Below are 72,089 nucleotides of genomic sequence, written 5' to 3' on the forward strand. Positions count from 1 at the left end.
CCACATATTTTGGTAATTTCCAGCTGTTTTTCTGTTATAGGTTTTTTTAATTCCATCATGGTATGAGAACAAACCTTATGTAATCTCTACTTTTTTCAATTTTTAAGGTGTAATTTATGATGCAGAGCATGGTCTATCATGGTGAATGTTCTATTCAGAGATTGAACAGAATGTGTGTTCTGCTATTGTTTGATGAAGTCATAAGTGTGTGTTATCACTCGGTTGTGTCCGACTCTTTGCGATCCCATGGACTGTGCCTGCCTGCCTGCCAGGCAACTCTGTCCATGGAATTCTCCAGGTAAGAATATTGGAGTGGGTCTCCATTCCTTTCTCCAGGGAATCTTCCTGACCCAGGGATCAAACCCAGGTCTCCCAAATTGCAGAAAGATTCTTTACCATCTGAGCAACTGGGGAAGCCCTGATGAAATCACTGAGAGATGTCAGTTACATCCAGTTAATTGATGGTTTTGAGTTCATCTATGTCCATATCGATTTTCTGCCTGCTGAATCTGTTCATTCCCAATGGAGGAGTATTGAAGTCTTCAACTATAACAATGGATTCATCTGTTTATCCAAGTAGTTCTAATAGTTTTTGCTTCATTAATTTCGATGTTCTATTATTACATACATATTTATTAAGGATTATTATTGTCTTCTTGTATTGACATCTTTGTCATTATGTGAAAGTGAAAGTGAAGTCTCTCCATCATGTCCAACTCTTTGCGACTCCGTGGACTGTAGACAACCACGCTCCTCCGTCCATGGGATTTTCCAGGCAAGAGTACTGGAGTGGGTTGCCATTGCCTTCTACAGAGGATCTTCCCGACCCAGGGATCCAACCCGGGTCCCCTGCATTGTAGGCAGACGCCTTACTGTCTGAGCCACCTATGTAACCCCCTCTTTATCCCTGATAACTTTCCGTGCTCTGAAGTCTACTTTGTTTGATATTAATACAACTGACTGGGCTTCCCAGGTGGCGCTAGTGGTTAACGAATCCACATGTCAATACAGGAGACATGAGACCCCGGTTCCATCCCTGGGTCGGGAAGACCCCCTAGAGGAGGGCATGGGAACCCACTCCAGTCTGGAGAATCCCGTGGACAGAGAAGCCTGGCAGGCTATGGTCCATAAAGTTCCAAAGAGTCAGACACAACTGAAGAGACTTAGCAGGCGCACATGCAATAAAACTGATCACTCTAGATTAGAGTTAGCTTGGCCTATTTTCAGCATCTCTTTACTTTTAATCTAAGGTGTCTTAATATTTAAAGTAAGATTCTTGTAGACAGTGTATTAGTGTGGGCTTGTTCTTTGATTGGCTTCATCTGTATTTTAATTAGTGTATTTAGACCACTGACATTTTAGTGATCATGGATATAGTTGGATACATATTTTCCATATTTGTTACTATCTTCTACTTCTTGCCTTTGTTCCTACTTTTGTCTTCCACACTTTTTCTGCCTTTTGTGGTTAACTGAAGATTTTATATGATTCCATTTTCTCTCCTTTTGTAGAACAGCAATTGTATTTAAAAGGAAAAACAACAACTTTTCTTATAGACATGTGACATGCTTCTTTATGCTGATACTCATCCCTTGTGCCATGTTTCCTTCTGTGTTTTGTGATCTCTCATTATGAGCCTTTCTTTTCTTGATCTTACTCTGTGAAAATCCTTAGGGACTAAAAATGAGATGCTTTACACTAAAGAAGATTCATGTTTGCTTCTGCTCTGATTCAAGAGGTTTTGGTGACTACTTGATACTGCATGAACTCTCCTGCCTAGACTCCTGCACACTGAAATACACTCATATAGCAGCATTTAATCCCAGGTTTGGCATGGGTGTTCATACCTTAGATAAAGTCAGCTTACAAGTTAATTTACTCTTCACAGCTTCCTAGTCAGGTTTCAGCTTATAGCTTTGTTGATTACTTATTTTAGCTCTTGCATAGCTTCCTTATTCCTTGAAACCCAACAATGTATTTATATGCAAGATTTAATTGTTTTGTAAGAGGAGGGGTCTTCTGAGTGTCTAATCTATCACCCTGCTGGTAACAGATATGTATCGTTTCTTTTAAATTCTATGAAATTTCAAACATTAATTTGTTAAGTCAAAAGGATTACATGCCTCTCACCCAAATTTTCTTTAAACTTGATGGGAATATATTACCGTCAGCATTTTAAATTTGCAACTCTTGAATTAGCTCAAATCCCTGTGACTGAGAATGTATTATTTAAAATGTGTCATACTGGTGACTTAGGTCATTCTTTAATCACAAAAAAATAAGAAATAGTAAAATAAGTAAAATAATGACTTTCAACACATAGCCAATCTACAAGAAGAAAAGCAATTACCTTTCTGTGTTGGGTGTTTGACATCATCAATATATACAACCTATTTTGCTACAATAATAGTATCTTCTTCAAAAAACAAGACTTTTTTTATAAACTTACATGATTTAATATTTGCTTAGCTATATTTCTGTGCCTTTTTATTACACACTTCCTGGATATTAACAGAATTTGCAAACACCAGAGTCTGAGTATCACTATCAATTTGCATTAACATAAAACTCTTCTTCCTACTGTCTATAATTGTTTCATGCCTCATAAATCCAACTTGGTCCCTGTGTATTAATTTATACATAACTCTTTCAAGTCTTGTTGCCAAAATCTTGGCATATATCTTTATAGCACATTTAGTTATTTAAATGGACCTATAATTTTCCAGACTGTTATCCCTCCCTTTTCTATATTAGTAATATGTATTTTGCTCATAGCTGGGGAAAACTCACCTTGTCCTGTTTGCTCCACAAAAACTGGCCATACAAGGTGGTCAATTTCATCTTGAAATTATAAAATGACTCATTGGATAACCACATTCTCCTGTTCTTTGCCCTCAGCAAGTTTTCAAATGTCATTTAGAGAAAATTAATTTGTCTCCACAGGATGTTCTAATCAGTGACATTGAGGATATATTTTCAAGCATTTCTTAGCTTTTAAAGTTAGCAGGAAATAAATCCACTGGAGTTATGACACCATTTTTTCCCTTTATATAAGACCGATGGAAATGAGGAAATATGCTCTGCCATGGCAGCATTCTGAGCCTATGTTCCTGGGGGCAAAGCATACTTAGATATAGGACAGACACTAGGGTGAAACACTATGTTTGAGTGCTAAGGAAATTGTTCCTTAGAGGCCTGAAAACTTAATGTGTCTCATTAAATTATGACCATGGAACAGTTCCAGGTTGCACAGAAAGTTGAAACTAGAATAGGCTGGAGAAATCATCTAACAGTACAAAATCATTTCATAAGAAACTGAGGCCCAGGCAAGTTATGTGACTTGGTGCAAGCTGCACAACTAATTAGTAAGGGATTCAAGATTAGACTTTAGTTTTCTAATTCTTTGATAGAAATATTATTCTATGTAACACTCAGAGAATAGTAGCCTAACTGTATTCTGATTAAGCTTGATAATGTATCTTTTAATTAAAAAATAACTTACATAATTAACCTTTTTAACATATTTTAGATGTGGAACACATTTTTAGGAATTGGGGCTCAGGAGATATTTCATAGACCCTATGCAGGTCTATCAAGGGACTCATGGTTCAAAGGAAGAAATAAATATGTAGGTAATTACAGTATGCTATGCAGTGAGATAATGCAAATAGGTGGGCAGGAGTGAAATCTGGAAGGTTCCTTATTCTATGTTAACTAATTCTGACCTTATCTTAAAAGTCAAAACGATACTGATGGATTCCAAGAAGATAAGAACTAAAATAAGTTCATTGTTTCAGAAAGCTAACCTAAGTCAGCATTTTATACAGTGGTTAGGGTAAGAAACAGGAGGCTAGTCAGAGGGCAATTACATTATAAACAAATAAATAGAAAGAATAATACAGACACACAGAGACACAAAGAATCATGAGTGTCTCAAAGCTATTATAATGAATATAAAAAGAAAAGAATAGTTTGAGAATTTTTTAAGGACACAAAATTGATAGAATTTAAAGATTCGGGCAACTAAGTACCATACGCGATGATAAGGGATACCTCAGGAGGAAAATATCTGGACCTGTGGAATAAAGTGGTCTTTTTTACATTTTGATATTTTTACATGTTGATTTTAAGATATCTGTTGGATATTTAGGTAAATATTTTCTGTGTATGTGGTAAAGCAGAATCTAAAAAAAGATTTGGTCTAGTGATAGCAATTTTTGAACATAAGAATAAGTGTAAACTGAACATATGGATATGGATGAAATGTTATAACTTTAGAATTAAAGTAAAGACTTAACATGAATATGTGAGACACCAATATTAAAGATGATAGAAAAGAATAATAGAGTGACCAGAGAAGCAAAAAATAAATTAAAAAAATAAATACAAAGAAGGTATTATCTTGAAAGACCATGATGGAGAGAACTTCAAAATAGAGACAATGGCCCAAAAGGTCATATCCTGCAGAGAGCTTAAGTGTGATAAGCATTCAGATGTTTATCTTGGGATAGCAACACAAAGGTCTTTGGTGACCTAAAAAATTATATAGTTTAACAGTAGAGAAGAGACACATTAGAGAACTGAGGTATTAGTGAAAGTTTTAGATGTGGAAAAATGCATTAAATCAATTTCTTCGTAAGTTTCTCTATGAAAGAGAGAAAAAAGAAAATTAGAAAACTAGAGCTGGAAAACATACAAAGAAACAAAAACAATAGGAAAGAAGTTGAGAAATTCTATTACAATGTTAAAGTTACACACTGTGCAAATGTTCAAGTTGGAAGAAAATTTAGAGGCTTATTCCAGCCTGTTCACACACATAAATAATATCCAATGAGGAAAAGTTAAGTAAATAACCACTGCCAATCAGTGACCCATGGAGGACCGAGTTGAGGTATCCACAACAAACAAGGTATTGATGTATGTTCTATTCATACAGTAAGTTAAGTGTTTTGTGTGTGTGTTTTATTTTGTCTAGTTTTGTTTGCTGTTGTTATTTTTGTTGTTAAGAAGCTGTTCTGACTAAGGCAATACATGGATATTTCTGATCAAATATGGAAGAATTTGAATAGATATGTTCATTATCGGTGATGAACACAGATATGAAAAATGATTGTTTCTGACAATTTAGAAAACAAATCAGGACCTGTGTGTAATATATGTGAAATGATTCTGGGGAGAAGAAAGAAGTAGATGTTTTAAATATCTTTTTCAACATATTATAAGGAAACTTAACTGTATTAATGTTATAGCTTTTGTTTTCCAGTTTCTGCCCTTATATTCAGTTATTATTTCCTTGAATCACTTGCTATGACATTTTGTTCTTTAAGGATTGTTGTTGTTGTTGTTCAGTCATTCAGTCATGTCCGACTCTTTGCCACCCCATGGACTGCAGCAGCCAGGCTTCCCTGTCCTTCACCATCTCTGAGTTTGCTCAAACTCATGTCCATTGAGTCGGTGATCCTATCCAAACATCTTGTTCTCTGTCATCCCCTTCTCCTCCTGCCTTCAATCTTTCCCAGCATCAGGGAAAGTTTGTTTTTGTTATTCAGTTGCTAAATTGTGTTTGACTCTTTACAACCCCGTGGACTGCAGCATGCAGGCTCCCCTGTCCTTCATTATCTCCCAGAGTTTGCTCAAATTCATGTCCATTGAGTCAGTGGTGCTATCTAACCATTTCATCCTCTGCTACCCCCTTCTTTTGCCTTCAGTCTTTCCCAGCATGAGGGTCTTTTCCAATGAGTCAGCTCTTCGCATCAGGCGGCTAAAACATTGGAGCTTCAGCTTCAGCATCAGTCCTTCCAATGAATATTCAGGGTTGATTTCCTTTAGGACTGACTGGCTTCATCTCCTTTCAGTCCAGGGGACTCTCAAGAGTCTTCTCCAGCATGAAAATTTGAAAGCATCAGTTCTTTGGCACTCAACCTTCTTCATAGTCCAACTCTCACATCCATACATGACTACTGGAAAAACCACAGCTTTGACTTTACAGACCTTTGTTGGCAAAGTGATGTCTCTGTTTTTTAATATGCTGTCTAGATTTGTCATACCTTTCCTTCCAAGGAGCAAGTGTCTCTTAATTTCATGGCTGCAGTCACTGTCTGCAGTGATTTTGGAGCTCAAGAAAATAAAATCTGTCACTGCTTTCATTTTTCCCCTTCTATTTGTCATGAAGTGATGGGACAGAAAGCCATGATCTTAGTTTTTTGAATGTTTAGTTTTAAGCCAGCTTTTTTCACTCCCCTCTGTCACCTTCATCAAGAGACTCTTTAGTTCTTCTTTATTTTCTGTCATTAGTGGTGTTATCTGCATATCTGAGGTTGTTGATATTTCGTCTAGCAATCTTGATTCCAGCCTGTGATTCATCTACCCCAGCATTTTGCATAACATACTCTGCATATAATTTAAATAAATAGGGTGACAAAGACAGCCTTGCCAGGTTTGAACCATTCAGTTATTCCAGGTAAGATTCTGTTGCTTTTTGACCTGCATACAGGTTTCTTAGCAGACAGTTCAGGTGGTCTTGTCCTCGGTCTCTTTAAGGATTTTCCACAGTTTGTTTTTAAGGATAGTTCCACAGATTAATGACCTTATTCATCTATTACTATTTTTTTTTCTTTAAAGATGGTCTTAGACTTTATTAGTTTTTCTCTGAAGATGAGTTCTAAAGGCATGAAGCACTGGAAAGTGTAGACTTATCTTTAAATTCTGTTCTTTGTAAAATCAGTTTTACTACACATTTCTACCTAAATAGGACAGCTTAGTTATAGTTTATGTGTGCTACATCCTAAGACATTTGAAATACCATTAAATGTTAATATTGATATTAAACAGGAAAGCTTGAGCTGGATGCCCTGAGAGCAAACATGGGATCTGTATCCTTCAGTGCTAATCCTCAGTATCTAGCTCCCATCCTGAAACTCAATAAATATAATTGAGTGAAATAAATGAGAAAGTGTTCCCCCAAAGGTGCAAATATATGCATCAGAATATGGGACATTTTAGCTAGGGCATCTTTGCAATAAATTTACAGAATCTGTATGTGGTTGTGGTGAATTATTTATCACTATTATAAATATTTGTCTCCATTTGCCCAGGACAATCTCAGTTTTTTACACCAATTGTCCTTGTGTCTGACGTGGTTAGCAATTCCTATCATTTTCAAAGATGCACATGTTTTAATAGTAACTTTTATACTCATAATATCCACTAGCTGTACTCTCCAGCTTATTCAGTAACTAAATTCTTCCTTTCTTTTCTTCTATCTTGGATAATGTTATGTTAATCAAAAATAACTTGCAGGAAGTAGAATTGGACAAATTCAGGCTAATAGGTATATGAAAAGTATAGGTATACAATCTAAATAGCTCAGAAAAAAATGTTTTAAGTTTTAAGCAGGAAACTGCCTGCATTACAGAAGACCCGAGTTTGATCCCTGGGTTGGGAAGATACCCTGGAGGAGGAAATGGCAACCCACTCCAAGATTCTTGCCTGGTAAATCTCATGGACAGAGGAGCCTGGCAGACTACAGTCCATGGGGTCACAAGAATAGAACATGACATAAGCAAATAAGCCATCAGCATACTTTCTAAATCTTATAGTCATTAGAAAAAATGTAAACTAAAAAATGCTGATAAGAGTAAATATGTAGAATTTGGAATTTGGAATTTGGAATGTCCTGCATGCCTAGTTGCTCAGTCATGTCTGACTCTTTGTGACACCCATGGACTGCAGCCTATCAGGCTCCTCTGTCCATGGGATTCTCCAGGCAAGAATACTGGAGTGGGTTGTCATGCTCTCCTCCAGGGGATCTTCCCAACCCAGGGATTGAACCCAGGTCTCCTGCGTTGCAGGTAGGGAAGCCCCCAGTGTCCTTCTAGGGGCATTTGAAATTCTGAATATGGCACTAGAGGGCAGAAGAAATTTGGGTTTCATACTCCAAACAAAATAAAGCTTCCACAAAAGTGCACAGCAGTTACTATATTTGAGAAAGTTAGTTGCATATTGTAACAATCTTCTCCTTGATGACAACATGATACTCAAGAGGGATTATATTTTACTAATTCAAAGTTTAAGTTAGAAATGAGTAAACTTCTGTGGTTTTGCAGTAAGACAGTAACTGAATTATACAATGTTTCAATCCCACTCAAAACTGTATTGAGGCTGGAAAGAACTGGCGCTGGATATCAAAGCAGATACGGACCCCTGCTGACACCTACTGAAAAGAATCCATAGGTGAGGTTGAAGATCTAGCTACTCTATTAAAGTAGATACCACTGGGGCTTTAAGAAAGGTTAAAAAAAAAATACTCCTATAGAATCAAAGGAGTAAACTGTAGTTATTCTCATTTTTGGTCATGTGAAATCCTTTCCCATTTTTATCTGGCCTTTAAAGATAAGTATTAATGATTATAATCAGTATCAGATCATACCTACAGTGTTCTAGGTGCAGATTAAATGTTTTACTCCAGATGACACCAGGAAATAATTAAATTACAATTTTCCTATTACTGATGAGGAAACTCAATCAATATTACGGATATTAGAATCAGAAACATTTTAAATATCATCTGATTTAGTGATTCCAATTATTCCTGCTATAAATATGCTCTGATGAATATTTTGTATACAATACTGACAACTCTTAGACAACTACAACTACAACTAACCCAAATAACTATTTCAATTTTCATTATTCAGCAGAATTTCTGAGTGCCTGGGTATTCTTATTTTCAGTGTTACTGGACAGGGAAGGATATCTCTTCGAAAGGACTATCATTTTTGAAACTTGCCCTGCTGTGTAAAAATACATTTTCCTCTCATACTCTTTCCTCTACATTCTCACTAACACATCTTATCATCTGACTGTTCTAGCAGGAGAAATTCATTGTTGCTATATTATGTCATGCTCAGATTCAAAGTGAAGTTGAGCATATTTTCACTTGGTTATTATTGGCCATTTGGATACTCATTTTTGTGAATGTTCTATTAACATCATTCGTGCAAATTTTATTTAGAATTTTTTGCTGTTATTGTTGCTTATACTTATTGATTGGTAATTATTTACATAATCAAATACTATTACATCATATGCTTTGCAGTTACCTCACCTGTACTTGCACATTAGCAATGTAGTGTCAAAGTTGTTCTGTTTTTCTCACTTAGTGCTTTTTTTAGTAGGTATAACTTACACACCATTACATTAACACCTCCAAAAATCAAGATGTAGAGCAGCTGAAAAAGTGCCCTCATGACCTTTTGAAGTCAAACCCTTCTTCCAGTCTAGTTTCTTGGGCTCACTGACTAATCAGTGTTTGGTTTCAATACTTTTACCATTTCAAGGTCATCATATTAACATAAATGGAAACATATTTTACACAGCCTCTAAGATTTAACTTCTTCCACTTTGAACATTGCATCTAAAGATTCATTCATGTTATATGTATCAGTAGTTCTTTTTTTAAATTCCTTGAAGCATTTTGTTGTATGGATGTACCAATACTTATCTATTGACCTGTTGAAAGACATTTGGGTAGCTTAAAACACAAGTGGAATTGGAATATCTCTGGCAATTTTATGGAGTACCAGATGTCCACTGGGCTACATAGTTATGCTCAACAACAGAATATGGAGTTTATGAACTTCCTGCATAATAGGCAGCAACATAAAATAAATACATGCTTTCTTTTGCCAGTTGTCTTTATTGTGCCTTATGTTCTAACTAGACATGAAACTGAACATATATTAGGCAATAAAGGGAATAATTCTATGTCTGGGTAACAGAAATTCACATAAATGAATGCTTTTTCTTAAATGCATGGTTAAAGTTTTTCCAAGAAAATATCATAATTAACATTTACTAAAATCTCAGAGTATTTCTTGTAAAATGGTTAAAGCTATAATCACATTATTCAGAACAAGTTAGAAATCATTTTGAGAGGAGGGGATATATATTTTGGGGACAGAAAATAAATTATTTCCCTATGAATATACTTCTAAAATGATTATGCTTCAGTAAGCTGAGGCAGCTTTTTAAATAAATGTTAATTGGTTAATTTTATAGTTATATATTTCTTTGATTAGGGAAAAGTGAAGTTTTTTTTTTCAAAAAGAGAACCCATATTGCTAATGTAAAACTAACTTGGCTTTTAGTTCTGTAGTTAAAGGAATTTTCAATAACAGTTCATTTACAATATTTTTTAGGATTCTTTTATTTTGAATTTGTTTATTTGATTTCTTCTAAATATGTAGGTCATTGGGTTCAGAGAAAAACAGGTCATGATTATCTACCTTTTAAGCTTTTGGAATTATGGTAAGTATAAATTGACAAGAAAGTTTAGTTTTTATTCAATTTGATAAGCTAGGAATGAAATAAGAAGCAACAGCAATTATTTTTAATAAAACAACTATATTAACCCTATGCTTTTGATTATGAAATAAAATTTTAACTTAAGAACATGCCTCTTACTTTGAAATATCATCTGTTGGGGACAGACAACAAACTTTAATAAATACCAGACAATCCTTTAAGGTCTTTGTGACAAACAGATAAAATTATTACTTAGCTTATTTCAAAAATTAAATTCAACTATATATATATACATAAATATGTGTGTGTGATTTTCACTTTATTTCTCAAAATGCCAAAATATTATAATATGTAACAGAAAAGCATTACATGGATGTAAATTGCTGCCGTCAAGTGGCTTAAATTACACTGAGAAAATGTTAAATGATAGTGAGAGTTGGGGAAGACAATAAATATGGAGAATAGACCAGATATGGGATGATGATAATATAAAATTGTTTGCTGTGACTGAATGTGCCAATAATTTGAACAGGTCTATCAACAGGTCACAGAAAATTGTAGAGGAGTGGAAAACATTGGTTGATAAAGGACAAGAAAAATAAGATAAGTACATAGGATAAGAAAATTAGCTAATATTTTAAATGGGCAGTTTTTATTTTTTGCCAACTTCATTAATATAAAATACTAGTAACTCAGGCAACTAAAAAAACTTTTGAATAAAGGAGGAAAGTTGGGCAAAAAGAAAGCATGAGCAGTAAAAATTATAATTGAGTAACAGATGGTTAGTAAAGTATGTGGTATGAAACTTGCTCACGCTGTTATTGGGTTAATGTTACTCTTAAAACAAATTATCTCTATGATGATAGATTTTCCAGTGTTGCTTTTCACTCTTCTAGTCTGCCTACTCTAACACAATGACTATTTCCTCTCCCAAATCCAATAACCAATTATAAGAAAACTCTTTAGACTGGGAATGAAACCACTTTGGCATTTTATTAGCTAGAGAGACCTAGACTACATCAAAGCTGCACTGCCTCCATATCCCCAGAGGTGGAACTCAGGACTTAGCATTACTAAATCCAAGATTAGACTCCTCAGGTGATATAAGCCATATTATAAACTTTTGTTCCTTGCAATATAAAGAAACCTGTTGTCATAATGATTGAATAACTAGGTTTTACAGTCCAAATCATTGAGCCTTTTTTCAAAGAAACAGAAGTAATGAATTTTTAATCTTCGTACCTGAATTTCCTTTTATTCTCTTTTTCCTGACCCAGGTCTTTCAAAATTCTTGTTTTTAACCATGTAGGAGTTAAATTTTCCTTAAGGATGAGGACTATGACATCATCAAGTCTAGAAAAAAAAGTCTATTTTAATCCCCACTGGAGTATGAGGATATGCCTCTGTATTTATTAATGTTTTATCTTTCTCTTACAGTAATCCCAGTGTCTGACATGAAAGAATCAGGATCTTTCTGACCCTGATTACTTACTGGACTTCTCAATACTATGCTTGGCTAGCTGCAGCCCCGCACACATTTTATCCTTTGTCCTTACCTTACTTTCTGTGGCACAGCCTCTAGATGTACACAAGGTGTCCATTCACCTCTTCTTTGATAAAAGAATACTTTTGTTCAAGGAGTAAGTTCTTCAACTTTCTAGCAAATGTTTCATTTTCCAAAATTGGTCTTTCACAGACTATTTTATGTTTGGTAAATGAAGTCACAGCTTATATACAGATTCCCCATATCATATAGCCAATAATTTATCCAATAACTTATCCAATCACTATGTATGTATATTGTATATGTACCTATGTACACATACATATGTGCATGTGTATACATATATATGGGCTTCCAGGTGGCTCAGTGGTAAAGAATCTGCCTGCCAGCTCAGGAGACAGGAGACATGGTTTCAGTCCCTGGGTCAGGAAGATCCCCTGGAGAAGGAAATGACAACTCACTCCTGTATTCTTGCCTGGAGAATCCTATGAACAGAGGAGCCTGGTGGGCTAGAGTCCATGGAGTTGCAAAGAATCGGACACAACTGAGCACACAGACACACATCACATCATACATGTATATACACACTGATAGTGAAAAGTTGCAAGTTTTATTCCCTTATTGTAGAAATTACAGTGCCATGCAACAGAAACTAGGGGACATATGTATACCTATGGCTGATTCATGTTGATGTGTGACAGAAAACTACAAAATTCTGTAAAGCAATTATATTTCAATTAAAAAATAAAAAAAAACACAATGCATTTTGAAAAGAGAGCAATATTTGTTCTCTTTAATCTTTCTTCAGATCCCACTATTGTTTAATCAAGAATTAATTTCTCTGTATATACAGACTCTCTCCTTAATTTAAATAAAAACTATATAAAAGTAAATGCTGCAACCATACTGCCCTTGTTAATAATTTAGAGCAAACTCTGTATTAAATTATACTCAGAAAGAATCTTTTGAAGGGCTCATTCAATCACATGTTGCTCACTAAAAGGAGCCAAATGCATCCAAGTGTGACTTTTGGCAATGTCGTACACAAAAAGGCAGTTCAATATGAGTTAATTATAGTTATGATGTCTTTTATAAACAATAATGATAAGTTTAGCACTCCATCATCATTAAGATGTAAGCAGTTATTGTAGATTGGTTTGAATTACAATCATATAAAGCCAATAAATTCAATTTTTAGCTGATAACACACTCATCTTAGAGATTAAGGAAGCAGAGTTTCTTTCTGCCTTCCTTTCAGTTTTGTGCCAGCTACTTTCACCTTCAAGAGATCACATAGGGATGGTCACAGTCACCCACCATTCCCCCAGTTCTCCACACAAACAAAAAAATGACATTAAAGTCACAGTATTATTTTCCCTATGAACTATCATACAGAACAAAGGAAGAAAAGTATACTAGCATTCATAGCCGGTGACTCAGCCTACCAGACATATAGACCTCAGACTTAGACACGAGGATCACAACAGCAGGCTGAATCAAGTCACTGAAACAGATTTCTGCCACTACTTAAAGGCTTACGTATGGAGTAACAAACAATAAATGCTTGCTGAAAGAATGCATGATTGAAACAATATAAAGCCAATAACAACGTTTAAGGAATCCAACTATACTTTAAGCTAGATTCAAAAGGGGAATGTTAAGAGAAGCCTCAAAGAATCAAATCCAATATTCATGACATTGAACTGAATTAATAATATGTCTTAAGAATGCTAGATTTAATTTTTCAGTCTCTCATAGAAACTTCTTTTTCACCTTTTGAAAGGCATCTTTCCCATCACTCAACAAATCTTTGCCCACTCTGACAGTTTCATCTCTACTGTCATTCAACTTTGCCCTGAAGACCTCAAATATTCATAACTAAGGGCAATTCTGATGCCTATTACTTAAGAATCAGTGGTAACATGTGATAAAAGTTGTGGCTTTTATATGTACCTTCAGGATGGAGCCAAAAAAGGCAGACTATTACATATACATCTTTCAAAACTTAGTTGAATGCTTACACTGTATATTGTGGAGAATTAAAGCTTTTAGAAAGAAGGTGAGCATGTGTTGTGCTGTACTAAGTCGCTTCAGTCGTGCCTGACCCTTTGCGACCCTATGGACCAAAGCCCTCCAGGCTCCTCTGATGTGGGATTCTCCAGATAAGAATACTGGAGAGGGTTGCCATGGCCTCCTCCAGGACATCTTCCTGACCCAGGGATTAAACCTGCGTCTCTTACATCTCCTTCATTGGTAGGCAGGTTCTTTACCACTAGCACCACGTGGGAAGCCTCAGAAAGTGAGCATATCTGACCTAAATAGCACAAACTTATATACCAAAGTTGGAGAAGGAAATGGCAACCCACTCCAGTATTCTTTCCTGGAGAATCCCATGGACAGAGGAGCCTGTGGGCTACAGTCCATGAGTCGCCCAGAGTTGGACATGACTGAGCGATTTAACAGCAGCATACACCAAATAATGAGAAAGATGTTTCTAGGCACTAATAAACTAATAAATGTAAATGCTTGATATTTGTCCCATAGGACATGAAGAGTTCTGCTGACTGGGCCTTATTTGCTTGCTCTAATCTTATTCAAAATCCATTTGACATCAGATACATTTATAAGGAACAGAAGTTTCTAAGCATCATATCTATTGGTACAGATAAGTGAGACACAGAAGGATAGAGATTAGAAAAAAGAAATGGGAGTATAAATGTGAGTTCAAGTGCTTTGGGGTCTTTGTAGTAACCCAGTCTTGAGGACAAACTTCCTCATAGTCAAGCAGGACCAAGAACAATAAACAATTTCCACCATAAACTGAATCCCAGCTTATAAGGAAGCAATGCACTGATGATTAATAAATTGGCACTTTCAACAGATTCAGTCTTGGTTCTTTGCAATGCCAATGCTTATCTCTGCTCCCCCACACAGTACCACTAATGGCTTCATAATAGCAGTGATTTTTTTTTTTTTAATGATACGAGGTTGTTAACTCAGTGAGCGATGAAACAAGAATTATTGAGCCGACTATTCTTTTAGTTCACTTCAGTTCAGTCGCTTGGTCGTGTCCGACTCTTTGCGACCCCATGGACTGCGGCACGCCAGGCTTCCCCAACTCTCAGAGCTTGTCCAAACTCATGTCCATCCAGTCGGTAATGCCATCCAAACATCTTATCCTCTGTCGTCCCCTTCTCCTCCTGCTTTCAATCTTTCCCAGCATCAGGATCTTTTCAATGAGTCAGTTCTTTGCATCAGGTAATCAAAGTATTGGAGCTTCTACTTCAGCATCAGTTCTTCCAATGAATATTTAGGACTGATTTCCTTTAAGATGGACTGGTTGAATCTCCTTGCTCTCCAAGGGACTCTCCAACACCACAGTTCAAAAGCATCAATTCTTCGACACTCAGCTTTCTTTTTGATTCAACTTTCACATCCATATATAACTACTGGAAATGCCATAGCTTTGACTAGATGGACTTTTATTGGCAAAGTAATATCTCTGCTTTTTTGTATGTTGTCTAGGTTGGTCGTAGCTTTTCTTCCAAGGAGCAAGCATCTTTTACTTTCATGGCTTTAGTTACCATCTACAGTGATTTTGGAGCCCAAGAAAATAAAGTCTCTCACTGTTTCCATTGTTTCCCCATCTATTTGCCATAAAGTGATGGGACCAGATGCCATGATCTTCGGGTTTTGAATGTTGAATTTTAAGCCAGCTTTTTCACTCTCTTCTTTCACTTTCATCAAGAGGCTTTTTAGTTCCTCTTCACTTTCTGTCATAAGGGTGGTGTCATCTGCCTATCTGAGATATTTGATATTTCTCCTGGCAATCTTGATTCCAGGTTGTGTTTCATCCAGTCTAGCATTTCACATGATGTTCTCTGCATATAAGTTAAATAAGAAAGGTGACAATATACAACCCTGATGTACTCTTTTCCCAACCTGGAACTAGTCCGTTGTTCCATGTCCAGTTCTAACTGTTGCTTCTTGACCTGCATACAGATTTCTCAAGAGGCAGGTATGGTGGTCTGGTGTTCCCATCTCTTTCAGAATTTTCCACAGTTTGTTGTGATCCACACAGTCAAAGACTTCAGCACAGTCAATGAAGCAGAAGTAGATGTTTTTTTCTGGAATTCTCTTGCTTTTTCTATGATCCAATGGATTTGGCAATTTGATCTCTGGTTCCTCTACCTTTTCTAAATCTAGCTTGAATTCTTTTAGAGAGGCAACCTTTTAGGTATTACCTATTTGAGGCATGTCTTCCCTTGCTTCCTTTCTTTCTTCCTTCTCTCCTTTCTCTTATTCTTAATAAGGACAACTGAGCATCTTCTATGTGCCACATGATATATTATAGGCTAAGTGCTTAAACAGGTCCCTGTCTGCATACAGCTTAATTCTAGTGATAGAAGACTGATAATAAACTAATGAATTTTTCATGTTTTTGATGATGGTGGGTGAGCACTATGGTGAGACTTAAAGAAAGGTGAAGGGATCACACAGTGTTCTTGGCTGGGAAAACAGATGCTACTGTATATACAGCAGTGAGGAAAGCCTTTCTGACAAGATGATACTTGAGCAATGACCTGACAAAAAAGAAGTGATAACATGTATGGTTCTCTGGAGGAAGAATATTCAAAGCAGAGAAAACAATAGATGCATAGTCAAGAGAATGCTTAAGTTTATTTAACTCTCAAGTGTTACAAAGGTTTACAAGAGTAACACTGAGCGGGGAGAATTCAGAGAGATGATAGAGAATTTCTTTGCTATTTCCCTGTGGCAGCTGGGGTGGAATTTTTCTAGGCAACATTTCAAAATATATCCCTTGATGGCTCCAGGGTTTCTCATGGCAATTCAAATCTTGCTTGTTGTACTTCGAATCAGCGGTCAGGATTATTATCCATGTGGTTGTATGGAGGCCTATATTCTTTATTTAAAGCTCATATCATTTCAATTTCCCTATAGGCATCTTGGCTTGACATCTAATAAGTCTTTTCTTGACTTTTCTGCTCCATTTCAAACACTTGTGGATGTTTCCATTCTTCATTTCAAGCTTCACTACACATTTAATTTATTCAGCTATATTCTATGTGTTTGGGACATGGAAATGGACTCCTGTGATAATACATTCCGCCATATTTACCTAAAAATAATTATTTCCTTCATGTCAGCTGACCAGTGGGTCTAATTGTTTCACTGAGCTTACTGTCTTCATAAAACTACATTTTTAAAGAATCAAATTCTCATATCTAGTTTTTATTCAAGGAGTTTATAGAAAACACAGACACATGGTAAATACATAGTTTAAATTACATAAGCTGCCTCTTGAGCACTGGTTCTTTTTTCTTGCCAAATTCCATAAAATGTGAAAATTTATATAATAGACCAATATAGTATGAGCAAGATGGGAGACTCTTTGACAGCCAGATGTCCCAATTTTTTAGCCTAAAATATAAGATATAGTTGTTCATGTCAATAAATATGTAAAATAGGCTACCATGTATAAGCAGTTTTCAATATGACTTACAAGAATTATGTAAAAATAACCCAGATTTGTGCTACCATTCCAGTCCTGAAAATTCAATGTTTTATTTTCTATTGGAAATAAAATAGTTATAACTACATTTTCAAAGTCCACACTAAAGGGAAAAAGGTGAGTAAATCAATGAAGCACAGCCTGTGTCCTCATAATTCACTAAATTAAATGCTATAATTTCGTCCACCAGACTCCACAGAAAATGAAACCTAATTTCCTCAGAAACATTTAAAGATCCACCTAGCTAATTCATTTAATAGGGAACACTGAATTACACCTCATGGTATTGGAGGAATATAAATTTGGAGATTACTAAAGAAACAAAAACACTCAGAAGTAACAAGTATTGACTTGCTGTCAGGTAGCAATCGCAGAAATGGCTGGTAAACAATACATTAAATGGTTGTAGAAACATTGTGCTATTTATTGCCATCTCATGGTGGCATGAGAAAGTGATAACAAGCTAAAATTATGCTTTTATTTGGCGACACAAAAGCTCATTTATCCAACACCCACCCACACAAATTTCTAATTATTCAAGATGTAGTCTTCTTAATGACAAAATCTTGACCTGCCATTTAGCTACTGATCCCGAGAAAATTGTTTAATGTGTGTCTCAGTTTCCTCTACTACTAAACACAGTAAGGATAGTGCCTCCTCATAAGTTATTTATAGGAAACAAAGAAGTAGATATATATAAGGTGCTTAGACCAGTGCCTGATACATAGTATGAGTTATAAAAGTGCTACCTATTAATATACTTATTGCTTTGTATGGTATGGACTAGACTGGGAGAGGGCAATATAACTATCCATATAAGCATTGTATGAGAAAGATGATGGGCAACTTCTCAGGCCAGCCCAGGTATTCTTACCTGAAAATTGTATATAAAGAAAGACTTGAGAAGATCACAGACCAGAGACAGAAGCTGGCTGAAAGACTGAGAGTTAATAATAAGAGGCTATTACAAAGTGATAAAGGGGCCAATTCTTCAAGAAAGCACAATAATCCTAAAAGGGTATGCAACTAACAATAGAGCATCAAATATGTAATAGAACTAAAACAAGTAACAGGTAAATGCACTATTATATTTGTAAATTAAAACACTCTCCTTGTCAGTAACTGATGGGTCAAGTAGGTAGAAAATCAATAAAGACAGAGTGGACCTGAAGGTCACTATCAATCCTCTCGGTCTAATTGATAATTTTAGAATACACTCTTCAATAACAGCTGAATGCTCATTATGCTCAAATTCACATGGAACATTCACCACAAAAGACCACATTCTAGACCATAAAGCATACCTCATCAAATAGGAGGAATAGAAGTCATACAAAGTAGGCACTCAAACCACAATGGAATTACAAAATCAATAGCAAAAACTTAGCTGGAAAATCACCAAACACTTGGAAATTAAATGGTACATTACTAAATAGCAAATAACATATGAGTCAAATAAGATGACGCAAGAGGAATTAAAACAAATTTTGAACTAGATGAAAATAAAAATAAAACCTGTCAAAATCATTGTCATGCTATAAAAATAGTTCAATGCCTAAAGGAAAATGTATAACATTCAGTGCATGTAAGTTCAGTTCAGTTCAGTCACTCAGTCGTGTCCGACTCTCTGTGACCCCATGAATTGTAGCACGCCAGGCCTCTCTGTCCATCACCAACTCCCTGAGTCCACCCAAACCCATGTCCATCGAGTCGGTTATGCCATCCAACCATCTCATCCTCTGTCGTCCCCTTCTCCTTCCGCCCCCAATCCTACCCAGCATTAGGGTCTTTTCCAATGAGTCAACCCTTCGCATGAGGTACCCAAAGTATTGGAGTTTCAGCTTTAACATCAGACCTTCCAATGAACACCCAGGATTGATCTCTTTTAGGATGGATTGATTGGATATCCTTGCAGTCCAATGGACTCTCAAGAGTCTTCTCCAACACCACAGTTCAAAAGCATCAATTCTTCGGTGCTCAGCTTTCTTCACTATCCAACTCTCACATCCATACATGACCACTGGAAAAACCATAGCCTTGACTAGACGGACTTTTGTTGGCAAAGTAATGTCTCTCCTTTTAAATATGCTATCTAGGTTGGCCATAACCTTCCTTCCAAGGAGTAAGTGTCTTTTAATTTCATGGCTGCAATCACCATCAGCAGTGATTTTGGATCCCAAAAAATAAAGTCTGACACTGTTTCCACTGTTTCCCCATCTATTTCCCATGAAGTGATGGGACCAGATGCCATGATCTTAGTTTTCTGAACGTTGAGCTTTAAGCCAACTTTTTCACTCTCCTCTTTCACCTTCATCAAGAGGCTCTTTAGTTCTTCTTCACTTTCCGCCATAAGGGTGGTGTCATCTGCATATCTGAGGTTATTGATATTTCTCCCGGCAATCTTGATTCCAGCTTGTGTTTCTTCCAGCCCAGCGTTTCTGCATAGAAGTTAAATAAGCAAGGTGACAATATACAGCCTTGAGGTTCTCCTTTTCTATTTGGAACCAGTCTGTTGTTCCATGTCCAGTTCTAACTGTTGCTTCCTGACCTGCATACAGGTTTCTCAAGAGACAGGTCAGGTGGTCTGGTATTCCCATCTCTTTCAGGATTTTCCACAGTTTATTGTGATCCACACAGTCAAAGGCTTTGGCATAGTCAATAAAACAGAAATGGATGTTTTTCTGGAACTCTCTTGCTTTTTCGATGATCCAGCGGATATTGGCAATTTGATCTCTGGTTCCTCTGCCTTTTCTAAAACCAGCTTGAACATCTGGAAGTTCACGGTTCACGTATTGCTGAAGCCTGGCTTGGAGAATTTTGAGCATTACTTTACTAGCATGTGAGATGAGTGCAATTGTGTGGTAGTTTGAGCATTCTTTAGCATTGCCTTTCTTTGGGATTGGAACGAAGACTGACCTCTTCCAGTCCTGTGGCCACTGCTGAGTTTTCCCAATTTGCTGGCATATCGAGTGCAGCACTTTCACAGCATCACCTTTGAGGATTTGAAATAGCTCCACTGGAATTCCATCACCTCCACTAGCTTTGTTCGTAGTGCTGCTTTCTAAGGCCCACTTGACTTCACATTCCAGGAAAAAGAATGATATAAAATCAATAACTCAAGCTTCCAATTTAAAAGACTAGGAAACAAGGATCAATTTAACTCTAAAGCAACCAGAGGAAAAAAATAATTAAAATTAGAGCACTAAGCATGAAATTGAAAACAAGAAAACAATAGAGAAAAATCAACAAAACTAAAAAATAGTTCTTTGAAAAGAACCACAAACTTTACAGACCTCTAGCCAGGGTAATGAATATGAAAAGAGAAATGACATGAAACACCGATATCATAACTGAAAGAGGATCATTACTGCTAATTCCCTGGATTTAGATGACAATAAAAAATATATAAACAGCTTCATGTCTACAAATCTGATAATTCAGATAAAACAGACCAATTATTTGAAAAACACTAAGTACCAAAACACACAAAAAAGTAAATTACTTCCGTAATTCTATATCTAGTAAAGAAGTTAAATCATAAACTAGCCATCCAAACCAATAAATCACCAGACTCAAATGGTTTTACTGGTAAATTCTAGCAAACATTTAAAGAAAAAATGGCACTAATTCTCTAAAATCTTGTCCAGGAAAAGATACAGTGAGAAAACTTGCCTCTTTCTCTGAGAGTAGCATTGCCCCAAACACCTAAGCAGACTAAGGGATTATAAGAAAAACTATAGACTAGTGTCTTTCTGAACATTGACAAAAGTATCCTCAAAAATATGAACAAATTGAACTCAAAATGTATAAAGAATGTCATATTCCATGACCAAGTGAAATCTATTCCAGATATGCTAAGCAGGCTAAATATTTGAGAATTAATCAATGTAATCAATAGAAATAGAAAATCATATTATCATATCAGTTGAGTCATAAAAGTATTTAGCAAAATCCAAGGTCCATTCATGATAAAAACACAGATCAAACTAGGGACCAAGGGGAAATCTTCAGTTTGATAAAGAATATTTGCATAAAGCCTACAGTTAACATCATACTAAATCATGAAAATCTGAACATGTAATATTTTTAACATAACAGTTCTAAAATTGATCTATATGCATTTAACACAATTTGGGGACAGGGAGGGAGGGAAGGACAAATTTGTGGTATGGAACTAACAAACACAAGCTACTGTACTTATAATAGATCAATAAGGATTTACTGTATGGCACAGGCAATTACACCCACTATCTTGTAGTAATGTATAATGGAGTATTATCTTCACAAAAACTGAATCATTATATTATGTACCTGAAACTAATACAATAGTATAAATCAACTATACTTCAACTAGAAAATAATTTTAAAAAAGAAAAAAATTATGTGGGAAGGGGAAGAGTCATTGTGATTCACTCTTGAAAGTATGTATCACTTTTGGCTATATTTCTTGGCCAGCTCTTGGTCATGGAGCCCCAGTTAACTGCAAGGGAGTCTGTAATCTGTCTCAGTTCATAGAAAGAAGAGAATATGAAAATGGTGAACTCTAGGGATCTCTTCCACATCTGTGACCCATGGAGAAAGCAGAAATTTTAGAAATCCCGCCAAAAAATCACAGTTCAATCAGATTCAGGGACAAAGACATTGTCTCTAAAAGGATTCTCTTAGTACATAGAAATGTTTGCTGGAAGTAACACTGGACCCTTGGAATTCACAGAGAACTAAACTGAAATGAAGGTGATAAGAGGAAATATAAATTTTATTTAAAGGAAGGGAATGTTATCAAGGTAATTCTGGGGATTAGGATGACATTTAGCAGGCCAGGTTCCAATAAACAGAACACTGGTTGTTGTTGTTTAGTTGCTAATTAGTGTTCAACTCTTTTGCAGCCCCATGGATAGTAACATCCAGGCTCATTTGTCCATGGGATTTCCCAGGCAAACAAACTGGAGTGGGTTGCAATTTCTTTCTTCAGGGGATCTTCCCAACCCAGGGATTGAACCCACATCTCCTGCATTGGTAGGCAGGTTCTTTACCACTGAGCCACCACGGAACATTGGAATGGAGTGCAAAAAGAAGACTGGTTAAGAAGGCAGTTCTCATAGGAGACAAACATCACTCATCGCTCTCAAACTTTCCAGAGGCTAGTTGTAAACAAACATTTATTAGTGTAGAAGCTCCAATAGAGATAAGTGTCTTTTTCTTCGTTCACTATCCTTTCTGTATTCTATTTTATTCTCACGACTCAAAAATGTTCTGAATTATTTTCCAGTGTCCCCCAAGCATTAAAATTCCAATAAAGACATAAATTTGTTTTCAAAAAATCTGAGGAAGTAATTTTGTAGATATAAACAAATGAATTCTAAAGCTTATGTGGAAAGATAACATCTGTTAGCACCTGTCATTTTTTTTCTTCTTCATCCTTATCTATAACTTTATCAACGCTTTTTTTTTTCTATCACTGAGGAAAGTGTATCACTTCAGGAGTTATACTTGCACCTGATCCAGTCACCAGACTTCTCTGTAGTGGCCACTGGAGTTTGCTTTTCTCTCTCCTCACTCCTTCACCTGTGGGCACGGCAGGAGTCTGTGAAAGGTGAATTACCATGTAGTTCTTGCCATCAAAGGAAAATAGGATTAAACTCCTGTTTCACTTCCAGCTAAATATCAAATGCCAGGCAGGTGTTTAACCTGTGTGGATCAATATTAATTTTTCTATCTTCCCCTTAGCCTACAAACACATTCAAGTGCATTCTAACTCTCTTTGCCCTTCCTGAAGCTACCAGTGAGAACAATTTTCAAAGAGATGGTAAACTGCCTGCATATATTTCCTCTCCACTTCTTTATCCTCAAATCCCTGTAGATGGCATTCACTCCTGCTGGTTCCTCACATTATTAAAAAAAAATGATTAGTGACTTTCTATTTTCAAATACAAAAGTCTTTTTCCAGCTTGAGTTGCATTTACTCTGAGATATTTTTGCTGTTTTCATTTTAATAAACAAACAACTTCATTCCCTAAATCCCTGAGTGGAAGGATATTATTAGTTCTCCTTGAATAAAGCATACACTAAAACAGATTCAATCCATCCATGTGAACTCAATTGATTAAAGTATCTTGACACAAGCTATGATTCTTCAAGAAAAATACAAACGTCTTGATTTAAAAGAATTTCTGATGTATATTCAATTAATTATTCTAGTGGAACACTGATTCATAAAAGTAAATTCTTCAGCTCAGTAAAAAATGCCTAAAGGCTTAAGATTCCTTCTCTTCTTACTGACTCAGCATGTTGTTTCATTTTTAGATATAAACACATTAATGCAAAGTACACTAGAACTGCTCTACTGGAGGATTAATCTGGTACTAAAATTATTTGACTATTTCCTTTGAAGCAAAAGTAAACACTTAAACTATTTTAAAATAATTTTAATGGTAATGTCACATTTATTGAACAAATCTTTTACAATGAGTTACAAAAAGAGACAAATGGCAAGCGAAAGTCAGGAGGGAGCAAGATAATTTTTAGTTTTCAGAGATGAGGATATTAAATAGTACCCCAAGTGAGATTTTAGCATTGATCATGTTCAAGGGATGTTTTGTCAACATAAGTAATGAAATAAGAGAAAGCAACTCATTAAAATATCCAGTTTTACGTGTGGCAAGGAATTTACCAACAACCATGCTAAAATTTATTGTCTTTGCTTTATTTTTCTGGTATTCAAATATTAAGCCTTTTAAAATTTACTGCAGCATATGCATTATACAATTCAAGGTCAAATGTAGAAGCGACCAATCTCTTTGGACAAATTTTTGACTTGTTTTATGTGCCCAACCAAAAAATTTTGAAATAATCATCATAATTATTACAGTGCCAGTTATAATTGCTGTCACAAGCAGAGCCCTATTGCAAAGGAAACTAGCTCTTGCTGCAAGCTAATTCTGTGCCATTCACTACAGAAACTTCATATGTTATCCATGGAATCCTCTCAACATTTCTGTGTGGTAGCTGTTTACTGAGTGAGGAGAAAATTGCCAGACTTGCTCCAAGACAATATCCAGTATTGGCAGCTTTGAATTCAAATGAGGCCAGTGCCTAAGTTTGTTTTCCGCATCTGTGAAGGAGTAGGGGATAAACTGGGAGATTGGGAATGACGTATATGCATTACAATATATAAAATAGATAACTAGTAAAAACTGACTATATAGCACAGGGAACTCTATTCAGGTCTCTGTAATGACCAATATAGGAAAAAAATCTAAATAAGAATGCATGGGTATGTGCTAAGTCATTCAGTCGTGTCTGAATCTGTGTGACCCTATGGACTTTAGTCCACCAGGCTCCTCTGTCCATGGGATTCTCCAGGCAAGAATACTGGAGTGGGTTGCCATACCCTTCTCCAGGGGATCGTCCCAAACCAGGGATCAAAATTGTGTCTTTTATGTCTCCTGAATTGGCAGGCGGGTTCTTTACCACTAGCATCACCTGGGAAGCCTGTGGATATGTGTATATGTATAGCTGATTCACTTTCTTGTACAGCAGAAGCTAACACAACATTGTAAATCAACTATACTCCAATAAAAATTAATTTTAAGAAGACAAACACAAAACAAAGGCGGTGGTGCAACTTCGGAGTCTATAGGTTTACAATGTACTCATTTGCAGGAGAAATGAAAAATGAGAGGGTTAGCTTGTGTGACCAAAAAAAAAAAAAAGAGAGAATTCACACTTCTCCTCTTTTTCTGCTAGGGATAATTCCAGATTTCCTGCTCAGTTCTTTCTCTGCATTGTTTAGAATTGGAGAGATGACTGTCTAGGAAAATTGAGAGGCACAAAACCAACTTTTGTTTGTTTATATGGATGGGTCTGGTGCCCAAAGGGGACTGGGAGGAGGAGTGAAGAAAAGATTTCACTCAGGCTGAGAAGATTAAGAATTTTCTGGGATTTTAGCAGGAGATGGAAGGTTTAGAAAACTCTCTGTAAGACTCTGAAAGAAAGTTAAGGAAATTGAATCTTTAAGAAATCCTTCTTTACATTAGAGAAACAATCCACCTTTGTTGTTTCTAGACTGCATTTAAGATCTAAATGTTTTAAGATTACTTTTAGATACAGGCATGAAATTTCTTTGAATACAATACTGGGTGAGGAACTGGTCATGTGGAGACTTGGCTTTGTTTTGAACACAGTAGACATCTAACTAGCATTGAGACGGAACATTACGTTTTAAAAATCTTTCCCTCCATTTGTATTACAGCCAACGCCTCTGGCAACTCGTACAGGCAATGAGACTAAAATGACCTTCTCTCCAATGGCTGCCTCCAACAGACCTTCTCCTGAAAGCTGCTGCTGCTGCTAAGTCGCTTCAGTCGTGTCCGACTCTGTGCGATCCCATAGACGGCAGCCCACCAGGCTCCGCCATCCCTAGGATTCTCCAGGCAAGAATACTGGAGTGGGTTGCCATCAACTTCTCCAAGCCTTAGAAATTTTAAGAGGTCAAATGTCTGGCAACAGATGACAGTACTGTGGTCTTAAAGAAAGTTTCATTAGAGTTTCATGTCAACCAAGCTGGAGACGGAGAAGGAGCCCTTTTATCAGAAAGGAAAACTGGGATGAAGGTGCTGTAACCTGAACTCTTGAAGTATAATGGGCTCTACCATTGGAAATTGTTTTCATTGGCAAGTTTCCATTGATGCAACCTAGTTAAAAACCAACTGAGATGACCAAAGTGAGCAGTGAGTCCAAGTGAAGGAAATTGTTGATAAGGCTTGGTATATGAACACGGGAGACAATTTATCTAGGCTGGTGAAGTCTGTTCTACCTACTTCACCACTGTAGCCTGTTCAGAGCAACACACAGGATCCTTAAGGACTCTAAATATATAAGTACATATATATAAGTACTCGCTTTATGTGCATTAAGCAACTTGAAGGACTACTGTACTTTCTTCTGAGCCCTGCACCATCTGACATCAACTAACCTCTTACCCAGACTCCACTGTAGCAAGATCACTGAAGGGCACCATTCACTCTGCACTACAGAATCATGTTTAAGGAGGCCAACTACCTTGATACACTAACAAGGCAATGACAGATACCCTCCAAAAATGATGTACTTCATCTTCATCCTCCGTCCTGGTTCTCTTTCCATGCAAGCAACTGCCAGCCATAAGTCCATAACCCTTGCCATCTCCGTGCCCCAGTTCTGCCTCTAAATCATCTGCAGGTTTTGGAGTATGTTCTTTTAGACTTGTTGATTCCACTTATCCAGTGACCCTAAAGCAAAGTATATTCACTAGGTTTGGGAAGAATACTTTCAACTGCTTTCTTCCTTTTTTCCTTTTTCCCCTTATCCCCTCTTTCTCCTTTCTCTCTTTTATTGTCAGATGTTTGAACAAGTTACCTGTTCACTGTCACTGCATTTCACTTCATGCTTGTTCTTCATCTTTCATCATAGATGCTTTGCTAAGTTACCTCTTCCTAATTTCACACATGAGTTCCAAGTTGCCAAATTAAATATCATTTTTATATTTTCAATTCCTCTTTCTAATACTGACCTCTGAAGACAACATTTATTCATATGTTCATTCAGTTTATTCTACTAATATTTTTAAACACCTACCTTCAACAAAACAGTATTATAAGCAAGGAGAATAAAGAAATAATCAATAAATACCTGGTTGATGTTCTTGTGAAACATATACATACTTTCATGTAGGAGACAGATATTAGACAAATAATCATAAAACTAAGTTTAATTAAAATCCAAGTTAAGTCCTCTGAGGAAATTAAATTCCATTTTATTACAAGAGTCTGGCCTATATTGAGACTTGAAGTCAACCTCCCAAAGAAGTTAGTCTTGAGCTGAGATCTGAAAAATGAGTAGAACTTTATCTAAAGACACGGGGACATGGACACACTGAACAAAGTGTTAGTGGCAAAGGCATATTTTCCTGTACACTTATCCTTAGGAACGAGGGTAGGAGGTGGGATGTAAATGAAATGCTTAAGAGAGAAAATGAGAAACATAATTATAATTTATGTTGTTATAGGTTTTATTTTTGTACCCAGCACCTTTTGGACATTATTGTGTTTGATCTTCAAAGCCCCCTGAGATAGATGGGTAAGTATTCTTATACTCTCTTTTACAGATGAGGAAAGTGAAAGTGAAAGTCACGCAGTTGTGTCCAACTCTTTGCGACCCCATGGACTGTAGCCTGCCAGCCTCCTCTGTCCATGGAATTCTCCAGGCAAGAATATTGGAGTGGGTTGCCATTCTCTTCTCCAGGGGATCTTCCCAACCCAGGGACTGAACTTGGGTCTCCCCTGTTACAGGCAGATTCTTTCCTGTCTGAGCCACCAGGGAGGCCCTAATGAGGAAACTGGGATGCAAAGGATTCCTAAAATGAACGTGCAGAGGGCTCATAGGAGCAGTGCCCTGATTAGAAGCCTCATTTCTGAGGTTCCATGAGAGGCTTAAAAACAAAATTTTGTAAATAAAATGAGTGGAGAGACAGAATCTCTTTAAAGAATTAGTAACTGCATCCCTCATTAGCTGGAAAGTTATTTATCCATGATAAATAACTAAATCACCCACTGGGAAACCTGAAGAAATCCATCCCCAGGCTTTTGGGTTTTCTGAGAGAGGTGTGAGATTCAAGTTAGCTCACTGCCTTCAAGAATTTAGATTTTGCCAAAGGCAGAAAGCATAAAAACCTGTAAAGAGAATCTCTAACCAAATTCCTTTGGCACAGAGAATTCCTCCCAACTACCCATTTATGTCTGTGTTTTTCCTCTCTCTTTGTTGTTGTTGTTCTGCTTGGCATTCAAATTTGGTTTCTCAACAAGATACTATCTCCTTTTGTAGTTGTTGTTGCTCAGATGCTAAGTCATGTTAAACTTTTTGTGACCCCATGGACTGCAGCACATCAGGCTTTCCTGTCCTTCATTTTCTTCCAGAGTTTGCTCAAATTCATGTCCATTGAGTTGCTGATGCCATTCAACCATCTCATCCTCTGTCGTCCCCTTCTCCTCTGCCTTCAATCTTTTCCAGCATCAGGGTCTTTTCCAATGAGTTGGCTCTTTGTATCAAGTGGACAAAGTGTTGGAGCTTCAGCTTCAGCATCAGACCTTCCAAAGAATATTCAGGGTTGATTTCCTTTAGGATTGACTGGTTTGATCTATCTCCTTTATCCTTCCTTTGTTATCATGTACCCAGCACATAGGCAAACTGTCTCTCAGCTGCTCTCACCTCATTTTAGGTCCCTGAAACACCACATCTTTGCAAGTATAGGTGAGACAATGTTAATTTATCTGCCACCTCTTTTCATAAAGATAATGAACTAGAATCATCCATGATATGGCTATTTTAATAGCACTTGGTAAAATCATAACATAGATTTAAGTATAAGAATATGAGGCCAGGGGGAAAAACATTAAAATCCTGAAAGGACTGTTGGATGGCCAGGGTTAATCACTTATCCAGTTAGCAGTGATCTAACTGTTCTAGTTCTCACAAATATGAGAGAACATGAACTGAAAATTCGTGAACCTGACTATGATGAGATGACAGAGGAATAGAGGACACCTATCACTTGATGAAATAGTTTGTCTGAAGAATCCATGGCACAGCAGGGAGTTGTCTTGGGAATGGAGCACTGATTTGGAATGTGGCAAGTTTCACAAGAAGTGTTCAGATTGATACTGAAGGAATCATAATAAACAACTCCTCAGAGAACATACAGTTTATGAAAATGTTACAATCTGAAAGTGCCATCCTGCCCCCGTTCCTCAGTAATCACCTGAATCTTCCTGTCACTGTGTGGTTCCAATCCAACAAACCCACATTACACACTTTCTTAAGAGAGCGTCACACTTTATCTCATCAGCATGATCCAAAAGAGTTTGAAAATATCATGAAGGTTCTATCAAGTTGACAATATATATTTTCAGAGCATAGAGAGACAAAAGAATAGATTAATTCCTTTAGTAACAGTTACTTAATAATTTAGGTTTTCTTTCTTAAAATTGAAAAAGCTCTAAATGTTATTATACAGTGTTCTATTTCTCTACGGTAATATCTAAGCCATACAAAGGTTTTATATTAGGGAAGAGTAATGTTGTTTGTGCCCTAATGGATATACTGTACTAGGTACTTTTGTATTAATTCAGTTTTTATTCAATTATTTCTAGATCCTATAAGTGCACAACTCCCAGTATTGTTGCAGAATATCCATGCCTTAAGGGCAAGAGGGATGCCAGTACAAATAAAATTAAAATGTCTAAAATAGATTTTAAAAGGGCCATAGCCAATAACTTATTTTTCAAAATAGATTCCCAAATGGTTTCTTAAAACCAAATAAAAGAAGTAAATGATATTATTTGAAAGTTTATTGCTTTCACTGACCACCTCCACCACCCACCCATTACCTCCTTGCCACACTTTGTTTTTCTCATAATTGGGTTGGTTAGTTATACAAACTGATTTAAAAGAATTACAAAGTCCCCTATCCACTGCTCAAGACATGAGTTCAGCTGTAAATTCATCCTATATTCAGACTTATTTTTACTTGAAGTTAGGTTTTTTAAAAAACTAAATCTGAGAGAACTGATAGTAAAATATAGGTTTTACTCTTCTGGATCCTAGGGAGGGGTGTGTGTGTGTGTGTGTGTGTGTGTGTGTGTGTGTTTATTTACATGTATATGCAGATGGGGCAGGAGAAAAAAGTAAAAGCAAGTTTATAATATTCTCTAACCAAATTTTGAAAGTTGTTTACTGACTATAAGACAGAATTTTTCAGATGATTTTTACATTTAATATACTAGAAAGGGCTATACTCAGTCACATTTTGTGGCTCAGATTATAGGTTAATTCCAATGGAATCACCCAATTTAGGGAGCTCACTGATCCCAGGAGTTAAGTTTCTTTAAATGTGATCCCATTATTTATGGAGTTCCAAAATAAATATTTTAATCTATAATTATTCATTGCTTTGAAAGTGTGGAAATGCCATTTCTAGAGCGCAAGCATTTCATCATTTTGATACCAAGGAATATGACCAAATCATATTCTTTTAGGTATTCTACATTTAAATGTGAATCAAAATAACTAAGATATAATTTTTGGTTAAACTACTGTGTGGCAAACAAAAATTAATTAATGGTCACGGTTTTTCTGAAGAACGTCTGAAGTGAGGGAGGAAAGTGTTACTTAATTTGGTTCATTTTATTCACTTTGGTTTTTTCCTTCTATCATGAATGGATCTGAAACATCAACTGATAGTTCTCCTATAATAGCAGATGAGCCCCTAAAATACTATAAGGACAATAAGTGTAGCTGTGTGATTCCAAACTTAGAACCAAGAGGACTTAGTTCAGAAGACTGTCTTTGAGACAGATCAAATTTTACTGGTGTTTTAGCAGTGTGTTATTATTTTTAGGAACAACCTTTAAAGATATTTTGTTAGTCTTTTAGAGTTTAAACTGTCATTCTTAAATGACCATTTCTGCAGTTGTCTTGAATGGATCCGTGATTATAGTTGGTAGTATGGACATTTGCCATTGGTTCAGGTTATTCTGCATGTGCACAGAAGTCCAACGTGTGTGGGGCTCCTTCAATTTAGGAGGTAAAACCTCCTCTCATAGAGGAGTCTAATATTTGAGTTTCTTACATGTCTCGACTCGCTAGAAGTTCACATTCAAGCACCTGCTCTGAAACTTTAATTTGAAGCCAGTGATGTGAAGAAGTGAGAGTCACGCAGCATCCATTCTAGGACAGATAGCGACAGGGCAGGTGCATCTTCTTTTCTCTGTGTAAGAGTGGAGCAGTTCTAACCAGAGAAAAGCAGATTTGGTGTCATCAGTGGCATTGTTAGTATAGGATATGGTGTCTGAATTCAACTGCAAGATCAATTCTGGGATATAATCAAACAGGAAATTGTGTCCTGCCAATTAGCCTTAAATCCCAGTTCTCTGATCGCTGAGAGATTCCTGTGACCATCTACAGAATTCTTTTCATACATTTTTTAAAAATTGTGAACTACAGTTGACTTCTGTTCTTGAAATTAAAAAATTCTATCCAATATATTTGTGATTGAATAAGGGATAGAGAGAGGAAGTAAGAAGGGTGAAAGAGAGAAAGAGAATGAATGAGAGAGTGAGAATACAGGTACATTATTAGAAAAATTACTAAGCTGTCTCCTGCTTTTATTGTTGCCATGACACCATAAAATGTTAAAAATTGTATTGCAAACTGTGATTTTGGGGCAAGGCTACCCCACGTCTACAGAGCAGTGGCTGTGCAGGCACAGGAGGGCCAAGAGGAGCTACTCCATGTTAAAGGTCAAGAGGGGTGGCTGTGAGGAGATACCCCTTGTCCAAGGTAAGGAGCAGTGGCTGTGTTTTACTGGAGCGGCTGTGAAGAGATACCACATGTCCCAGGTAAGAGAACCCCAAGTAAGATGGTAGGTGTTGTGAGAGGTCGTTAGAGGGCAGACACACTGAAACTATAATCACAGAAAACTAATCAATCTGATCACACGGACCACAGCCTTGTCTAACTCAGTGAAACTAAGCCATGCACTGTGGGGCCACCCAAGATGGATGGGTCATGGTGGAGAGGTCTGATAGAATGTGGTCTACTGGAGAAGGGCATGGCAAACCACTTCAGTATTCTTGCCTTGAGAACTCCATGAACAATATGAAAAGGCAAAAAGATAGGACACTGAAAGATGAACTCCCCAGGTTGGTAGGTGCCCAATATGCTACGGGAGATCAGTGGAGAAATAACTCCAGAAAGAATGATGGGCTGGAGCCAAAGCAAAAACAATACCGAGCTGTGGATGTGACTGATAATAGAAGCAAGGTCCAATGCTGTAAAGAGCAATATTGCATAGGAACCTGGAATGTTAGGTCCATGAATCAAGGCAAATTGGAAGTGGTCAAACAGGACATAGCAAGAGTGAACATCAACATTCTAGGAATCAGCGGACTAAGATGGACTGGAATGGGTGAATTTAAGTCAGATGACCATTACATCTATTACTGTGGGCAGGAATCCCTTAGAAGAAATGGAGTAGCCATCATGGTCAACAAGAGTCCGAAATGCAGTACTTGGATGCAATCTCAAAAATGACAGAATGATCTCTGTTCGTTTCCAAGGGAAACCATTAAATATCATGGTAATCCAAGTCTATGCCCCAACCAGTAACGCTGAAGAAACTGAAATTGAATGGTTCTATGAAAGCATACAAAACCTTTTAGAAATAACACCCACAAAAGATGTCCTTTTCATTATAGGGGACTGGAATGCAAAAGTAGGAAGTCAGGAAACACCTGGCCTAACAGGCAAATTTGGCCTTGGAGTACAGAATGAAGCAGGGCAAAGGCTAATAGAGTTTTGCCAAGAGAATGCACTGGTTATAGCAAACACCCTCTTCCACCAACACAAGAGAAGACTCTACACATAGACATCACCAGATGGTCAACACCAAAATCAGATTGATTATATTCTTTGCAGCCAAAGATGGAGAAGCTCTACACAGGCAGCAAAAACATGACCGGGAGCAGACTGTGGCTTAGATTATGAACTCCTTGTTGCCAAATTCAGACTTAAATTGAAGAAAGTAGGGAAAACCACTACACCATTAAGGTATGACCTAAATCAAATCCCTTATGATTATACAGTGGAAGTGACAAATAGACTTAAGGGACTAGATCTGATAGACAGAGTGCCTGAAGAACTATGGACGGAGGTTCATGACATTCTATAGGAGACAGGGATTAAGATGATCCCCATGGAAAAGAAATGCAAAAAAAGCAAAATGGCTGTCTGAGGAGGCCTTACAAATAGCTGTGAAAAGACAGGAAGTGAAAAACAAAGGAGAAAAGGAAAGATATACCCATCTGAATGCAGAGTTCCAAAGAATAGCAAGGAGAAATAAGAAAGCCTTCCTCAGCGATCAATGCAAAGAAATAGAGGAAAACAATAGAATGGGAAAGACTAGAGAGCTCTTCAAGAAAATTAGAGATACCAAGGGAACATTTCATGCAAAGATGGACTCGATAAAGACAGAAATGGTATGGTCCTAACAGAAACAGAAGATATTAAGAAGAAGTGGTAAGAATACACAGAAGAACTGTACAAAAAAGATCTTCATGACCCAGATAATCAAGATGATGTGATCACTCGCCTAGAGCCAGATATCCAGATATCTGAAGTCAAGTGGGCCTTAGAAAGCATCACTACAAACAAAGCTAGTGGAGGTGATGGAATTCCAGTTGAACTATTTCAAATCCTCAAAGATGATGCTGTGAAAGTGCTGCACTCAATATGCCAGCAAATTTGGAAAACTCAGCAGTGACCACAGGACTGGAAAAGGTCAGTTTTCATTCCAATCCCAAAGAAAGGCAATGCCAAAGAATGCTCGAACTACCACACAATTGCATTCATCTCACACGCTAGTAAAGTAATGCTCAAAATTCTCCAAGCCAGGCTTCAGCAAGACATGAACCATGAACTTCCAGATGTTCAAGCTGGTTTTAGAAAAGGCGGAGGAACCAGAGATCAAATTGCCAACATCCACTGGATCATCGAAAAAGCAAGAGAGTTCCAGAAAAGCATCTATTTCTGCTTTATTGACTATGCCAAAGCCTTTGACTGTGTGGATCACAATAAACTGTGGAAAATCCTGGAAGAGATGGGCATACCAGACCACCTGACCTGCCTCTTGAGAAACTTGTATGCAGGTCAGGAAGCAACAGTTAGAACTGAACATGGAACAGACTGGTTCCAAATAGGAAAAGGAGTACATCAAGGCTGTATATTGTCACCCTGCTTATTTAACTTATATGCAGAGTACATCATGAGAAACGATGGGCTGGAGGAAACACAAGCTGGAATCAAGATTGCCGCGAGAAATATCAATAACCTCAGATATGCAGATGACACCACCCTTATGGCAGAAAGCGAAGAACTAAAGAGCCTCTTGATGAAAGTGAAAGTAGAGAGTGAAAAAGTTGGCTTAAAGCTCAACATTCAGAAAAATAAGGTCCTGTCATCTGGTCCCATCACTTCATGGGAAATAGATGGTGAAACAGTGGAAACAGTGTCAGACTTTATTTTTATGGGCTCCAAAATCACTGCTGATGGTGATTGCAGCCATGAAATTAAAAGACGCTTACTCCTTGGAAGGAAGGTTATGACCAACCTAGATAGCATATTTAAAAGGAGAGACATTACTTTGCCAACAAAAGTCCGTCTAGTCAAGGCTATGGTTTTTCCAGTGGTCATGTATGGATGTGAGAGCTGGATGGTGAAGAAAGCTGAGCGCTGAAGAATTGATGCTTTTGAACTGTGGTGTTGGAGAAGACTCTTGAGAGTCCCTTGGACTGCAAGGAGATCCAACCAGTCCATCCTAAAGGAGATCAGTCCTGGGTGTTCATTGGAAGGACTGATGTTGAAGCTGAAACTCCAATACTTTGGCCACCTTATGCGAAGAGTTGACTCGTTGGAAAAGACCCTAATGCTGGGAAGGATTGTGGGCAGGAGGAAAAAGGGACGACATAGGATGAGATGGCTGGATGGCATCACTGACTTGATGGACATGGGCTTGGGTAGACTCCGGGAGTTGGTGATGGACAGAGAGGCCTGGCGTGCTGCGATCCATGGGGTCACAAAGAGTGGGACACAACTGAGTGACTGAACTGAACTGAACTCATAATTGTCAGTTACAGCCCCAGAGAATCCATACACATTATATAAGAGTTGAGGAGATAAATAATGCCTCTGAAACGGGTAATTGAGAATACGTATAGTAATTTTACCGTTTACTCTAACTCTCATTTTTGCTTGTTGAGTAATGAAAAACAAACTCTGCAAAGTATACTTACTTATACAAAATTTAAGCAGACTGTAGTTTGAAAGCATTGGGAAGAAAAGGATAAAGACATCTGGTTTAGAAAGCAACACACACGTGAACGGGCACATGGGAACTCTAGGAAGGCCATTATATTGATATTTATGTAAATAAAGTGATTAGCATTAAGCATTCCTTTGTGACTTTAATTACTTAAGATTTCTCCCATCAGAACTCCTAATCTAAACCGTACAATATGAAGAATTCAGAAGACTCTACATCCAGTTAAAATAATATAAACTAGTATAGATTCACCAATGGATTGTTAAAAATCCATGAAATCTGGGAAGTGTTCCAGAGTCCAAACTGGAGAGTCTGAGTTTGAAACATTTACAAAAGTAGAATATTCTCAGCTAGCATGCAAATGGGACCTACACAGATGATTTAGCCAAAGTTTGATCCTGGTGCTTTTGGAATGAAATCCCAGAAAACCTTTGTTCCTGGATTTTTTGGTTATAAGCAAAAGACATTTTGAGGGAGGACAATAATACAAATGCCTGCATGAGTGAGGCATGTAACTAACTGGCAGAATCAGTGTACTTACTGTGAGTGTGTAAACTAATTTTCTAGTCCCAGCAAATGGACTAGAAAAATTAATTTCAGTTTTAGCAACTTTGAAGTGGGAATTTTAACAGTGTCAGCTTAATTTGGGCTTCCCACATGGCTGTGTAGTAAAGAAACTGCCTTCCAATGCAGGAGATGCTGGAGATATAGGATCAATCCCTGGATTGGGAAGATCCCCTGGAGAAGGAAATGGCAACCCACTCCAGTATTCTTGCCAGGGAAATCACGTGGACAGAGAAGCATGGCAGGCTACAGTCCATGGGGTCATAAAAGATTCTGACATGATTTAGTGACTAAACGACAGCACAAAAGAGACACTCTGCCTTTGTGATCAGCCACAATCACTGAAATCCCAGACTCTCAGAAGGAAAGAAGGTGCTTATGATTGACTGCATTGTTTGTATACAATCTAGAGAGGTTGGACAACAGAATTCACTGACTCAGACACAAAAGCAATCTATTACCCAGGGAACATTTCAAAAGCCAGCCAAGGGTCCGCCTTGGAAGCAGGTTTTTCTGATAAACAGCCCTTCCATGTTAACCCTTGCCTGCATGTCAACTAATGTGCCAGTTGTTTAAAAAATACCCACCTATAATACTACACTCCTACAGACCTGTTGTATGTCATATATGAAAAAGATAATAAAGTAGTCTTCCAATTATTGATGTTTAAATGCTGTTGACCTTCACTTAAGTAAAAGCCTTTTAAATTAATGTATTGAAGAGAACAATAAAATCAGATATGTCCTTCAGGGAAATGTATCTCAGCCAAATGGAGGAACATAAAATGACTCTTGATCATACAACTCAAAAGCAAACAATCTGAATAAAAAATGGGCAAAAGATCTGAACAGACATTTTTCCAAAGACACACAGATTGCCAACAGGTACATAAAAAGGTGCTCAACATCCTAAATATTCAGGAAAGTGCAAATCAAAACCATAATGAGATATTACCTCACAACTGTTAGAATGGCTATAGTCAAAAAGATGAGAAGTAACAAGTGCTGGCATGGATACTAGTGGGAATGTAGATTGGTGACACCACTATGGAAAACACTATAGAGGTTTCTCAAACATTTAAAAATAGAGCTACCATATGATCCAGAAATTGCACTTCTGGACATTTCCAAAGAAAATGAAAACAGTAATTTGAAAAGATACATACATTTCAGTATTCACAGCAGCAGCATTTACAATTGCCAAGATATGGGGACAACCTAAGTGTAATAGATGGATGAATGGATAAAGAAAATGTTAAATACATATATGTATAAATTATTCAACCACCAAAAAAGGAAATCTTGCCATCTGTGACAACAGGGATGGGCCTTAAGTGTATTATGTTAAGTGAAAAAAGTCAGATGGAGAAAGGTAAATAGCATATGAGTACACTTACATATGGAATATAAACAAACAAACTCAGATACAGAAAACAGATCGGCGGTTGCCAGAGCTGAAGTGTGGCAAGGTAGATGAAATGGGTGAAGGTGGTTAAAAGATACAAATTTACAATCATAAACTAAGTCCTGGGGAATCAATATACAATAAAGGATTCCCGGGTGGAGCAGTGGTAAAGAATTCGCCTGCCAATGCAGGAGACACAGGAGACGTGGGTCAGGAAGATCCCCCAGAGTAAGAAATGGCAAATCACCCCAGTATTCTTGCCTGGAGAAGCCTATGGATAGAAAAGCCTGACAGGCTACAGTTCATGGGGTCACGAAGAGTCGGACACGATTGAAAATGCATGCACACACATGGTAAGTATACCTAAAAATAGAGTATTATTAATTGAAAGCTACTAAGAGAATAGATCTGAAAAGTTCTCACTACAAGAAAAACAAAACAAAAAAACTATGTGTTGTGGTGATAAATAGTTAGCAAGATTTATCATGTTGATCATTTTTCAATATATATATAATGAATCATTATGGTCTACACCTGAAACTAATATAGTTCAGTTGCTCAGTCATGTCTGACTCTTTGAGACCCCATGGACTGGAGCACGCCAGGCTTCCCCGTCTTTCACCAACACCCAGAGCTTGCTCAAACTTATGTCCATTGAGTTGCTGATGCCATCCAACCATCTCATCCTCTGTTGTCCCTTTCTCCTCCCTCCTTCAATTTTTCCTAGCATCCTGGTCATTTCCAATGAGTCGGTTCTTCGCATCAGGTGGCCAGACTATTGGAGTTTCAACTTCACTATCAGTCCTTCCCATGAATACTCAGGACAGATTTCCTTCAGGACTGACTGGTTTGATCTTCTTGCAGTCCAAGGGACTCTCAAGAGGCTTCTCCAACACCACAGTTCAAAGGCATCAATTCTTCAGCACTCAGCTTTCTTTATAGTCCAACTCTCACATCCATACATGACTACTGGAAAAACCATAGCCTTGACTAGACAGACCTTTGTTGGCAAAGTAATGTCTCTGCTTTAAATATACTGTCTAGGCTGGTCATAGCCTTTCTTCCAAGGAGCAAGCGTCTTTTAATTTCATGGCTGCAGTCACCATCTGCAGTGATTTTGGAGCCCCCAAAATAAAGTCTCTCACTGTTTCCATTGTTTCCCATCTATTTGCCATGAAGGGATCAGACCGGAGTCCATGATCTTAGTCTTCTGAATGTTGAGCTTTAAGCCAGCTTTTTCACTCTCCTCTTTCACTTTCATTAAGTGGCTCTTCTTCTTCACTTTCTGCCATAAAGATGGTGTCTTCTTCATATGTGAGGTTATTGATATTTCTCCCAGCACTCTTGATTCCAGCTTGTGCTTTATCCAGACTGGTATTTTGCATGATATAATCTTCATGTAAGTTAAATAAGCATGGTGACAATACACAGCCTTGTTGTACTCTTTTCCTGATTTGGAACCAGTCTGTTGTTCCATGTCCAGTTCTAACTGTTGCTTCTTGACCTGCATATAGATTTGTCAGGAGGCAGGTCAGGTGATCTGGTATTTCCATCTCTTTCAGAATTTTCCACTGTTTGTTGTGATCCACACAGTCAAAGGCTGTGGCATAGTCAATAAAGAAGAAGTAGATGATTTTCTGAAACTCTCTTGCTTTTTTGATGATCCAACAGACGTTGGCAATTTGATCTTTTGTTCCTCTGCCTTTTCTAAATCCAACTTGAACATCTAGAAGTTTACGGTTCATGTACTTTGAAGACTGGCTTGGAGAATTTTGAGCATTACTTTGCTAGCATGTGAGATGAGTGCAACTGTGTAGTAGTTTGAATATTCTTCAGCATTGCCTTTCTTTGGGATTGGAATGAAAACTGACCTTTTCTAGTCCTGGGGCCACTACTGAATTTTCCAAATTTGCTGGGATATTGAGTGCAGTACTATAACAGCATCATCTTTTAGGATTTGAAATAGCTCTACTGGAATTCTATCACCTCCTCTAGCTTTGTTTTTAGTGATGTTTCTTAAGGCCCACGTGACTTCACATTCCAGGATGTCTGATACCAAGTGGGTGATCACACCATCATGGTTATCTGGGTCATGAAGATCTTTTTGTATAGCTCTTCTGTGTATTCTTGCCACCTCTTCTTAATATCTTCTGCTTCTGTTAGGTCCATACCATTTCTGTCCTTTATTGAGCCCATCTTTGCATGAAATGTTTCCTTGGTATCTCTAATTTGCTTGAAGAGAGCTCTAGTCTTTCCCATTCTATTGTTTTCCTCTATTTGTTTGCACTGATCACTGAGGAAGGCTTTCTTATCTCTCCTTGCTATTCTTTGGAACTCTGCATTCAAATGGGTATATCTTTCCTTTTCTCCCTTGCCTTTAGCTTCTCTTCTTTTCTTAGCTATTTGTAAGGCCTCCTCAGACAACAATTTTGCCTTTTTGCATTTCTCTTTCTTGGGGATGGTCTTGTCCCTGCCTCCTGTACAATGTCACAAACCTCCATCCATAGTTCTTCAAGCACTCTGTCTATCAGATCTAATCCCTTGAATCTATTTCTCACTTCCACTGTATAATCATAAGGGATTTGATATAGGTCATACCTTAATGGTCTAGTGGTTTTCCATACTTTCTTCAATTTAAGTCTGAATTTGGCAATAAGGAGTTCATGATCTGAGCCACGTCAGCTCCCAGTCTTTTTTTTTTTTTTTTTTTTTGCTGACTGTATAGAGCTTCTCCATCTTTGGTTACAAAGAACATAATCAATCTGATTTCTGTATTGACCATCTGGTGATGTCCATGTGTAGAGTCTTCTCTTGTGTTGTTGGAAGAGGGTGTTTGCTATGACCAGTACGTTCTCTTGGTAATACTCTGTTAGCCATTGCCCTGCTTCATTTTGTACTCCAAGGCCAAATTTGCTGGTTACTCCAGGTATCTTTTAACTTCCTACTTTTGCATTCCAGTAGGGGACTGGAATGAATGAAAAGATACCCTTTTAGGGTGTTAGTTCTAGAAGGTCTTGTAGGTCTTTATAGAACAGTTCAACTTCAGCTTCTTCAGCATTACTGGTTGGGACATAGACTTGGATTACTGTGATATTGAATGGTTTGCCTTGGAAACGAACAGAGATCATTCTCTTGTTTTTGAGATTGTACCCAAGAACTGCATTTCAGACTTTTGTTGACTATGAGGGCTACTCAATTTCTTCTAAGGGATTCTTGCCCACAGTGGTTGATATAATGGTCATCTGAGTTAAATTTGCCCATTCCAGTTGATTTTTGTTCACAATTCCTAAAATGTTGATGTTCACTCTTACCATCTCCTGTTTGACCACTTCCAATTTGACTTGATTCTTGAACCTAACATTCCAGGTTCTTATGTAACATTGTTCTTTACAGAATCAGACTTTACTTTCATCGCCAGTCACATCCACAACCGGACACTGTTTTTGCTTTGGCTCTGTCTTTTCATTCTTTGTGGAGTTATTTTTCCACTCTTCTCCAGTAGCATATTGGGCACCTACCGACCTGGGAAGTTCATCTTTCAGTGTCATATCTTTTTGCCTTTTCATACTCTTCATGGGGTTCTCAAGGCAAGAATACTGAAGTGGTTTGCCATTCCCTTCTGCAGTAGACAACGTTTTGTCAGAACTCTCCACCATGACCCTTCCGTCTTGGGTGGCCCTACACAGCATGGCTCATTCATTGAGTTAGACAAGGCCATGGTCCTTGTGATCAGATTGGTCAGTTTTCTGTGATTGTGGTTTTCAGTCTGTCTGCTCCCTGAGGGATAAGGATAAGAGGCTTATTGAAGCTTTCTGATGGGAGAGACTGACTGAGGGGGAAACTGTGTCTTGTTCTGATGGGTGGGGCCATGCACAGTAAATCTTTAATGCAATTTTCTTTTGATGGGTGGGGCTGTGTTCTCTCCTTGTTATTGGACCTGAGACCAAACTTTGGTGGAGATAATGAAGAAAATGGCGACCTCCTTCAAAAGGTCCCATGCATGCACTGCCACACTCAATGTCCCCGACCCTGCAGCAGGCCACCACCGACCCACACCTTCGCCGGAGACTCCTGGACACTCACGGGAAAGTCTGGGTTAGTTTCCTGTGGGGTCACTGCTCCTTTCTTCTGGGTCTAATATAATATAGACCCAGGAAAAACTAATATAATATTATGTCATATATAATGTTATGTCAATACAATGCTATGTCAATTATATCCCAATTAAAAATGGCTTGGTTATTTATAATAAAGCAAATGTTCACTAAGCCTTTACTTAGTGCCAGGCCCTGAACTAAAGCTTTGATGCAATTTATTTTATCTCATCCCTATACAGTCCTATAATTCAGTTATTATAATGCTCCCCATTTTATAACTGGGAAACTGAGGCTTAAGGAAATTAACTCATATGCCTACAGTTACTTAACTAGAAAGAGCAGAGGATGCAAAAGGCAGTTTGATTCCAGACTTTGAACATACAACCTTTGGAAAACACTGCCTCATTTGTTTGAAATAATAACACAAACATATTTTTATAGTCCATATCTCTATCTTCCCCATTTACATACTCTTTTCAATTTTTACTTGAGTCTGGGAATATGAACTATTCCACATGACAAGTTAGGATACTGGGAAACACTATGTGCCATCAGTCACATTGTTTCCAAAGAAAGTATAAGTATTCACAACTTTATAATCATCCTCATACCTATATTAAATATAGAAAAAATACTTCATGAATTCCAATTAAATTCAAAGAATAGAAATTTAAACTTGAATTGCAATCTTCCATTAGTTAGCCATTTCCTCCGATGAGTATTTCTAACATAAGTAATTTTACTTTTAAGTGATATGTCTTAAATTCATTTGGAAAATGCAAAATCAAAAACCATAACTTTTAGGTTTGCTTACCACATTTTTTAAAAATGCAATTTACCTCCTTTTAAAGTCTTCCTAATTTCTAATTCCCAACATACTTTTGGAAATTGTGGCTGTGTCCTGTTGTTTGAATTCAAAAAGTTATAATGCAGCAAAAAATGTCTGAAGTTGCTAAGCAGTGAATTAAAGTACTCTTCAGGAGGAGACAATAAGAAACTTAAAAGATCAGTTATGTCTACAGGGGGTAAACTGTCCTTGAAAGAAATAAAGGAAGCATAAAGAAGAATTTATAATATATCTCTTGGGTTCAACAATATTAATTTGTCTTAACCATCTTTGAAGTCCTGACCACAGTGATACTTGCCTAGGTGCATTTTAATTAGCATGATACTGTCTCAATAAGCTACCCAGAATTCAGAAAAGAACAAACCATTATCTCAAAAGCATTTGTCATAGAATATACTGCAACATGAAACGAATAAGTTGGTGCCCATATTAGAGTAGAAAGTCTAGAACTGAAAAAAATTAGAAAATTATTTCCATCATGGTTCACAATACCCTCAATAATTTTTAATACACACCATATTTTGGGGAAAATGCATTTTATGAGAATAGGTGGGAAAAGTATTTTCCTATTAGTGTCTTAACTGTTGAGATTTTATATAAATATAAGGTTTTCACATTGCAAGTGTCTTTCACCTCCAAAAGTCCCATCTTTTTCATCATTTTAAGTATTGAATCATCCTCACTTGTGAATAAGCCATCTGCTAGAAGCAATAATTTTAGGAACGATGTCCCAAAACAGCTTCCCATAGATAGCTGTTGGCAGCTCTGGCATTTGGGAGCATAATCCTTTTAAATTGAAATCTGCCCTCACAGGTACAGGTTTCCAGATCCTCAGAGTGTCATGAGTTCTATATATTTGTGAGGAAGGTCAAATTTACAAAAAAGGACATTTAAACTGAAATTTAGCTGATTTTCTTTCTCAGTTGTGTCATTAAATTTCAAATTATAAACAATCAAGAATGTGCTGAGATTCTTAATGAAAACCCAACATTCATCTTTTGGAAACTTTTAACATCCATGATTCACGAGAAAATGAATTAGCATATATTTCCTAAATCATGGATGAGTAATCTTTCTTCTCTACACTTACACTTTGCCTTTCAGCGTGATCTTCACACCTCCTTTGTTTCAATACACATTTAAAATTCTTGATATGTCCTTACATTGAGTGCCTTGGTCAAAGGAGCATTGTACAGAGCCGAACAAATATCCTAGACTGAAACACTTTAGTTTATTCAGAGCATTTTCATTTTAAAATATTATTGAAGAAAACAATCCATCCATAAGCAAAGATAATACTCAAGGAAGATATAATTCTCATCGATCTCTTAGTTTTTGACGCTTAGATGAACTGCTTCCTTTAATGCTAACACAAGTCATGTAAAAGAAAAAGTTTTGTGTTGCCATAAAATAAAATGAATTATAATGGCTGTAGAACCATTCTACATATATTCACTTCATGCTTTGATATTTTTGTAGCAAGAACAAGTTAAACTGATATGTAATATGAAAACTTACATAGAAAAAAGGTTTAGAAAGCCCAAATGTCACTACCGTAAATGCAATGGGAAAATTTTAATCTAATTCTGATTTTTCAAACTATGAGCTGACAGTATATTTAAAGATGTTTTATCTATTCTTTATAGATTACAGAAATATGAAAACAATCTACATCTAATAAGTTTATTGTTTTCTATAACCAGAGACTTCCTGAATATTTATGTTCTTAGAATAGCATTAAAAAAATTTAACTTATGTATTACACACATCAATTTTTCTTTTCACGAATAATCTTTAGCTTAATAAAATATGTATATGTGCATGCTAAGTCACTTCAGTCATGTCTGACTCTTTGCAAACGTATGGATTGTATTTTTCCAGGACCCTCCTGGCACCTCTGTCCGTGGGATTCTCCAGGCAAGAATACTGGAGTGGGTTGCCATGCCCTCCTCCAGGGTATCTTTCCAACCCAGGGACTGAACCTCTGTCTCTTACATGTCCTGCATTGGCAGGTGGATTCTTTACCATTAACGCCACCTGGGTATATAACTATATATTTTTACAGTCTTTGACTCTTTGTGACCCCAAGTACTATACAGTACATGGAATTTTCCAGGCCATAATACAGGAGTGAGTAGCCTTTCCCTTCTCCAGGGGATCTTCCCAACCCAGGGATTGAACCCCCATCTCCCACATTGCAGGCAGATTCTTTACCAGTTGAGCCACAAGGGAAGCCCAAGAATACTGGAGTGAGTAGTCTATCCCTTCTACAGGGGATCTTCTCAACCCAGGAATCGAACAGGAGTTTCCTGCATTGCAAGTGGATTCTTTACCAACAGAGCTATCAGGGAAGCCCTTGGGTTTTTAATAACTACTCATAAATTATTTCAATTGAATACCTAGAAAATCTAGGTAGATAATATAAAATCTTTTATATAATCTGGTAGAAGTCATTTTCTTCTCCGAGTATTCCTGATTTGCTTCTTATATTTGGCATATATTGGACATTTACCCTTTTGCATGTACTGTGAAGAATATCTTCTAGCTTCCCTCCACTTCCTCATTCATTCATGATCCTGGAAAATTAGTGACATAGCTATTGATTTTAGGAGGAAAAACAGTACTGTGGGTCAGCCTTTGCTCTTTCTTTTAGATAATCTGTACTCAGTGTGAAGAACACAAGCAATCTTTGTTCCCCTATTTGTCAAGCTTCCAGTGAAAGACCCTTCATCTGCAAGGTGAAAAGCATTGCCTTGTATAAGTAATTTCAATTTACATGTGAAGAATAAAAAGAAAGTGTGAATTCATAAAGCAGATATATGGTGTTCCATTTACATTACTTCTGTAACTAATTTCTCAGTTAGTTTGGACCTTAGGAAAAATAAAAGGTTTGAAAATCACCAAGATTTCCTTAAAAAAAAGCAGTAAAGTAAAAATTTTTAAGAAGATATGAATAAGATAATTCCTTGGTGGCTCAGCTGTTAAAGAATCTGCCCGTAATGAGGGAGACCTGGGTTTGATCCCTGGATTGGGAAGATCCCCTGGAGAAGGGAACGGCTACCCACTCCAGTATTCTGGCCTGGAGAATTCCATGGACTGTATAGTCCACGGGGTCTCAAAGAGTCGGACACAACTGAATGAATTTGGGTCCATGGGTGATACAATTAAGATTGGGATTACCTTTTCAGAAGGAAGTATAATTGACTAAATTTAGGCACAATTAATCAGTTACCTTAAAAAAAGTCAGTTCCCATTGAAAATAAACATTATATCATTATCTTGATCATTTAGTTCACATTTCTTTGAGAATTTAAAAATGCCTTATATATGCCTATTTATTGTTAGTGATCTTTGTTTTTGTTCAGTTGCCCAGTCGTGTCCCACTCTTTGCAACCCCATGGACTGCAGCACAGCAGACCTCTCTGTCTCGCACCATTTCCTGAAGTTTGCCTAAGTTTGTGTCCATTGCATCAGTGATGCTATCCAGCCATCTCATCCTCTGATGCTGTCTTCTCCTTCAGCCCTCAATCATTCCCAGCATGAGGAATTTTTCCAATGAGTCAGCTGTTTGCATCAGATGACCAAAATACTGGAGCTTCAACTTCAGCATCAGTCCTTCCAATGACTATTCGGGGTTGACTTCCCTTAAGATTGAATGGTTTGGTCTCCTTGCTGACCAAAGGACTCTCAGGAGTCTTCTCTAGGACCTTAGTTGGAAGGCATCAATTCTTTGGCACTCCGCCTTCTTTACAGTTCAGCTCTCACAGTCATGCATGATCACTGGGAAGACCATAGCCTTGACTATACAGCCCTTTGTTGGCAGAGTAATGTCTCTGCTTTTCAACACACTAAGTTTGTCATAGCTTTCTTGCCAAGAAGCAAACGTTTTATGATTTCATGGCTGCAGTCACCATCCACAGTGATTTTAGAGCCCAAGAAAAGGAAATCTGTCAGTACTTCCACCTTTTCCCTCGCTATTTGCCATGAAGTAATGGGGTCGGAAAAAGTTGGCTTAAAGCTCAACATTCAGAAAACTAAGATCATGGCATCTGGTCCCATCACTTCATGGGAAATAAATGTGGAAACAGTGGAAACAGTGTCAGACTTTATTTTTGGGGCCTCCAAAATCACTGCAGATGGTGATTGCAGCCATGAAATTAGAAGACACTTACTCCTTGGAAGGAAAGTTATGACCAACCTAGATAGCATATTTAGAAGCAGAGACATTACTTTGCCAACAAAGGTCCGTCTAGTCAAGGCTATGGTGTTTCCAGTGGTCAGGTATGGATGTAAGAGTTGGACAGTGAAGAAAGCTGAGCGCCAAAGAATTGAAGCTTTTGAACTGTGGTGTTGGAGAAGACTCTTGAGAGTCCCTTGGACTGCAAGGAGATCCAATCAATCCATCCTAAAAGAGATCAGTCCTGGGTGTTCATTGGAAGGACTGATGTTGAAGCTGAAACTCCAATACTTTGGCCACCTGATGCGAAGAGCTGACTCATTGGAAAAGACCCTAATGCTGGGAAGGATTGTGGGCAGGAGGAGAAGGGGACGACAGAGGATGAGATGGCTGGGTGGCATCACCAACTCGATGGACATGGGTTTGGGTGAACTCCAGGAGCTGGTGATGGACAGGGAGGCCTGGCGTGCTGTGATTCATGGGGTCGCAAAGAGTCGGACACGACTGAGCGACTGAACTGAGCCGAACTGAACTGAATGGGGTCGGATGCCATGATCTTAGTTTTTTTAATATTTAGTTCTAAGCCAGGTCTTTCACTCTCCTACTTCACCCTTATCAAGAGGCTCTTTAGCTCCTCTCACTTTCTGCCATTAGCGTGGTATCATCCTCATATCTGAGGTTGTTGATGTTTCCCCCACCTATCTTGATTCCAGCTTGTAACTCATCAAGCCTGGCATTTCTCATGATGTGTTCAACATATATATTAAACAAACAAGGTGACAGCAATTGTGTGTCTGCTTTCTCGATCTTGAACCATTTAGTTGTTTCATACAGTATTCTAACTGTCGCTGCTTAACCAGCATACAGGTTTCTCAGGAGACAGGTAAAACGGTCTGATATTTCCATATCTTTAAGAGCTTTCCACAGTTTATTATGACCCACACAGTCAAAGGCTTTGTTGTAGTTGATGAAACAGAGGTAGTTTTTTTTTTTTTTTTAATTCCCTAGCTTTCTCTATGATCCAGCGAATGTTGGCAATTTGATCTCTGGTTCCTCCTCCTTTTCTAAACAGCTTGGACATCTGGAAGTTCTTGGTTCACATAATGCTGAGGCCTAGCATGCAAGATTTTAAACATAACCTTATTAGCACGGGAGATGAGTGCAATTGTCTGATGGATAGCACATTCTTTAGTACTACCCTTCTTGGGAATTGAGATTAATCTTTACTAGCATACTTATAATAGTGAATGTTGGATAAAATTAAGAAACAGGTTTAAAACATTAGTAAGTAAAAAGAAGATAATTTGCTTAAGTTAAAAAATGATTGTTTTTTACTTTGCGTCTAACCATGTTACAAATTTTCATACATGTTACTTGATTTTATATTTTTAAAATTTAACAAGATATAACTATAAATATTATCTGAATCTTAAGAAAATGGATAATATTATTTAAAGAGACTCAAACCAATAATGACATATCATTTTTAAGGCTACAGTTGAAAATAAAAAGGCAAAGTCAACATGAATTTCTGATTAAAGAAAATATCAATGATATTCAATGAAAATTATAAAAAAAGTATATTCTTATTTCTGAAAAACTAAAAACCACTCAATAAAGTTAATAATATTTATGCATCTGTATCTGAAGAATTTTAAGTCCCTCAATGAAGTATATTTATAATAAATAACATTTAAGACCTTAATAATTTTCATGTGGTAGCTAGTCTCACAACACGGTCTTCTCACTGAATATACCTCTTTGTGTTCACATCATTGCATGATATTCTTCACTAGAATCGGAGCTGGCCCTGTGCTTACTTTGACCAATAGATCACAGTGAAGCTGGTTCATAATGAGAGCTGGGTCTCTTGGAACACTTGCTGTTGTGATGTAGCCTCACAGATCCCATCCACAATTTTCTGCTAAAAGCCTAGACCAGACAGGTCTCATAGTCTAAAGTTCATATAGTCACTTTGGCCAATAGCACAGGCTGAGATTAGAGCCAACAACAAATATTAGTTTTCAGTAATGTGAGTGGGTACATCTTGGACATTCAGTTGAATTAAACCCTAAATGTCCCAGTTATCTGACAGCAGCTGCCTAAGAGAACACAGTGCTTAGCTGAGCCCAGTCAAGCCACCCAACCATGAGAGACAATGTTTTGCTTAATGTTATTTTAGCTAGTAAGGTTTCGGATGATTTGTTATGGAGCAGAAATGACTGGAAGAGAAATCAGTACCTAGAATGGGGTGATACATCTGGGGGAAAAAAAAACACAAACAGCCTTTCTATGACTTTAGTTTTAGGATTGGATAGCTAATGGAGGCCTAAAGAGCATGGAGAGGATTATTTTCGATGGAATAATAATTATAGAAGCTGCAAGGACAGTAAGAAATTTTGTTTTAGAATCTGTAAGAAATGTTACTTCTGCCATACAAGAGAGGAATTTAGAAAAATGTTGCTTGGGATAAAATAGAAAATATATTAAATAAACTGGTATATTTGGCTAAGAGTTCCACTCAGTTGCAAGTGCTAACTGGTTTTCTTTAGCTGCCTGTGATGAGGTATGGTTATTTAGAAATAAGCTAAAAATTGTTTCATTTTCAAGTAAAATTTAGAGGAAGTAAAAAGAAGTCAGGAATTTCTCAGTTTTAAAAAAAAATGCATCATATTCTCAGCCTCTCTCAAAGGAAAAAGGCTCTCAGAGTGGGAAAAAATGCCCCTGGGATAAAGACTATCTCAACAGTGTGACTGTAGAAAACTTTGTTAAGACTTCAGAAAGATTTAAGGATTATCTCATAGAATTTCTTAATATTTAAAATTACTTGTATGAATTTTAAGAGCATTGTTCCAACACATCCTGACAAGGAAAGATCCTGAGTTAAAGCAATCGGTAGCCACAGCTTTTGTCTAATGAGTGAATTCTATGATATTCATAGGAAAACCACAAGGGCTCTCAAGAGTATGGTATTTGAGGACATAACTGTTAGCTTGCACCAAAATAGGGAAAGTTCAAAATGAATTCAACCCTTTGGGTCCTGACCTATATATAAGTAGGAATCAGGCTAAGGAAGGCACAGAGCTGCAAATTTCTTGTAAAAAGGGTAGGTATTAAAAAGTAGAAGAGAAAGTGGAGTCAAGAGTCCAGAGAGCAGAATTAAGAGCCTAGATATAAATAACAATCATCTAGAAGATGTGGAGAGTAACTTATAGGGAACAACACTGAGATCTAACCAAAGAAATGGTGGCATGCACTGGCTGGATTTGAGACTTGCTATGTATAGGTTATTGCTACGTGCTCTCATTCCTACCATTCTTGGATAAGAATGACTATTGCATTTATCCTGTTCCTGTATCACCACTGTATGTTGAGGGTGTGTCTTTTCATTGAGATGAATGCAGATTGAGAGAAATAATATTCCAGAAATAACATAGCAGAAACCATTTTTGTAAAGGCTGAATAAATGTCCCTATACCCTGACCCTCAGAACCTATGTATGTGTTATCTTATTACATGGCAAAAGGGACTTCACAGATGAGCATGAGTCTTACAATGGAGAAATTATCCTGGATTATCATGGTGAGCCCAAGGGAATCACAAGGTTTCTTATAAAAGGGAGGCTGGAAGCCAGGGAAAAAAGACATCATGCTACTGATTTAAAGATAAGTAAGGAACCACAGGTCAAGGAATGCAGATGGTCTCTACAAACTGGAAAGGCAAAAAAAATAAATTTGCCCCCAGACCTCAAGAAGGCATATGTCCCTTCCAACATCTTGGTTGTAGATTTCTAATCATCATATCCAAGAGGAAAAAACATTTGTGTTGTTTTAAGCCATTAAATTTGTACTGATTTGTTACAAAAACAGTAACAATCCTTATACTCCTGCCCTGCCCTAACCCACAGATTGCAGCCTGTTTCAGTTGCTTCTGCCTCCTGGGCTCAGTGGGGTGGCGGGGGTCTGCTTGGGCTCTAACCTGCTGTCCATGGTCAACATATGCTCAGACAAGGAAATATCGCTGCTATGGGCCTCACTACCTAGGTTTCCCTTCTCTCACAGATTGCATTCATGAGCTAAAAAATGATCCTCCTCTCTGTTATTCAGTTTTACGGTTCTTTACATTGAAAAACTTAAATCCTTTATGACTATACGGTGGAAGTGAGAAATAGATTTAAAGGACTAGATCTGATAGACAGACTACCTGATGAACTATGGATGGAGGTTCATGACATTGTACACGAGACAGGAATCAAGATCATCCCCAAGAAAAAGAAATGCAAAAAAGCAAAATGGCTGTCTGAGAAGGCCTTACAAATAGCTGTGAAAAGACAGGAAGCGAAAAGCATAGGAGAAAAGGAAAGATGTGCCCATTTGAATGTAGAGTTCCAAAGAATAGCAAGGAGAGATAAAAAAGCCTTCCTCAGAGATCAATGCAAAGAAACAGAGGAAAACAATAGAATAGGAAAGACTAGAGATCTTTTCAAGCAAATTAGAGACACCAAGGGAAAATTTCATGCAAAGATGGGCTTGATAAAGGACAGAAATGTTAAGAACCTAACAGAAGCAGAAGATATTAAGAAGAGGTGGCAAGAATACACAGAAGAATTGTACAAAAAAGTTCTTCATGACCCAGATAATCACGATGGTGTGATCACTCACCTGGGGCCAGACATCCTGGAATGTGAAGTCAAGTGGGCCTTAGGAAGCATTACTACGAACAAAGGTAGTGGAGGTGATGGAATTCCAGTTGAGCTATTTCAAATCCTCAAAGATGATGCTGTGAAAGTGCTGCACTCAATATGTCAGCAAATTTGGAAAACTCAGCAGAGGCCACAGGACTGGAAAAGGTCAGTTTTCTTTCCAATCCCAAAGAAAGGTAATGCCAAAGAATGCTCAAGCTACCGCACAAATGCACTCATCTCACACACTAGTAAAGTAATGCTCAAAATTCTCCAAGCCAGGCTTCAGTAATACATGAACCGTGAACTGGTTTTAGAAAAGGCAGAGGAACCAGAGATCAAATTGCCAACATCTGCAGGATCATCGAAAAAGCAAAAGAGTTCCAGAAAAACATCTATTTCTGCTTTATTGACTATGCCAAAGCCTTTGGCTGTGTGGATCACAATAAACTGTGGAAAATTCTTAAAGAGATGGGAGTACCAGACCACCTGACCTGTCTCTTGAGAAACCTGTATGCAGGTCAGGAAGCAACAGTTAGAACTGGACATGGAGCAACAGACTGGTTCCAAATAGGAAAAGGAATACATCAAGGCTGTATATTGTCATCCTGCTTATTTAACTTATATGCAGAGTACATCATGAGAAACGCTGGGCTGGAGGAATCACAAGATGGAATCAAGACTCCTGGGAGAAATATCAATAACCTCTGATATGCAGATTACACCACCCTTATGGCAGAAAGTGAAGAAGAACTAAAGAGCCTCTTGATGAAAGTGAAAGTGGAGAGTGAAAAAGTTGGCTTAAAGCTCAATATTCAGAAAACTGAGATCATGGCATCCAGTCCCATCACTTCATGGCAGATAGATGGGGAAACAGGGTAAACAGTGGCTGACTTTATTTTTTTGGGCTCCAAAATCACTGCAGATGGTGATTGCAGCCATGAAATTAAAAGACGCTTACTCCTTGGAAGGAAGGTTATGACCAACCTAGATACCATATTAAAAAACAGGGACATTACTTTGCAACAGAGGTCCTCTAGTCAAGGCTATGGTTTTTCCAGTGGTCATGTATGAATGTGAGAGTTGGACGGTGAAGAAAGCTGAGCCCCAAAGAATTAATGCTTTTGAACTGTGGTGTTGGAGAAGACTCTTGAGAGTCCCTTGGACTGCAAGGAGATCCAACCAGTCCATCCTAAAGGAGATCGGTCCTGAGTGTTCATTGGAAGGACTGATGTTCAAGCTGAAACTCTAATACTTTGGCCACCTGATGTGAAGAGCTGACTCATTGGAAAAGACTCTGATGCTGGGAAAGATTGAAGGCAGGAGGAGAAGGGGACTCCAGAGGATGAGATGGCTGGATGGCATCATCGACTCGATGGACATGGGTTTGGGTGGACTCAGGGAGTTGGTGATGGACAGGGAGACCTGGTGTGCCGTGGTTCATAGGGTCGCAAAGAGTCGGACACGACTGAGCGACTGAACTGAACTGACATTGAAACAGCTAGTCTAGTACTAATAACTCTGTCTCTGCCAAAAGCAAAAGGCATTTTTAAATGAACATTTCTAAATGAACATTAAGTCTATTTTTAAACTTAAATTTCTCTAAGTATTGTTACTCATTTTAGGAAATATTTAAGGCATAATAAATGTTCCTATCCAGGAAAATATTATGTTTTTATATATTTTAGTAAAAATTGGAGTTTCCACTTAACGGTCTTGATCTATCAGGCAGTATGCTAAAAGCAAAATACGCGATCCATATAACAATGCTGTATTTTACAGATGAGGAATCAGAAGATATCTGAAATTTCTAAAAGCACTGGCTTTGAAACTATGTTTTTCTTCACATCCATCCTCAACAAGTTATTAACTATGATCTTAGGTACAGTATTTTTCATTTTTCTGTACTTCAGTTCCCTCATTTGTAAAAAGGACATGATATTATCCAACTCATAGAACTGCCGAGAAGATTAATTTAAACAATAAGTGCTTACAATACCATCTACCTCAAGAAAGTATCAATAAATGTTACTTGCTATTGTTTAGTCACTAAGTCATGTCTGACTCTGTCACCCCACGGGCTGCCAGGCTCCTCTGTCTGTGGGATTTTTTCGGGCAAGAATACTGGAGTGGATTGCCATTTCCTCCTCTAAGGGATCTCCCTGAGCCAAGGCTCAAATACATGTGTTCTGTATCTCCTGCATTGCAGGAGGATTCTTTACCCATTGAGCTATCACAGAAGCCCAAATGTTAGCTATTACAGGTATATTTCAGATTGAAATTCAAGTGTTTTATGATACCAAAGTCTCATACTTAACCACTTGCCTCTATATTTTGTCTTTTATATACTTTGTTCCCTGGATTGTTTCAAATTTTTGTTGCCATTGTAAAAAGCATCTGACTTTTTATAATTCCATTTTACCCAAACTGGCTATTTCTGATATGTAGAAAATATATGTATGTTACAATTAGAAACCTTCCTAAAGTCTATTATTTCAAATATCTTTCTTATTGAATTTCTTAAGTTTCCTGGGCAAGCAATTACATAATACACAAACAATAATAATCTTGTTCCAATTCTTATGTTTTATTTCTTTCTCTTTGAAGTATTGAAATGATTAAAACTTCAGAACACTGTTTAATAGATGTGATAATCAAAAGCATATTTCTTTAGCTCCTGACTTTAATCAAGATGAGTAATTTTTCACTGTTGAGTATGATCAGATTTTTATTTTGGAGTAGATATTTTAATCACATCTTTATGTCTTGTTTAAAGTGTGTTTAACTTTTTCACACACAATCAAAAACAATGTTTAAATTAACTTATTCCCTACATATTTTGTGGGAATCAAATCACATGAATTTGATTATTTTAATTTGATTAAATAAAGTGAATCAAGTTTTTCAATATTATCTTAGTGAATTATCTTTATATACTGTTTATATTGTCATCACCATTCAGTAAACACATAAAACACATTAATAACAATAATCATTAAACATCACACCCTTTTGATTAGCCCATAAATTCTTCTAAACATTTTGATACTGGTTTTGTTTAATTTTTACAAGAGTCCTATGAATTGGGGACTATTCTAGTCTACACTTTATAGCTGAATAATTCAAAGTGCAAGTGGCTATAAATCTTGCCAGACTTAACTCACCTGGGAAATATCCCATTTGGAATTTGAGCTAATCACATGATTCTAGAACTTGAGTGTTTTAATATTTCATTCTACTTAATTTTGATTGTCCAAGTAGCAGTGAGCTAAGCTAGTCTCAGAAAGGCTAAGTCTAAATCCTTTTGCAAAATACTTCCATGTTATATCTGTATCCTAAGAAGGACTCTCACACATTTACTTCAGTGACTCCGGTGTTGTCAGTTACTGTGCAATGTCTACTCTGTTCTTCTCTCTCTCATTCTGTTACCAAAACCATTAGAAAAAAACAGATTTTGTTTAAACCCAACAGATTGAACCTATACGTGTACTTGTACACTCTCTGTATGGGAGATGTCAACATAAAATTGGAAGCTGAAATGGAAAAGTGGTAACTGCTTAAACAAACCAGAAGAAAGTCAAAATCTGAGTAACTATAGTAGGTGAGAGTCAGGTGTGAAGTGTTTGTGTGAAGTCAGGTGTGATATGTATGCGTGTGTGTGGTAGGGAAGGAGTGGAACTGGAGTTGAAAGCCAGAATTGATGCAGAAAATTCCAGAAAGGCTTCGAGGACAAGGACTGTAACACTTTCTAGGGTTTATGACTCTTGGAAAGTCTAGGAAATCTAAAAATTGAAATATTTGTTTTTGGTTTAGACTTCCTTCTCCTGTGTTTGCAAATTGAAATTATTGTTTTTGCTTCGCTACCCATTCTCCTACACTCACTTCTTCTTATTGTCCAATGTGTTCTCCTTGCACTGGTATTTTCCCACTGTTGTAATCAGACCTTATGTGCAGTATCTGAGTTCAGGAGTTAAGGTTAAAAAGTGGCCTACTGACTTACTTTGTCTCTATCATCCTGCTTCTTGCCTAAGCAAAACAAAACAAAATCCAAATAAGGATTTTAGTTTACCTAGTTTATTAATGCACTTTCCTGGTGGCTCAGACAGTAAAGAATCTGTCTGCAATGCAGGAGACCCAGGTTTGATCCCTGGGTTGCAAAGGTCACCTGGAGAAGGGAATGGCTAACCACTTCAGTATTTTTGCCTGGAGAATCCAGTTTATTAAAGACTATATTCATGGAAAAGTCTCTTAGTAAAAATCTCACAGATTATTCTTTTGATTACTTTTTGTCTTCCAGGCATGTAAGTCCCTCTGAAATTCTTAAAAAGTGACCATAAGAAGGCCAAAGACTAAATTCAAGAATTCAAATACTATCATCTGCTTTCTTTTCTTATTTGATGCCCAGCAACATAGAATTATCCATAGTATTCACATATAATCTCATTAATTTCTTTTCTGAATCTACAGTTATGTTCCTTTTTTCATAATTAATTTTGTGTATGGTTGTTCATCTTTTTGCAATACTGGTCTAGTAGAAATGTCTATTTTATTCTTTTTCCTTTAAAGAACAACAGATGGTATTTTTTAATCCTTTCTAGTCAACTGCTTGATGTTTCACAATACATTATTGCTTTAGTATTTATTGATGCATTAAATTGTTTTATTATTCCCCAATATTTAAAGTTATATGATTAGCCCATTTACTTGCCTTCTGTCTTTTAGTAATGAATGCATTTGTTCCTAAGATTTACCTTTGATTACTGCTGTTCTTACCCTGCAACCACTGTTGAACCCATCCTCTTATTTTAAAGTCAAGGAAAACATTTTTTACCGACAAGTTATTTTCAGTCATATCAGAAATATGACTAATATCTATCCTATCATATTAGCAATTTTTGAAATATTCTTCTTCAACATGACTTATGCTTTGGTACAATGTTGTAATCAGTCCATTCTATTTCTTGGCATTAGCAATACAATTTTCCAAAAATATTTATGATACAACACTGCCTTGGTACTTTTTAATGTTAGGCTCTTTGTCCCAAATTTTTAGACAGCTTTATAATCCAATCTATAAAACAAAGTTGTGTACTTTACATGAGATCCAGATAACAAATACATTTTTCTCACTCAATAAGTGTTATTAGAAATAGAATTTCTAACTACAGTAATAAAAGAGGACAGTGTACTAAGTCAGTTAGAAACATTTAGAGTCAGAATGACCCAGGTATATTCTGAGGTCCTTCTTACCTATCTGTTCCTTCCATCATTTGGACCAGGCATTCTACCTACTTGATAGACCAAGGATTTTCAACACAGGGTGAAGCTTTTGTGTGTGTGCTGAGTCGCTCAGTTGTGTCTGACTCTTTGTGACACCATGAACTGTAGTCCACCAGGCTCCTCTGTCCATGGCAAGAATAACTGGAGTGGGTTGCATGCCCTGTTCTAGGAGATCTTCCTAACCCAGAGATTGAACCCAGGTCTCCCGCATTGCAGGCAGATTCTTTACTATCCAAGCCACCAGGGAAGCCCCTTAGAATATTTTAAATTATTTTAATGAGGAACTTTCAAACAGGACATGTTTCAAGCCCAACCTAAGACTAATTAAATGAGAATTCATACTTAATTCCTTAGGTATTCTATTGAACAACCAGAGTTAAGTATCATTGCTATATCCTTTAGTCGGTAGGCTTCAAACTAGTAACTATATTCTCTAGTACAAAATGTATTAACCAATATTCAAACAAAAAACTTTGCATATACAAATAAGCACACACATATATATATGTATATGTGTGTGTGTGTCTATGTATGGATGATGTGATATTATATGGTAATAAAAGAAGACGAAAAGAGTACTATGAGTTCATTATGATCCAAACAGTGAAGAAATGAGATGAGGTAATTTTGATGAGAAAATAAGGCTCCTAGTAAAGCTGAATATCTCATAAAACCAGAGTATTTCAATTAGAAATTATCTACTGAGCAAATCTCTGGAAGTAATAATATGTGACACTGCAAAGTATCCCAAAATAGTACACGAAAAAGTTATACTTTCAAGAAGCTTGTAAGGGAGATCGAGATACAAATATAAAATGGAGAAAATCATTACAAAATTAAATTCTAACTAAAGACATTGATTGGGTTTCCCTGATGACTCAGTGGTAAAGAGTCCACCTGCTATGCAGGGGAGGTAGGTTGGATCCCTGGGTGGGGAAGATCCCCTGGAGGAGGAAATGGCAACCCACTCCAGTTTCTCGCCTGAAAAATCCCATGGATAGAAGAGTCTGGCGGGCTATCGTCCAAAAGGTCACAAAGAGTTGGTCAGGACTGAGTGCCTGAGTGCACACATACTCACTAAAGGATATTAAGTAAGCTTCAGAAATAATTCCACAAAGATCGCAATCCAGAGTCCACCTGACACAGCACCAAGCAGCTTATGAAAGAAGAGGCAGCATTACTGGGCTTGAAGGATCATTAGGCTTTAAATAGATAAAGAAAAAAAGATGCATGTTCGAAATAAGAGGGACAGTAAGAGCTGTGTATATGCTGAGGAGCTGAAATCATCTCTGCTGATTTAGATTGCGTATGTTATGAATTCCCGGGGATAGTGGGGTGATATAAGCATGGAGACAAGATAAACTTACAAATCTAATTATATATAATATTTATCATGGCGATCTTTCTTTTATATCAGTGTATTTAACCATTCTGTCCCTTCAGTTACTCAGAAGATTGTGTACAATGCCAATGACATCTATGGTATGCAATGGTAATTCATTAAATATATATTAATATATATGTATATTTACAGTTAGTTCAGTTCAGTTCAGTTCAGTCGCTCAGTCGTGTCCGACTCTTTGTGACCCTATGAATTGCAGCACGCCAGGCCTCCCTGTCCATCACCAACTCCCGGAGTTTACCCAAAGCTATGTCCATCGAGTCGGTGATGCCATCCAACCATCTCATCCTCTGTTGTCTCCTTCTCCTCCCGCCCCCAAACATTCCCAGCATCAGGATCTTTTCCAATGAGTCAACTCTTCACATGAGGTGGCCAAAGTATTGGAGTTTCAGCTTCAACATCAGTCCTTCCAATGAACACCCAGGACTGATCTCCTTTAGGATGGACTGGCTGGATCTCCTTGCAGTCCAAGGGACTCTCAAGAGTCTTCCCCAACACCACAGTTCAAAAGCGTCAATTCTTCGGCACTCAGCTTTCTTCACTGTCCAACTCTCACATCCATACATGACCACTGGAAAAACCATAGTTTGACTATACGGACCTTTGCTGGCAAAGTAATGTCTCTGCTTTTAAATATGCTATCTAGGTTGATCATAACCTTCCTTCCAAGAAGTAAGCATCTTTTAATTTCATGGCTGCAGTCACCATCAGCTGTGATTTTGAAGCCCAAAAAAATAAAGTCTGACACTGTTTCCACTGTTTCCCCATCTATTTCCCATGAAGTGATGGGACCAGATGCCATAATCTTAGTTTTCTGAACTTTGAGCTTTAAGCCAACTTTTTCACTCTCTTCTTTCACTGTCATCAAGAGGCTCTTTAGTTCTTCTTCGCTTTCTGCCATATGGGTGGTGTCATCTGCATATCTGAGGTTATTGATATTTCTCCCAGCAATCTTGATTCCAGCTTGTGTTTCTTCCAGTCCAGCATTTCTCATGATGTACTCTGCATAGAAGTTAAACAAGCAGGATGACAATATACAGCCTTGACGTACTCCTTTTCCTATTTGGAACCAGTCTGTTGCTCCGTGTCCACTTCTAACTCTTGCTTCCTGACCTGCATACAGATTTCTCAAGAGACAGGTCAGATTGTCTGGTATTCCCATCTCTTTCAGAATTTTCCACAGTTTATTCTGATCCACACGGTCAAAGGCTTTGGCATAGTCAATAAGTCAGAAATAGATGTTTTTCTGGAACTCTCTGGCTTTTTCGATGATCCTGCAGATGTCGGAAATTTGATTTCTGGTTCCTTTGCCTTTTCTAAAACCAGCTTGAACATCTGGAAGTTCACGGTTCACGTATTGCTGAAGCCTGGCTGGGAGAATTTTGAATATTACTTTACTAGCGTGTGAGATGAGTGCGATCGTGCAGTAGTTTGAGCATTCTTTGGCATTGCCTTTCTTTGGGATTGGAATGAAAACTGACCTTTTCCAGGGCTGTGGCCACTGCTGAGTTTTCCAGATTTGCTGGCATATTGATTGCAGCACTTTCACAGCATCATCTTTGAGAATTTGAAATAGCTCAACTGGAATTCCATCACCTCCACTAGGTTTTTTTATAGTGATGCTTCCTAAAGCACACTTTACTTCGCACTCCAGGATGTCTGGCTCTAGGTGAGTGATCACACCATCATGGTTTTCCAGGTGATTAATATCTTTTGTGTATAGTTCTGTGTATTCTTGCTACCTGTTCTTCATATCTTCTGTTTCTGTTAGGTCCATACCATTTCTGTCCTTTATTGTGCCTATCTTTGCATGAAATATTCTCTTGGTATCTCTACTTTTCTTGAAGATGTCTCTAATCTTTCTCATTCTATTGTTTTCCTCCACTTGCTTTGTTCACTTAGGAAGGCTTTCTTATCTTTCCTTGCTATTATTCTTTGGAACTCCTCATGATGGGCATATGTTTCCTTTTCTCTTTTGCTTTTCAATTCTCTTCTTTTTTTCAGCGATTTATAAGGCCTCCTCAGACAACCATTTTGCCTTTTTGCATTTCTTTTTCTTGGGGATGGTTGCAATCACTGCCTCCTGTACAATGTTAAAAACCTCCTCCATCCATAGATCTTCAGGCATTCTAGCAGATCTAACCCCTTGAATCTATTTATCATTTTCACTGTATAATCATAAGGGATTTGATTTAGGTCATACCTGAATGGCCTAATGGTTTTCCTTACTTTCTTCAATTTAAGTCTGAATTGTGCAATAAGGAGTTCATGATCTAAGTCATTGTCAGCTCCCAGTCTTGCTTTTGCTGACCCTAGAGAGCTTCTTCATTTTTGGTTGCAAAGAATATAATCAATTGATTTTGGTATTGACCATCTGATGATGTTCATGTGTAGAGCCGTCTCTTTCATTGTTGGAAGAGGGTGTTTGCTATGACCATCGTGTTCTCTTGGCAAACTCCATTTCCCACAGTAGAAAGTAAATACTAGGATTATTGCAACCAAGTTTGTCTTATACAGCAGTGAGCCTTTTGAGCCCAGCACAATTCTTGGCTCAGAGAGAAACCAATAAAAATTAGTTAAGCAGATAAATGAAATCTACAATCATGTACCCCTCTTGTCTTTCCATGGTGCTTTCACCATATTTTTTCATTTTTTTGCCCTGAATTGTTTAATATAGACCTTAATCTATATTAAGGATGACCTAAGTAAATTATCCATATTCCACATTTTTCTATGACAGTAAAGAAATACATAATCTTTCTTCTCATGACCTACAGCCTTATCTGTTAAGCTAAGCATCTTCCCTAGATCTATCTGAAGCTGTGGAGACAGACCCCAAAGGCCAGGCTGACAGTATAACTAGCGAGTAAAGCTTCTTTCAATATGTAATAAAGCTCTCAGATCACTGCTCTTGTAAGAATCCAATTTAAAGTTAAACATTATTGAATTAAAATCTTTAAACTATAATTGAAATATAAAAATCACAATTATTATTTTGACTGAATCCCCCCCGTTTTCAATAAAAATATCTCCTTTTGAGACAAGAGAGGGATGGATGACTGTGGCAAAGGAGAGTGATACATACAAATGTCAAATTTACAATAATGTGGATTTTTAATGTGATTTCCTGCTTTGTAACAATGCTAATGTTTTATTGTTTTAGATTTTATTTTAAATGATCCTTAAAGTCTATAAGTGTCACATTACGAACTTTATGCCTTGAGTGGTTGTTACAGCAGAAGTAGAAATAAATTTCTTAAGATATTCCAGAACCCCCTCCAGCTTTTATTCTATTATTGCTACTAATATACTGCATAGAATAGTTTTACCACTCAGCTGGGAGTATAAGGAAATTGAAAACAAAATGCATGCCTTATGTGCTAAGTGCACTGCAATAAACCATGCTTGAATCCTGACCACCCCAGTAAATCAGATGTTAATGGGTTTTCCTATTTATTAATGTTGTAAAATTGCCTTAAACATTCCTCTCAATTTGAGGAATTAAAGTTAAGTTTTGCTCCCTTTTACTATCATAGAAAAATCATATTGAAAAAAATATCTTTTTTCAAATAAAAATATGAACATATCCAGAACAAGTAAATAGATTCTTTAAAATCATATTGTCCCCAAATCCTTCAGCAAATGCAGTAATATTAAGGGTTTTGAAACCTTTATAGCTAGTTTGCAAGGATGTATTAGACAGTTGTTGACATTGATACTGAAGCACAAGACATTTGTTTTGTTTTATTTTATTTTTTGCCAGTTGGTTGCTGCTTTTTATGAAAGTTTACTTAGCCTTAGGCACAGAAAAGCAGGAATCAATAGCATGGATTTTAGCTACAGCCCCAGATATATAGCTAACAGAATAATTTGGTTGATTAGAAGTGAATAGACTGAATAGAGATTTTGAAAAATAAGTGATGGAAAAAATAGTTGAAAACAAATATTCCGATATCTGCACGTGTGCTCAGTTGCTAAGTCGTGTCCAGCTCTTTGCGACTCCTAGGATTGTAGCCTACCAGTCTCTTCTGTCCATAGGATTTCCCAGGCAAGAAAACTGGAGTGGGTTGCCATTTCCTTCTCCAGGGATCTTCCCAACCCAGGGATCAAACCCATATCTCCTGCATTGGCAGGCAAATTCTTTACCACTGAGCCACAAGGGAAGCCCATCCCCATGTCTAGTGACCTGCAATTGCAGAGATAGCATTAATTGCATTTTTAAAATAATTACTAATGTTTTAATGTCTAAACATCTAAGTTTGGAAGTGTCTAAGATTACATATACATGTTTTCATTAAATTGAGAGGCTATTATTTTTAAAATATAGCTATTATTGTGCTTCAAAAGAGATAAGGTTTTAATAAAATTAAAACTTTATTGTGATGTCAACTTTGGTTGGAAATTCAGAGATCTATTTTATGAGTTTTAGACATTTATTTTTTATACTTTTTCTCCTTTGCACAATCTGAGTAAAGCTTTCCATCCCTTCAATTATTGACATTTCTTACTCTTTCTCAAATTGTTTCTTAAATCTCTCAATTATTTCCATACTTTGGTTTCTGACTTTTCCCTTCCAATCCAATGTCCTCTTCATGATTTACTTATCCCATAATACTCTTAATACCAAGTTTTGATATATGTACCAAACTCTACATACCAAACTCTTCCCTCTTCTTGCACTGTTCTTTTCCCTCTGCTTAAGATTCTTTGATTTTCTTTCCTTTTTGGTACGTCAACCCTGGGTGATTCCCAGTCATCTTCCTTATTGGTAGCTCAGACTATTCACACTGAGCCACATACTCCTGAATCCAACTGTTAATTTGACATCACCGCTTGGACATATCTAAAATGTATGTAAGCAACATTACAACCTTAAATAGCTAAAACTGTTACTCATTCCCACTCCTTCCTTAAATCTGCTCTAGAATTCCTTTTACCACAACCATTTTTACTTAGGATACAATTCCTGGAATCACCATTGATTTCTCTGTTTCCTTACACCTCACATCCAACACAGCAGTATAGATTCTTAGATTTACCTCCAAAAATAGCAGAATTTATTTATTTATTTTTTTCTTCAGCTGTCCCACACGACATGGTATCTTAGCTCTCCAACCAGGGAATGAACCCGGGCTCTTGGCAGGGAAAGTGCGATGTCCTAACCACTGGACTGTCAGGGAATTCCCAAAAGAATAGCCAAATTTAACTTAAAGTTCTATTGCTATAATCAAAGACCTGGAATACTACATGCTACTGAGACTATTTTTGACTACTTTTCCCCCATTGTTAGCTCCACAACAGAACACAATACAACTTCTTCACACAATAAGAGAAATAAGTCCTCTAATCAAACATGAGATCATAATAATTCTCTGCTTAAAAGAGCCTTCAAATAGGTTTCTATTTCCACTAGAAAAAAAAAAAAATCAAACTTCTTATCATGGCCTTCAGTGATTTCAAGTTAGATTTAACCCTAACTTAAATGTCCAAGCTTATGTTCCTTCATCTGCTGTATCCAGCCACACATCTACTCTATCCAGCTCATTTGTGTCCCTTTAACACATCAAATGTCTTTTGATCTCAAGATCGTTTGACTTATTATTTCATCTACATGGAATGTTCTTTCCCTGGAACATATATGGCTGGATCCTTATCATCATATAAGTATCAAATCAAATGAAGTTATCTCTATGCCAAGCATACACTTAGCAGAATGATATATATGGAAATATTTAAGGGTTCTGCCAACATTTCCTGGACTCAAATCTTAATTCTGTTATTTACTTGTGTAAAGGCACATGCAAATTAAAAACAAGAGGCTTAATTCTTCCTGTTAAATACAAGGAAAGCAACTTCTCCCTTCCTTTGAGCATTACATTTAGAAAATTTGCAACTGTAAGTTCTTTCTCTGTCTTTTGAAAGTGTATGCAAAATGTTTAAAAAACAAATAAGACCTTTGTCAGCTTTATAACCTTATAACTAGGGTATGTCTTTCTTAAGGACCTGGGGGCCATCTCTTTGATATGTAATTATCACAGAAGATGTATCTCTATTTCCCATTTTCTTTAAAAGCTTAGGACTAACTTTGGCAGCTGCCACACTCTAAGTTGCAAAACTACCTCCTGTCATAAAAAGAAATTTATTTTTCCTTTGGAAAAGGCCAATTCATTGACAGAGAAGGTCACCCTAATTATCAGGTTAATTTAGGATGAAGTATGTGTGATAAATGGTGCCTTCAAGTCTCCTTGCTCAAGGGCTAGTTATTGTTTATTTTGCTGCTGCTGCTAAGTCGCTTCAGTCGTTTCCGACTCTGTGCGACCCCATAGACGGCAGCCCACCAGGCTCCGCCATCCCTGGGATTCTCTAGGCAAGAACACTGGAGTGGGTTGCCATTTCCTTCTCCAATGCATGAAGTGAAAAGTGAAAGTGAAGTCGCTCAGTCGTGTCGGACTATTGGCGACCCTATGGACTGCAGCCTACCAGGCTCCTATCTTAAAGACATATCTATAATGGGTTGTATCTGCTTGGCTACAGATACGGTGAGATTTCTTTTTGGCTTTGCAGTCTCTTAGAAGATTGCCAAGGATGAGCATCACATTCTGGTTTTATGCTCAATGAATAAACTGGTTTTTTTCTCTTCCACTTTTGGAGAAAATGGAGAGGTTTCCTGGGTTAGCAGGAAATTTTATTTTAATTATTTTCTCAACACTTACTAGCTGTGAAACAAATTACTTATTTAAAATATTTCTTCCTCATTTTCCTCATATGAACAACGAGGTGTAATAAAACCCCTTAAGTTCTTACAGGGAAACAAATTAATTAAACCATGCAAAGTAAGGTATCTATTACAATAAAAGTGTTTGATAATTATTAGGTATTGTTATTATTCTAACAGCATAATACAATCCTTAGTAATATAAGAAATTGTCTTTATGCATTTTAATGTTTACCAGTTTATTATATGTCTCCTTCTTCAAAAAAGCTCTGCCAATTTCTCCTTTAATGTATTTCAATTGCTTGTTCATCAGTTCAGTTCAGTACAGTCGCTCAGTCGTGTTCGACTCTCTGCGACCCCATGAATTGCAGCACCCCAGGCCTCTCTGTCCATCACCAACTCCCGGAGTCTACCCAAACCCATGTTCATCGAGTCGGTGATGCCATCCAACCATCTCATCCTCTGTCGTCCCCTTCTCCTCCCGCCCCCAATCCTACCCAGCATTAGGGTCTTTTCCAATGAGTCAACACTTCGCATGAGGTGGCCAAAGTATTGGAGCTTCAGCTTCAACATCAGACCTTCCAATGAACACCCAGGATTGATCTCTTTTAGGATGGATTGATTGGATCTCCTTGCAGTCCAAGAAACTCTCAAGAGTCTTCTCCAACACCACAGTTCAAAAGCATCAATTCTTCGGCACTCAGCTTTCTTCACCGTCCAACTCTCACATCCATGCATGACCACTGGAAAAACCATAGTCTTGACTAGGCGGACTTTCGTTGGCAAAGTAATGTCTCTGCTTTTAAACATGCTATCTAGGTTGGCCATAATCTTCCTTCCAAGGAGTAAGCGTCTTTTAATTTCATGGCTGCAGTCACCATCAGCAGTGATTCTGGAGCCCAAAAAAATAAAGTCTGACACTGTTTCCACTGTTTCCCCATCTATTACCCATGGAGTTATGGGACCAGATGCCATGATCTTAGTTTTCTGAACGTTGAGCTTTAAGCCAACTTTTTCACTCTCCTCTTTCACTGTCATCAAGAGGCTCTTTAGTTCTTCTTCACTTTCTGCCATAAGGGTGGTGTCATCCGCATATCTGAGGTTATTGATATTTCTCCCGGCAATCTTGATTCCAGCTTGTGTTTCTTCCAGCCCAGCGTTTCTCATGATGTACTCTGCATATAAGTTAAATAAGCAGGGTGACAATACACAGCCTTGACGTACTCCTTTTCCTATTTGGAACCAGTCTGTTGTTCCATGTCCAGTTCTAACTGTTGCTTCCTGACCTGCATACAGGTTTCTCAAGAGACAGGTCAGATGGTCTGGTATTCCCATCTCTTTCAGAATTTTCCACAGTTTTTTGTGATCCATACAGTCAAAGGCTTTGGCATAGTCAATACAGTAGAAATAGATGTTTTTCTGGAACTCTCTTGCTTTTTCGATGATCCAGCGGATGTTGGCAATTTGATCTCTGGTTCCTCTGCCTTTTCTAAAACCAGCTTGAACATCTGGAAGTTCATGGTTCACGTATTGCTGAAGCCTGGCTTGGAGAATTTTGAGCATTACTTTACTAGCATGTGAGATGAGTGCAATTGTGCGGTAGTTTGAGCATTCTTCGGCATTGCCTTTCTTTGGGATTGGAACGAAGACTGACCTCTTCCAGTCCTGTGGCCACTGCTGAGTTTTCCCAATTTGCTGGCATATCGAGTGCAGCACTTTCACAGCATCATCTTTGAGGATTTGAAATAGCTCCACTGGAATTCCATCACCTCCACTAGCTTTGTTCGTAGTGATGCTTTCTAAGGCCCACTTGACTTCACATTCCAGGATGTCTGGCTCTAGGTGAGTGATCACACCATCGTGATTATCTGTGTCGTGAAGATCTTTTTTGTACAGTTCTTCTGTGTATTCTTGCCACCTCTTCTTAATATCTTCTGCTTCTGTTAGGTCCATACCATTTCTGTCCTTTATTGAGCCTATCTTTGCATGAAATGTTCCTTTGGTATCTCTAATTTTCTTGAAGAGGTCTCTAGTCTTTCCCAATCTGTTGTTTTCCTCTATTTGTTTGCACTGATCACTGAGGAAGGCTTTCTTATCTCTCCTTGCTATTCTTTGGAACTCTGCATTCAGATGAGAATATCTTTCCTTTTCTCCTTTGCTTTTCGCTTCTCTTCTCTTCCCAGCTATCTGTAAGGCCTCCTCAGACAGCCATTTTGCTTTTTTGCATTTCTTTTCTATGCTTGTTCATAAACAATAGTAAATATTTGTTTACTGATGCAATAAGTAAATTTGAAGAAACAAATTAAAAGATGACAAACACTTTAAAAGGGAGGCATTTCTTCTACTTTTATTCACAGCCTGTTAGTAAGTTAGAGCCCATAAATTTGTTTTAAATATTTTATAAATGTTTATAAAAATACTATATATAAATATAGGAAACTTAAAAAGTATGCCTTGCTGGCCATTTATTTTTAGGAAAAGAACCTTACAGTTTTAATAGCTTATTAAAACTATATCTCTGAATCATCAAAAATAGAATAATATATTCAGCGTAATTGATTTTAACAGAAAAAAATTATAGCATACTTCAAACAACAATAACTTTTTAAAAGTTTGAATGCCTAAGGGATCCTTCATTTGTTTGGAAGAATCACTTATAAAAGAAAATATCTTATTTCAAAAAAGAACACATAAATTTGATATTAGATGTTTTATTTGCTTGCTTCCTCAATTACAGAAATATACATATATGGACATCTTAAATGTGCATGCATGTACACATGTATAGATGCCTATTGGTAAGCACCTTGAGTTTTAAACAACAGAAATTTGGGTTTGCATTTTTAAAGTAGACAAAAGTTAAAATTCTACTCACGTTGCTGTGATGTAGTCTTTACAGTTTAATGAAAATGCAAATGAGCTAACAGTTTAAATGAATAATACATGTCTTTATACGCTGTATGAACTAAAAAAAATATCCCTCAGATAAATGAGTTATAAATTTCAGCTCAATTTCAGCATTTGGTTGTACAGTATATACTTTATGGGTTATAAAAACTAGCTATTGTCTCATACCAGTTAAAGGGACTCATTTATAAACAAAATATTAACATAAAATAATTATTGTTAGTAGCTATTTCAGAATGCCTTACATACTCATTGTATTATTGACTTTAGAGAATTTTGAAACAGTTATCATTACTCAAGTACACCAAACTCCCATTTCTCATCAAATATGTATTTTCTCCCTTGTCAAATTCACAGATCATTTTCAATTTTTGAACTTTGAACTTGTACTTTTATTCCGGAGGAAAAAATGAGATCATCACTAAGTGGATTAGTAATTTTTAAAAGCATAACTTTGAAAAACTTTTTAACTTAAACATTTGTTGTTATGGTTCAGTCACTAAATCTGTTTTTTAAACATTACAACTAGACTTTGATTTCACACAAGCCTTTGAGGTTTTATGCTATTATTATACAATTGGCAGAGAGATGTAGGAACTTTAATTTCTTACTTCCATTTCCTTTACAGTGGCTGCTTTAATTAACAGAAGTCAATGTCCACTTTCCTTTGCATTGGAGACTTGTTTAAATCTCCTCAAACATTCCTTGCTCAGTATAACTTCTAGACATGCTATAAGATGACTTCTCCTGAAAGCAGGAATGAAAATACATTATACAGTGGTACCTATGGCCAACAGTAGCTGTTGTTACTATTTGTAATCAAATGTCCAGATGATTGTATGCTAAACATATTTCATGTTGCCTACGTAGCCAGACCTGCTTGAAGGGGAAGAATGAAACCCATGTACCTTGACAAACGGGGTGGCCTTGGTGATCATTTTTCTCTTTCATAGCCCTACCTACTCACCCTACCACAGCTAACAGAGCTTCCCTGGTTGCTCAGATGGTAAAGTAACTGTCTGAAATGCAGGAGACCGGGTACAATCCCAGAGTCAGGAAGATCTCCTGAAGAAGGGAATGGATACCTACTCCACTACTCTTGCCTGGAGAATTCCATGGACAGAGGAGCCTGGTAGGCTACAGTTCATGGGGTCACAAAGAGTCAGACGCGACTGAGTGACTGACATGTAATACTTGATCTCTTCCAAAAAGCTTGGTTTAAAAAAAATGAGCTAGACTTAAGAGATTTTCTCTCAATAATCTGAACCAAAATAGCTGATTACCAATAGGTGTCAAAGATGAAAGAGTAACATCTTGAAAGTAGATTAAGGGTCATGGTACAGTGAAGGCATGAGAGAAGAGAAATAATAAATAAAAAGATGAAGAAAATAGATCAGGAAGAAGAGTTCATGTGAACCATGAGTTGTGTCCGGAGTTATGTCTGTTGGAGGGCACTCAAGTTGAGGCTGTTATGATTGATTCCTTAGTATAGCTGAGTCCAGCATTAATATCCAAGCTAAGCTTCATGAGCATTGACTTCATATAGTCTCTTCTTTGTGGATTTCTATTATGTCCCATTTATATCCTCACAATAAATAACACTGGGCTAAAACTAGCTTCATTAGTCCTTTCTTCCCTGGAATAAAAAATATCTAGGGAAGACACATGTTTAACATGACATTTCAGCTCAAAGTAAAACTCATCTTTTCAAGCAAATGTAGGACTTTCAAAACTGTTCATTTGAAATTTTTCATTGCCATGGTATATAACCCCAGGTGGTGCTTCATTATGTCTTTGAATCACAGAATTTTAGGTCTGAAAGCCACACTAGATATCATCTATTTTATGTTATCATTTTAAAGGACCAAAATTTAGAATCCCAAGTACATTTTGTTATTTGCCCAAGGTTATACTCTAAATCAACTTAGCAGAAACTAGAATTGAAATATTCTAACACCTAATGTGGAGGTAGGAGGGAAGGATAGAAAAAGAGATGAGAGACACAGAGAAAGGAGGGGAGAGTGAGAGAGACCAAAATTTGTGTTATTATAAAAAAATCACTTGGAAAATTTATTTTAGTGTCTACCCAGAAGTATATTTCAATTTTGGCATTTTGTTTCCACAGGCACCTATTTAGAGAGAATCTCTTTCTATTCTGACATATGAAACAACCAGGACTTTGACATAGGGTGCCAATATCATCATGGCAGAAGGAAAAGCAGACTTGTCAAAGAAAAAGAAAAGTGAAAAGAACAGTGATTATCTTGAATAACCTTAGAGAAAAGCAAGTGTTGAAAACTAGACATTAGTAAGATTAACATTAGAGTCTTTGTGAACCTTATAAGAAGCATAGGTACATATCACATATTTCTACACTGAATCATTTATACTATTGTGTGTGTATGTGTATATATATATATACATATATATAATATATGTATGGACTTCCCTGGTGGCTCAGATGGTAAAGCGTCTGCCTACAATATTGGAGACCTGGGTTCAATCCCTGGGTCAGGAAGATCCCCTGGAGAAGGAAATGGCAACCCACTTCAGTACTCTTGCCTGGAGAATCCCATGGATGGAGGAGTCTTGTGGGCTACAGTCCATTGGGTCACAAAGAGTTGGGCATGACTGAGTGACTTCACTTTCACTTTCAATGAATATTAATCAGTTTAAAGCATTTTATTGTCTCTAACTCAAAGTAAAAGCTTGATATATATATATATGTGTGTGTATATATATATGTGTGTGTATATATATATACATATGATTTCTAAATAATGCAGAATAGCAATAACAGATGCTAGGTAGATAAAATATGATTATATGTAACTTTGCCCTTTATTGATTGTGATACAACGATACAATAAGTTTCCTTTCTCTAACTAGTTTGTTTTCTCTGTATACTTTCTCTGTTTAACTTTTCAAATAGAATGATTTTTTTTTTTCCACTAAAGAGCTTTTGTTTTTAAACAAACATATAATATTTCATTTCTGAGCATATTGGCCTATTGTTATATATAAATTGATTGTTAGCTTAAAAGTTTACTCAAGGTAGTTTAAGGATAAAAGCTAAATTTATTGTCCTAATAGAGACATATCATATGGAATCAAAGGCAAGAAGTACAACTAGATATCATAAAAACTATAATCAAAATTAAATATCAGAATCCCAGAATATTTCTAGTTCCATATAAGTTAGCACTTGGCCTATCCCTGTGTTGATAAATTTAACATAGCTGATATACAATCCAAGCAGGTGAGTATAAAAATATGAACTAACAATGGAGCTTCAAAATATATGAAGCAAAAAACTGGAAGAATTGAATGGGGAAATGAATAATTCTGCAATAGTTGGAGACTTCAATATCCCATTTTCAGAAATGGAGTTAACAATTAGACAGACTATCAATAACAAAATATAAAATTTGAACATATATAAAACTTTCCACTTCAAAAAAATAGGATGCCTTTCCTCAAGTGCACACGGGACATTCTCCTGCATAGATCATATATTAGACCACAAAATAAGTCCAAATAAAATTTAAAAAAATGAAGCTGAAATTATCCAACATATCTTCTCCAAGTACAGTGCAATGAAATTAGAAATTAATAACAGAAGGAAAACTTGAAAGTCACAAATATGTGGAAATTAGATAACACACTTTTAAACAACCACAAAATCAAGAAGATATCATAAGGGAATTGAGAATATAATTTGATATGAACTAAACAAACAAAAAAAATATATATATGCAACAGTTCAAAATTTACAGGATGAAGCAAAGTGACTGCTTAGAAGGAAGTTTATATCTCAAAATGCTTACCCCAAAAAATGGAAAGATCTCAAATCAATAACCTAACTAACAACTTAACAAAACAAAAAAAGAACAAAATAAATACAAACCTAGAAGAAGGAAATAATGAAGATTAAAGTGTAGATAAACAAAATAAAGAACAGAAAAACAAACAGAAAACCAATGAATCCAAAAGTAATACATATGAGTGTCACTTATAAGTAGAACATGATGGTATGCAATGAAATCTGATACATACTATAATAAATGATGCATTGGAGGAAGAGTATTTTTAAATTAAATGCAAATTCTATAGCAACTTCAGAGAAGAGATTGCTATGATTTGTGTAGGTCAAGAGAAGATTAAAGGAAATTTACAGCAATAATGCCACAAGGAAATTTAAAAAGTTGACTAGTGGCACTCATAGGAAAACAAGGAGGACAGTAGTGTAAGCAAAGAAAGGTCACACTGAAACTGCAAACAAACAAACAAACAAAAAGATTAGGTCCGACTCTTCGCAACCCCATAGACTTTAGCCCACCAGACTCCTCCATCCATGGAATTCTCCAGGTAAGTATACTGGAGTGGGTAGTTGTTCCCTTCTCTAGGGGATCTTCCCAACCCAGGGATCAAACCCAGGTCTCCTGCATTGCGGGCAGATTCTTTGTCTGAGCCACCAGAGAAACCTAAGAATACTGGAGTGGGTAGCCTCTCCCTTCTCCAGTGGATCTTTTTGACCCAGGAATTGAACCCAGGTATCCTGCATTGCAAGCAGATTCTTTACCAGCTAAGCAACCAGGAAAGCCCCAGCTCTTAGTCTATACATTAGGTATTCTGTGATTAATTATAGGCCATCAGAAGAGCCAATACAAACACAGAAGATAATGAAAATTTCAAATGCTGATACATTGAAATTTTTCATTTAAAATGTTTCATATCTATTAAATGTCATTTTCCACTGGTT

General features: G+C 37.1%; 1 long non-coding RNA gene across 1 annotated transcript; it reads left to right on the forward strand.

Annotated features, from left to right (window-relative positions):
- Positions 1-7,763: 7,763 nt before the first annotated feature.
- Positions 7,764-33,214, forward strand: LOC145522351 (uncharacterized). The gene is made up of 3 exons (XR_014065994.1): positions 7,764-7,850; positions 25,594-26,064; positions 27,487-33,214. It is a non-coding gene; the product is annotated as an uncharacterized LOC145522351 (long non-coding RNA).
- The last annotated feature ends 38,875 nt before the right edge of the window (positions 33,215-72,089 follow it).

Source organism: Giraffa tippelskirchi, chromosome 10 (genome assembly GCF_054371585.1).
Source record: "Giraffa tippelskirchi isolate mGirTip1 chromosome 10, T2T-mGirTip1v1.2.pri, whole genome shotgun sequence".
NCBI classification, from domain to species: domain Eukaryota; kingdom Metazoa; phylum Chordata; class Mammalia; order Artiodactyla; family Giraffidae; genus Giraffa; species Giraffa tippelskirchi.